General features: G+C 39.1%; 1 protein-coding gene across 1 annotated transcript; it reads right to left on the minus strand.

Moving 5' to 3' along the window:
• Positions 1 to 40,934: 40,934 nt before the first annotated feature.
• LOC149246792 (geranylgeranyl pyrophosphate synthase 7, chloroplastic-like) lies at positions 40,935 to 49,701 on the minus strand. Its single transcript, XM_089455754.1, has 2 exons — positions 49,342 to 49,701; positions 40,935 to 41,766 (listed from the first exon to the last, which is right to left on the minus strand). Exons 1-2 carry the CDS (start codon positions 49,695 to 49,697, stop codon positions 41,016 to 41,018), a joined length of 1,107 nt encoding a protein of 368 aa, XP_089311880.1. The 5' UTR covers positions 49,698 to 49,701; the 3' UTR covers positions 40,935 to 41,015.
• Between the last annotated feature and the right edge of the window lie 22,388 nt (positions 49,702 to 72,089).

Raw genomic sequence — 72,089 nt, forward strand, 5'->3', positions numbered from 1 at the left:
CCATTTTGTCTCACATGGGTACATGTGCAAATTGTATGTAACGTCTTGTCATGTGGAAGTTCAAGTGTCGATAGTTGAATGTAATAGTCGTAGAGTAGTTGAAGGGTCATGAGGGCAGATGAATAGTCACAAAGGGGAATGTCAATGGTCACCCCACCCTTCTCTATAATTAGTCCCTCATAACTCATTGTATAGGCTTTTGGTTAGCCAAGCTTCCGATAGGAGTATCTTAGAGAAATCTTGGAGAGTATTGTAAGGAGCCTTGGCTTCTCCACTGTGCAGAGCTAGTATATCTCTTTGGAGGAGTAGGCAGTAGTGACTATAACATTCCATTGTTGGAACTAGTGGTTTGTGATGGTTGCATTGTATGATTGGAACTTTCACTTCTTATTATAACAGAGCCAACACACTTCATGCATATGTTGTTATTGTATTTTAACTAACTTGTTTACTCTAATGATATATGTATGTGTTTTCTTATGCATGCACATATGGACTTATCTGTATATGCATGTATGAATCTTATTGAAATGTGTTGTTGGTTTAACCATTAATTTGGATTGCTAGCTTACTTGCCTTCCAGTTTGTGATGCATCTTTGCTCGTGTGTTCCCTTCTTAACTCTGTGCTTTCACAGGTTTCCAAGGGGTGTGCTCACCTCACCCTCCCTGTGTTAGAACCATTCATGCACCTTTTTTGACTTGCTGCATATGTCAAACCCTTGCTACCAATAGGGACATCTTACTTTCCTCTATGCGCAACCGCAATTAAGGCGATACCGTACAACCCACAGTTGGGACCACTACACCAAATGGTCTGACGTCTAGTTGGGACTTCTTACTGGGGAGATCGCCTGACATGTTGGCATGTCTAGCATGGTCAAAATTTTTGGTGCTAGAAGGAGGGCTAGATGACAAGCTATGTCCTCTAATCCTATTTTAAACCTTCGCACATCTATCATGGATTCTATTACACACATCCGTCGATGATGTCTTTTGCATGCCAAACCTCTCAACATCACGAGGGAGTTTTTTGATCTCTTATCTGAATTCACGTATCATGGTGAAGGTGAAGTTGCATGGCCTGAGTACTTAGAAGACTTCTATGCATTCCTGGATGATGCAAATGAGTTCTATGCAGAAGAGGTCAACCTGCTACTTTTATACACACTTTGTGAATCCCCACAACGGTGGTGCTGTAGTCTGCCTCCTGGGAGCAGGCACTCACTTGACCAGTTCTTTGATCTCATTGAGTCTACTTTCCATCGTTTTGATCGAGAGCCTCTTGACCAAAAATTGTTACAACAACGGAAGGCCATGCATGAATCACCTATGGAATTTTGGGGATGTTTCTATGTTTTGTAGTTTCAAGCTTCGAAAAGTTAGATGAAATTTCCATATATTTGGGACAGATTCACATATCGTCTTAACATATCAGTCAATCCCAAGAAGAATTTCGAGGTCAAGCCCCGCTCAGCATAGTTTGGTGACGGAGCTGCGTAATCATAGATGGACAAAGTCGCTGTCAGAAGTGACTATCATCCGTCTCCTCATGAAATAGCTCCACCATCACAGAGTGATGTGTGAGAGCATGCACACGCATTTGTTCAATGGTCACATCCTCCCAACATCACTCCTTATGATTTTCACACAATCTTGGTTGCGAATCCATTGGATTATCACATGAATTTTGTACCTCAACCTCCATCTTCGTACTCGGATGATCCTCCAGATGACACAGCCTTATGTTCTTCCATTTCGGACTCTACACTTGTTGTGAACAAGGACCAGGCCATCGACAGAGTTGGTGTTGCACAACTAACATGTGCTATCATTCATGAAGATTATGACTGGGAGCTTGAACATCCACCGATAGCAGAGGACCATCCTTGTCTATCTGTACCTCATCCATTTTTTCTTGGCATCCTTGATGATCCTGCCATCCCTAATTTTTTATTTGTATCTCTGTCCACAGATGCACCCATTGTTGATCATTCATAGGACACACCGTATGTCACCCCATCATCCGAAAATGGAGAGGACCAGTCATTCATTGAAATTCCACTTGATCTTTCATATGATCTTTCCGGAGAGGGTGAAAATTCTTACTTCTCATCTACCCCACCATGTGATTCATCAAATCATGAGGACGCCAACAAACATATTGAATTTTCTGATCTTGGTTTTTGTGATCTTTCTACTTCTTGATCCAATCACGATATTGATTCAATTGTTGTTAATCCATCTAAGACACTAGTCTACGGTGACCAATCTATCGATGAAGTCGAAACCCCACAGACTGTCGAGGCACTTCAACCTAAGATGATGGTTAAGTCAGGTCCTCGCTATCCTGAGGTTGGTTTCACTTCCAATCAGGAAATTGTTCCAACACATGAGGCTCCTCATCACTCATATGTATGCAATGAATATCAATATCACACAAAGATCATGCTTCCTCCACTCAAGCTACACAATCCCATCGCTCATCAATTGGAGGAATCTCACATAGAGAGCATGCGTGCAGGACACAATTTGTCTTTTCTTCTTTCGTTTTCTTGCATGTCACAGTCATGAGTGTGTGTATGCTTAACATCTACATGCAATGTCACACAACACCACGGTAGGTCCACAGACCACATGCCATGCACTTTAACTCCCTTATGTTTTGTGGGTGCATTTGAACCCAAAGTGTGTTTCTCTTCATTGCTATATCTTTCTTGTTTGCTAGCTCAGACAATTATGCTGTTCACGAACCATGCCTTCACCAACATGGGTTGACCAATGTGCCAATGGCTGCATTGGAAGTATCAATTCACGTGAGTAGACCCATGTACCGTTAGCTTAGGAGTAGGAGTAGTGTTTTCTTTTGGTTTGTTTTCTGCATGCATGTTTTCTTACTCGCTTCACATGTTTATTTGTTTGCTTGCTTGTTTGCTTACTCACTTTTCTTACGCATTTACTTCTGCTTTTTTCTTTGTTCTCTGGTTTGTTTCCTTGTTTACATCCATAGGCTACTTCCAAATGAGACTATGCATGAATCTTGATAAAAGCTGGGTAAAGTACAAGAGGACTTGTGTAGTCATAAATACTTGGTTATCTATCATCCTTCCTATGTATGAAAAAATTGTTGTCTTTAGTCCATGATATATCAATGGAAAATACGTATTGTTCGAAGTGAATCTTGGTGAAAGCAAAACGCTAGCATGCTAACTAGTATCACCTACTCTAGTCGGTTGTTTTTGGGTTAATCCTTGTCAGTTCAGTCAAGTAGAGTAAGGTGAGGGGGAAAACCTTAAAAAACATGTTAGAGGTATATATAAACTACGTCTTTGAAGGAAAAACCTCTTCTACACTCAATAAGATGCGATCCCTCTTCCGCCTCTGAAATTAATAAGTGTTATGCATAGTTATGAAAATGAAAAATGAAAGTGTGAAAATTTTCAAAAAATGAAAAATGAATCAGGGGAAAGAAGAGAAAGGTTTCCTGCATAGAGAGGTGATGCAAGTAACTCTGCTGGGGTACTGACCAGGTTCGCTAGCAAAGAAGTGATGCTTGTGTTCCTGCATGACTCCATTGGGGTACTATCCAGACTTGCTGGCAATGGAGCAACAATGGACATGAAACTAAAACTCTAACAATCATATGACTTGTGCACCAATATACCCCTCATCCCTAATTGAAACAACTATGTTGACTTGGATTTCAATGTGTGTCGATTGACTAAGGGCTTGGCAGATGCTACATCTTACAATCAAGCAAGTGTGGAAACTAAGACCAATAGAGAACTAAACAATACTTCCAGAGGTGTTAGAATTTCTTTTCACAAAAAAGGTCTATTCAGAGAGCTTGAGTTCTACTAGTGTGTCGCCAAGTGTTGTAGTGGCTACAAACACCCTCCAAAATTTTTCCTTAGCTTCATTTTGGAGCCTCCCTACCAACCATCCTCAATAGAATGTCATGCACCATCAAGCATATAGGCTTCAACTATTTCTTAGTGTCTTGTCAGCTTGTGCATGTCATTTTTCTTCACCCCCCTCACAAGCTATATTTCCATACTTAGACCATGTGGTGGCCAAGTAGCTCCCTCAGAAAATTGCGCAATTCTGGAGGAGCACCAACCTTTCCTCCAGAAATTGCACAAACTAGTTGGCCAGTCTACTGAGTTCAAGAATTGCACAAATCAGTCAGTCAGGCTTCCCTCATAAAATTGGGCAATTTTGGAGTGGACCCAACCTTCCCTCCAAAAATTACATAAAATCAGCTTGGCAGCCTGGTGGGCTCCATAATTGTGCAAAGCAGTGAGGCAGTATTCCTCTAGAAAACTACACAATCTGACCCAACACTGCTGCTTATCGAAGAAATTGTGCAATTCTGGGAGGTAGTCACCTGCTAACCCCAGAAATTGTGCAATCCCTCTGGGATAGCTAGCCTAGCTCAGCCCAAAAACTTCAAAAATTTTCATCCCAGTCTCGTAAACTGATGCATGTGCCTTCAAGTTGACTGGTTCCCTCTCGGACTAAGCAAAACTAGTTTTCATGCATGGACTGCTTTTCTCAAGGAAGCATGCAAAGGAATCCCTAGATCTAGGGATCTATTTTTAGCAGCCGGAGGTTACATGCAAAGACCATTTTAGAAACCTCCTGCCAAGTGTCACTTTTTCCTAGATTTTTGGTATGCGCATCATAATCTCGATCTTGTCAAAACTCAACAACCAGACACTACAAAGCTCATTCCTCCCATCAACCTTCCAACTCCGACATCCCACATCGCATCGAGGACTCTTCAACACTTTTAGCTTAGTTGTTTCACGGTAAGTGTTCTTTTCATGTCTTGCACTGCATTTCTATCACCTTTTGTGTTTCACTTTGTGTGAGTGATGTTCGCTTGATTTCAATGAGCACATGCTATCGTTTTGATGTATATTAGCTTGTAGAAGCACTATTTCAATTTTCATTCGCATCTAACTGTTGTCGCATGCATGACAATGTTTTTGCATTGACGACTACCATTGCGGTGACTCGTTTCAACAGATGCATGTTTTCCTATTTTCGGAATCCTACACTTTCTGTTTGCATGCATGATCATTCACTCTTGTTTACACTTAGTTTCACCATGCATCCAGACTTCTCATGTTTTTAGTCACCCGTCGGTGGGTCTGGGCTGACTTAGCCCAAACCTTGCCTTTCCCAGCTAGGATTGCGCATTTCTGGAAGTGAAGGCTCTGACTTCCCTCCAAATGCTATGCAACTCTGGCTAAGCATTGAACTCCAGGCTTGCATTGAGTAATTCTAGGAGGTAGTGCCTTGTTGGCCACAAAAACTACGCAATGCAATTTGTTGGTTTGCATGTCACTACTGAGTGAAATTGCTTATCAGGCCAGCCTAGACTATGCATTGCATAGTTCCAGTAGTCAGTCAGCCTCCTGACAACTCAGACTATGCCTTGGGCAGTTAGTCTCCTAGCCCCCCGGTGAAAATTGCACAATCTTCAAAAACAATCACACATGTATGTTTCATGTCAGTCCTCGAGTTTGTTTTTATTTTTGACTAATACATTAATTGCCATCAATGTTTCTATGTCTCCAGGTATCATAGGTTCTCGTCTACCTCTCAGTAGCATATGTACAATGGCTTCCAGGAGAGTAGAGTCAAAGATACCATTCAAAGCATAATTGGGGATGTAGTCGATCAAGTGTCTATGAACTTGCCTATCTATGAAGACATAAAGTTGTTCATGGAAAAGGATATCAAGAGGAAATTGTAGCAGTGTCATAGTGAGCAACACCATCAACAGTAGTAGAAGGTAGCACACCTACATGCGACAAATGCAAGAGGAAAGTTGTTGACAACAAAGAGGTGAAACAAAGTTGCAAGATCAAGCAGATCCACTTGTGATGAAAGAAACTTTGGAGTCTGAGGCTATGAGGCAACAACGCGACAGGAGGATCACGTGAAAGTAGAGAGATAAATAAAGAAGGAGTTGTAGGTGTTGAAGCATCAACTCAAGGAATAACAGGAGCTACACAGATGAGAGAAGGAGTTGCAGCAGGAACAAGTGCAGCAGGAGGCGTAACATCCATAGACTGATGAAACTACGCCCACACATGCTATAGATCCATTCAACAACCAACATGGAGTGGAAAGGGTGAGCAGTGTTGTCGATCCCATGTAAGGGTGTTCAGGAGCATGGATGTCACTTTGCACACACATGTGATCCCAACCATTTGGCACACTCACCGAGGGGAAGAAAAGAAGCAAGTCTGACTGAAGCTGAACATGTATTTTGACAAGTTGATGTGCATGGTCACCGGCACACACTCGGAGATCAGCACAGACACTATGCATCAGTATGTTTCTGGTCCAACTGCATTGAAGATGATGATGTGCATGTTGTGGGATGAGTTGGACAAAGAAGCCATATCAGTGTACCTAGATGGAATGAAGGCAAGAGTGCGCTGTCAGCAGGATGTCACTATTGAGCACACAAACACCATCATGGATGGCCAAGCTTGGCATTAGTTCAGTACCATCAACCATCACAAGGATGTTGAAGTGTTGGTATTACCACAATGGTATGAGTGTCAGTGATGTCTTGCATGGCTTGCTCAATCCATTTTGTCTCGCATGGGTACATGTGTAGATTGTATCTAACATGTTTTCAAGTGGAAGTTCAAGTGTCAATAGTTGAATGTAACAGTCATAACGTAGTTGAAGAGTAATGAGGGTAGATGAATGGTCACAAAGGGGAATTTCAAGGGTCACCCCACCCTTCTCTATAAATAGTCCCTCATAACTCATTGTATAGGCTTTGGGTCTGTTGAGCATGGAATCCCCCCAAGGCATGTTTTGGAGCTTATTTGACCAAATCCTTTGTAAAAGCTCTGTGAGTTATGGGCATGGAGTGTGAAGTCATAATAGAGTCACAGGGTTGTCCTCCCTCATTTTTGCAATGTAATGTTAGCTTGATAGACCTACCCATGATCCGCTGACCATGGGATTATATAAATAGAGCGAGGCTCTAAGTATAGAAGAGAGAAAATGGCTAATAAAAAAGAAGCATGACGAGGCTAGAAGATTGAGTCGAAGTGTGAAGTGTGTCTTTGGGTCGTAGGGTAGGAGAAGGCTCTACAGCTGAGCGCGCAGAGGCTTAGTAGTTTACAGCTGAGTGCACGGACCCTTGCAGTTGAGTGCGCAGGGCAGGTCGAGTCTGTAACCGATTGGAAAAATTAATAAAGAGAAGTTTACCATATTTCTGTGTATCTTTTCCTGTTTAATGAATGATTGGGTATAAATTGTAAATGTATTATTTATTTGTTGTGCGAACTCATATGAATTTTTTGTATAAATAAATATAACGAAAGACATCCATTTACATGAAGATAACTAACTGGTGTAGAAAGAGTGTTAAGATCTTAGGTGTGACTCAGGGAAATAGTACAGTGCGCTGCTCCAGTAGTGCGGAAGCCCCACACCCCCTCGTTAGGGATACGCGAAGGCAAGTATATTAGGGCACGAAGGCCAGGGAAGTACATGAAGTAGCCTGCCCGTAGGGATGAACAGTTGGATTGAATCAAACCCTCAAACATCTCAAGGGTGCAGAAACCTAGTTCCAGCACCCCCCCATACTACTTCGAGTGAGAACTGAGTCTGCACTCTGCGAACTATTCCCCAAAGGGCCAGTAGTACAGGGATTTTCTTAGCTAATTAACTACGAACCTGGGTCATGCCCCAACAAGCCAACAAATGGTTCCATTGCCAGGAGCTGGATTTGCATAGAGATGTTTGATGTAGTATCACTCGAATCCAACAAAGAAATGAATTGGAGATTGGTTGGATAAGAAGATTCACGAGTTCGTGGCATGGGAGAATAGGAACCTGAAACTATCAAAAGAAGAGTGGTTAGATTGCTACTTATACATAGAGATCCATGAAATTTTCTTTGCATCTTTCCCTACTGTGCTATACGAGTGGATCGCGAAGCTAGCAGACAGCCACGGAAGGTGTAAGCTTGACAAACCTATTGTGTGGACTCCAGAATTAGTGTGCAGATTGGAAGCATCAGAGGATAAGATCGTGCATGCTGTTGATCACTGGCTCGATCAAATTATAGGAGGATTCATCACCGAGTTCATGGAAGATACTTCAGTCAACTATAGTGAGGTAGAGCGATGCCTCCTCAAAGTGCCGCAAGGTAAGTACATTAAATCTTCAAACACTTGGATTAAAATGCCACTGTGTGAAAAATGGGTTATGCAAATAAATTAATGTTTGGGACTATGTGAAGTGGGAGAATCTACAGAAACGAGGGTAGTACAGAACTAGAAACTAGCCCCTTGATTTCACCTTCGCGAGGAGGCGAAGAAGAGCTCAAGAAGGTCTCACCAAGAAGTGTGATCAACTTGATAAGGCAGAGAATTCCACACATACCACCCCCAATCACACCGCTGCTAGTTTCATAGTCTTCACCCCCATTTTGACCCATACCACTTCCACCACCACTGCGAATCAATATGGCGAGTGCAATAAAGTTGCCAGTGTTCAAGGGAGTAGGGAATGAGGATCCAGACCAATTTTGGTTTGTGATAAAAGCTGTATGGGAACCGCAGGGAGTCATAGATGACAATATAAAGAACGCAACATTGGTTAGCACTCTGCAGGATCGCGCACTGACCTAGTACATTAAGCATTCCAATGACAATCTGAATGTGGGGATTCGGATATCCAAGTTGCGCTAAACAAAGAATTTAGCAGACTAAAGTTAGAAGCGTTTTCGATCATTAGGTTTAAGGAAATCACAATGCTACCAGGCAAGACCACTTGGGAGTTGGATCAGAGACTGAATTTCATAATTCACGAAGATAAAATGATGTTGATGGATGGACAACACTGCAAATGGTTTGTAGCATTGTTAATGCCAAATCTAAGGAATGCACTATCACAACAAAGGTTAACAACTCAAGCCGAGGCCTTGGAGGTCTTGATGAGATTGCACGAGACTCTAATACAGGATCCCAACCTAGGAGTTCAAAAGATTCACGCACAGTTGAAAAACTTGTGCCTTGAGATGCAGAGTTTGAAACAAGACAGGACAACTCACCCATAAGTGCACAATGAGGTATAGTGCGTAAAGTGCCAGGGTCAGGGACATGACAAGGACCACTACCCGGTGTTCGCGAATTACCTCGCAGGAGGAGGACCAATGTCATTGAGATTGGAGGCACACACAGGACTGAGTGTGATGCTTGCACTATGGTGTGCGATTTGTTAGATATGAGGAAAGCATGCTATAGACAACTGCCACTTATTACAGAAGTACATGTAGAGTTCACAGTAGTTATTTTGTAACTTATGTAGATCAGCGGAACATGATGAGTGCACCTGTAGAAGTTATGAATTGATGATGGATCAAACTCCTACCTACAGAGTTCAGGATGAAACAGGGGCCCTTGAATAGAATGTAGGGATGGCGCGAACTGGATTTTAGGGGCACAGACGAGGCCGAGGTAGGTCGCAGATAGCTGATATGTTACAATTGTGGAGGGCTAGGGCATTATGCCTGTGATTGTGCAAATCCAACGCGGCCAACATGCTTGTATTGTACATTATTTGATCATGAGATGGAGGATTGTCCCACCCTGATAGCGAGGTTGCACGATAAAGGAGTACTCCAACCTCCCCCAACCCAGAACGTGCAAATGATGAGGATTGAGCTACGCGAGGAAGAACCTAATGTGAATATTGTGCTCTGAAGTGGAATTACGACAAGGGATGACAAGGGAAAGTAGCCTAAAGAAAATACTTAGGTTCACAAGGCTTTAACGAAGGAACCAAAGTTTGATTTGAAGTGCACTAAGGGAACCTTCATGGAGGCCAAGAGGAGTTTCACTGATGCCTCCACTTCAGGAAGTAAAGATAGACTGGAGTCGGAAATGTACCCATCGATGCTCACAACGTTCCTGGAAAGATGCATGAAGCTTCTGCGTGAAAGCAAGGCTGTAAAGGGGCTATAGGAACTCATAAATAGATGCACTGGGACTGCACAAGGAGAGCCATGCATAGTCCAGAAGCTTGGAAAGCACACGACGCGAACAGGAAGGGAAATGAGATTGACTACGCAGATTGGAGAATATAAGATGGGCCACGTGATTCTAGATCTAGGATCAGACGCGGATGTCCTGCTGAAGAAAACATGGGAGCACATGGGAAGGCCTATGCTACAATGGTTTTCCATCCAACTACGAATGGTGAACTAGCAGAAGATACTACCTATGGGGAGATTGTAGGGAATCACAGTGGATATCAAAGGAGAAAGCGTGCTAGCAGATTTCAATGTGATAAAAATTGTTGATGACAACAATCCCTACCCCACGCTATTAGGAATAGATTAGGCCACCGACATGAATGGGGTGATAAATCTGAAGAACCGCAAGATGGATTTTGAGAAGAAGTCTCTATGCATAGTTTCACCTTTGGACCCTACAAAAGGACTGTGCTACACAGAGCCAGTGCATGACTACGATAATGACGAAGATTTGGGATTCATCTACAAGATAACCGTGTGAGAGAAAGACTAGGTGAATCCAACCATGGATGGTCGAATCTCATGGGAACGTGAAAGCTCCTGCACATCGGATTCATACGAGGAAATAGAATGATGGCAGAACCGGTTACATGAGGTAACCACACTGGACTGTAACATGTTGACGAGATCGTTGTGCTGTGTATCGACGGAGGTAAGTGATCTTCCTACATATGATGGGTTAAGTGAAGTGGATGACTTCCTGAACATATATGAAAGATAAGCGTCAGAACAACAAAGTTTTGAAGCTTTGAAATGGGCACTGCGTGCTATGCCAGCGAGGTGGTGTGGTACGCACCAAATAAGTTTTGAGGACTAGTACAAATGCAGGAGGATGATGCACATGCAATTTGGGAAGCCCCACATGTGATTAATAGACAAGATTGCCGAACGAAACGATCTGCACGCCCACCTGTCTAGATGGATACGAGCATATGGTACGAAACCAGTGTAGATGCACACAGTCTTCACGTTAGGAGACACGGTCAGTAAGTAGGTGCAGGTGAGGCCATGGCGGAAAAACCCCTCCAATTGGAACCACCGAGTATGGAAAGACCAAGTGTACAGAAGGTTATCCACGCAAAAGCCTTTAACGAAGTATGCGAAGTGCTGAACAAGGTCCACAATGCGAAGTAGACTGGCTGGGACCTATGCGTACCAGCAGTACTATGGGCTTATAAGACCACACGTAAGAAAGTGGCGACATAAGAACCTCTGAAGCTGGAGTATGAAGTGAACGTTGTAATCCCCGTAGAGCATGAAATGCCTAGTCTATGCATGGAAGCACCAACTGATATGATGATCTGCGGAGCCTTGAAAGAAGGGATTACATAGCCGAATGAAGCAGAACGCTTGGGACCTGAGGAAGAAATCCAACAGGGAAATTTTAGGCTCCAAGAACTTGGGAAAGGAAGGGTGTGCTTAAGGGAGAAAAGAACTCTGGTGGAAGCGGAAGTCAAGAAGCTTGAGGATGAAATAACAAAATATTTTCTTGATAAGGAGACCAGGGTGATAAAATAGGGTGCGCATGTTCACACTGACAAGCTTGGGGACTATCACTGCAAATTGATTAGTTTGATGCCTTGTCTTGGACTGCATATTACTAAATGAATCAACCACGATGGTGCACCACAGATGATAAAGTGAGCGATTCTGCCAGTAACAATAAAAGGTGGGTATTCTTCAGGAAAAATGATGGATGACCAGATGAAACCTTATACAACCGGCATGACCACTTGACTAGCCAAGGCAGGTATAGTCTTAGCACTCCAGAAAGTTGAAAGTGTTGAAAATGCAACAAGATGATGGAGCTTAGTGGAAAGGAGTCGCCTTCACTAAGTGGGCCTGCAGGCTATTTTTGGCGCAAAGTCTATTTTTAGACTATGTCTATTTTTAGACATATGGATCATGGTCTATGAGTTGCAGGATGTTGTTTATGGATGATTGGTCATGTTGGGAAAAATAGATGGACTTCTATTTTTGGTTCACAGCGGAGTGATCAGAGTCTATTTTTAGACTGCCAGGCTAAAAATAGAAACAATCAAATATTATTAGCGCTTAGTAATATTTGGAGTCTAAACATTATCTTATTCTCTTGGAGCACTTCAGTTCGAGCTACGGATGTGGCACATGTAGCTGGCACAAGGAATCACGTGGTTTCTTATGTGTTATTTGAGCTATTGCATGGAGGACTTCAGTTAGAACTCATGCATGTGAGTTCTGTGGAGTTGGATGTGGAGTTGATGGAGTTGTGTTCAGTTTGACTTGGTTGAACTAGTTGTATTTTAGTCTAACTAAAGAATACACTAGTGATGAGTTGTGTGAATTAAATATTAATTAATTCACTAATTATTAACTCATAAAGAAACTAAAGAATACATCAGTTAACTCAGTGCATGGACAGTTCAACAGAGACAGGTGTTAGAGGTAAGTGAAAGGGTGAGTTGTGACTATCAGTTGTGCATGAGATTTGCACATGCATGCATTGAGTTATGCCAAAAAGGACTGCGTAGTGTGGGCCAATACCAAGGCAATTGTAGCTTGTGCTCATGTGATTTTCACTTTGGATTGTGCAGTGGAGGTAGGAAAAGCAGTGGAAGAGATTTGAACCTGTGACTTGTTCGAATCTGAGCTAGTTTTGTGTGTAACAGGTGGAGATAGTACTGAGTACTTGTGAGTAGTATTGTACTATGTATTGTTACATGTTCTCAATCAATATAATATAAAGATAGTTGGGGGTTTTCAGCTGTATGCTTTCCCCATGATATACTGTGTTGATATGTGTGATTGATGCTTCAATGTGCGCATGCGATTGTTTCTTAATTCCGCAAAATTGATGATCAACGTAGAGGAGGTTATGTATTATGCATGCATTCCACAATAGTGTATAATCAGGATAATCTCTGTGAATAAGTGTCATATTATTCAAAATTTCTACATGGTATCAGAGCTGTTGATCATCAGATCTATTATTCAGAAAGTGTTTACATTTTATTTCTTCAGGCAGAGTCTGTAATCGGGCCAGGTAGCCTCTAGATTCATCCTTTCTTTTGGAAGGTGAGATATCTGGTAAAATCCCATACAGTCAATCTCTGTATGAGAAATACTTTGTTCTCACGAATTTTAGATCAGAAGGGGTTGAGTTTTGAGCTGGTGGAATTCGAATTTGCAGCAGTGTTTTCTTGGTGTCAGCGTTGCAATGTCTTTCAACGGATTGCGATTGGAGTATGCTCTTGAGGGCAGCTCAAATTATATTGCATGGAAAGATAGGATGGAGGTGGTGTTAGACGATAATGGGCTGAAGAAGTTCATAGAGGTTGAGGTCCCAAAGCCTACTGATGCTATTGAAGCTGTGGTTTGGCAAAAGAAGATAGAAAAGTGTCGAAGGATTCTGTTGGAGGGCGTGAAGGATCACATTGTGTCTAGCTTGCATGGAAAGGCTTCTCCATACTTGATGTGGAAAGCATTGATAGATCTATTCCAAAGCAAGAGTAACCAGAGGAAGTTAGCGCTCAAGGATAAACTCAGAAACATTAAGTGTGAGAATGGAGACGGTATGCCCAAGTATCTCACGAAGTTCACCCAATGCCGGGATGAGCTGGGAAGTGTGGGGGTGACTGTCGATGATGAGGACTTGGTGAGCTTGGCTCTCCTTGGTCTTCCGAAGAGTTGGAATTCCTATCAGGACTCTGTCAATGGTCAGGAGAAATTGCCAGGATGGGAGAGACTTTGGTCGAATCTTATGCAAGAGGAGATCAGGCGGAATACCAGGGACGGATCTTCATCAAAGGCATCTGATGAAGAAAATTGTGCTTTGGCTGCCAAAGCAAAGAAGGGGAAGGAGAAGGGTTCTCTTTCCGAATCTAGTTCTTCCAATGATGGGAAGAGGGTTGGCAAATCAAAAGTGAGATGCTTTCGTTGTCATGAGTTGGGCCATTATGCTACTAATTTCCCAAAGAAGAAATCCAAGAAGGGATCCGGGGAAGGATCTGAAGGTGAGGCACTTGCTTCATAGTTTGAGTTGGCTTTCACACTCTTCGCATGCATGGTTTCATCCATGGTGGGAAGTGGTTGGTTTCTTGACAGTGGAGCTTCTTTCCACATGACCGGTGACAAGAGTTTGTTCAGTACTTTGGAGGAGAAAGATCTCCAAATACTCATAGCGATGGGTAATGATGAGAAGTATAGAGTCTCAGGTGTAGGCACGGTTATTTTTCAGAGGGAGCATGGAGCTCGCCTTACCTTGACCGATGTCAAGTATGTAATAGGACTAAAGAGAAACTTGGTGTTGATGGCGATGCTGGAAGACAGAGGCTATGATGTAGTCTTCAGTAAGGGAAAGGTTTTCCTTGGACACATCATCACTAGACAGGTGAAGCAGATTGGTTCATGGGTCAAGAACCTGTATGCTCTTGAGGTTCAAGATGCATTCAAAGCCTTGATCAGTGAGGCAACTACTGGAGACTTGGTGGTTGAGAGGGAGCGTATATTACCTCTCAACATGCAGGGCCAGAAGAAGTCTTAGACGATTGTGGAGGAGCCACGATTGGTGCAGCAGCTTCAGGAGGTTGTGGAGTAGCCACAACAAGGGAAGCTGAGAGGAGATCAAGTAGAGACATCTACTCATGCAGAGACCTCCAGTAGGGGGAAACTTCGAGCCAGGTGGGCTGAGGGATCGCATGCAGCCATACCTCTAGGTAGGAGATTGGGTGATGTGGATTGATCGTCCCAAGGAGGAGGGGCAGGATCCTTGAGGTACCCAACCTTTTGGATGAGACCTTGCTATGGGAGCCCTAATGTGGAGTAGTAGGAACTGACTGATTGGGTAGAGATAGATGCAGATGGAGCAGCAGAGAGAGTGACAGTGTAGGGAATCCCAGGACAATGCATAGCTAGCAGGCTGCAGCAATGCGAGAGGCACAAGTGTTTTGCATAGTGCTAGGTGGCACAGAGAGGTGTGTAATGGTGCGAGATGCATGGAGATGTTTCAGTAGTGTAGATGTCAGAGAGGGAGCACTTGTCAGCAGCAGGTAGAGCTTCAACATCAGGTATGTTCCTAGCCCAACATAGTGGTCAGTTGGGAGTGTTTTTGTTCCAAGTGTTGTTAGAGCAAGTGGACCGAGCAAATGTGTTGCATGCAGAACATTCCAGAGTTGCAGGATAGGGGTTGCAGATAATCCATATCTTGTTGAGAGGGAGTGTTGAAAATGCAACAAGATGATGGAGCTTAGTGGAAATGAGTCACCTTCACTAAGTGGGCCCGCAGGCTATTTTTGGCGCAAAGTCTATTTTTAGACATATGGATCATGGTCTATGAGTTGCAGGATGCTGTTTGTGGATGATTGGTCATGTTGGGAAAAATAGATGGATTTCTATTTTTGGTTCCCAGCGGAGTGATCAGAGTCTATTTTTAGACTGCCATGCTAAAAATAGAAACAATCAAATATTATTAGCCCTTAGTAATATTTGGACTCTAAACATTATTTTATTCTCTTGGAGCACTTCAGTTCGACCTACGGATGTGGCACATGCAGCTGAAAAAAGGAATCACGTGGTTTCTTATGTGTTAGTTGAGCTATTGCATGGAGGACTTCAGTTAGAACTCATGCATGTGAGTTCTGTGGATTTGGATGTGGAGTTGATGGCGTTGTGTTCAGTTTGACTTGGTTGAACTAGTTGTATTTTAGTCTAACTAAAGAATACACTAGTGATGAGTTCTGTGAATTAATTATTAATTAATTCACTAATTATTAACTCATAAAGAAACTAAATAATACATCAGTTAACTCAGTGAATGGCCAGTTCAATAGAGACAGGTGTTAGAGGTAAGTGAAAGGGTGAGTTGTGACTATCAGTTGTGCATGAGATTTGCACATGCATGGATTGAGTTATGCCAATGAGGACTACGCAGTGTGGGCCAATACCAAGGCAATTGTAGCTTGTGTTCACGTGATTTTCACTTTGGATTGTGCAGTGGAGGCAGGAAAAGCAGCTGAGGAGATTTGAACCTGTGACTTGTTCGGATCTGAGCTAGTTTTGTGTGTAACAGGTGGAGATAGTACTGAGTACTTGTGAGGAGTATTGTACTATGTATTTTTACATGTTCTCAATCAATATAATATATAGATATTTGGGGGTTTTCAGCTGTATGATTTCCCCATGATATACTATTTTGATATGTGTGATTGATGCTTCAATGTGCGCATGCGATTGTTTCTTAATTCCACAAAATTGATGATCAACGTAGAGGAGGTTATGTATTATGCATGCATTCCGCAATAGTGTATAATCAGGATAATCTCTATGAATAAGTGTCATATTACTCAAAATTTCTACAGAAAGGAGGCGTGGGACTATAAACTATTATGCCTGGGAGCTCTGCGATGGTGGAGCTGCACGTAGAAGCAAAGAGTCAGAAGGTTCGCGACCGCACAAGGGGGGTTGTACTACCAGAAAGTGACCATTGAAGTCACTATTCATGATGTGATTCTCAACTTAAGACCAAATGGAGCGGGCAGTAGACATTTTAGATGCAAGTTATGGGCAAGATTTGGGAAAATCTATTGCCAAGACAACATTAATGAACTGAATTTGGGGGAATGGTCGAATTCAAATTGAAAAGGCACTATAAATTACAAGGGGTTTCCCAACAAACAACACCTAGTCATTTGCGAATTGAGTAGTTGTATACCCCACGTAGCATGAGCAGAGCCCTGTTGGACCTATGTAGAATGTTGATTAAGCCCCTAAGTACACGAGTGATAGATTTTTGGTCAGGTACGATGGTAGCATCTGAGGAAGTTATGGAAATTACAGAGATGACCGCCAAAGAGGCCACGCAAGCCCTCACTATGGGGGATTCCCCTGAAGGCATCAGGATTGTGGCAGAAATCCCTTAATCATAGCGCATGCCAAGACTAAAGAAAGACAAACAGGTGATGGTGCCTGTACATGTGTTACCACAAAACCCATTTCGCACCAGGCTAACAATGGTGGAGAAAGGGAAAGTCATTAACATAGAAACCGATGAGGAGGAGGAAGACCTAGAGGACCTTATCATCGAAGATGATAAGGATGAAGGCATGGAGGGAGAAACTGAGCTTACCCACAACAATGATGCCTGCCTATATCCACCCATGGAAGGGGAAGGCTAAAGTGCCCAAGGATCTTGACGAGAGAAATAGCCCTCTCTAGACCTCGCTCCTCCCAAAGGACATCATTTTTGAGGGCACGTAGCTAGGACGGGTGTCTAGCTGAAATTTGAAGATTGGGATCCCACTGACCACGAGAATTTCCTTCACCTTGAGACCACGCAGCTCATGAAGCCTAAGTAGAACACATGGTGGGGGTTACTGAATTAGAGCGACAAAAGTGGTTGTGCGGTGTGGAAAAGGCAGGGTTACTAAACCTACTTTGGGTGCCACATTTCCACCACCCCAATAACAACTTTCATCATCAGGCAACTACTCTGCCTGGTGCATGGTGGGTGTTTGTGGCTTGAGGAGCCCATCCCCATCATGGACCACTTGATTCACCACATTACTTGGCTTCCGTGTAAAGAAGAGGACCCCATAGCTATGTCGGAGGGGAAAAGCAGTGACCTGGCCATCGTAGAGGCCATGAGGAAGAAGTATAAACTAGAAAAGAAGAAAAGGGGATATGCCATATCCATCATCAATGACAAAGTAGTAAGAGTTGTAACCCAAATACTGGTAGGTAAGGTTATGCGCAAGTGCCACGCAGACAAGGTTCCCGCATCGGTGGTAGCAATTGCTGAGCAGTGCACAGAGGGACTCCAGTTTAACTGGTTTGAGTTCCTCTGCAAGGAATTCTTGGAGAATTGTCATGAGGCTCAAGCACAAGGCAAAACGTTCCACTATGCATAGCTTCTACTGTCGATAGTGCTCATGGCAGGGGAATTGCCAGAGGACAGTCAGTTTCCCACAATCGATAGGGATCTACTAGAGGCTCCAAAGTACGCTTCGCTCTAGGCCACAAAGGACACAAATCGGATCCGTGAGAGCAAGATATTCTAGGTGTTCATGGAAATGAACCTCAGGATGGGGACTAACTACAAGCCGTGGTTATAACCCATTGTCTACAACCGCTTGGAAAGTTTTGCAAAGTTTAAAGTGGACCTCCACAGCATATAGATCAGAGCACACAAGGACCTAACCAAGCTATGGAGAAAGCCACCCTTTGTAGCCATGGATAATGCAATCTTTGATTTACTGGAGACATGGTCGCCGAAGTGGCATGCTCCAGACAGCACGGAAATGGAGAAGTCTACGGCGCAGAGGAAGAAATAGGAGGCCAAACTGCACATGGCGTAGTTGGCAGAGAAGAGAAGGAAGGAGGCAGCAACAATAGAAGCACAAGAGGCGCGGGATGCTGTACACACAGCAGCAAACTAGAAAAAGGCAACAACAACAACAGTGCAGGAAGCAGCTGCGAAGGCATCTGAGGGCCAAAAGTCGCCTTCACATGGGCAAGAAGCAGAGGAAGGGGAGGGAGGCACAGACCCACAAACCATGTCAACACAGTTAAAGCGCTATCGCCTAAGCGAGAGGACGTGGCCGCGCAAGAAGGTCAAGGCATGAAATTTGTCTATTGACCTGATCACCCTTACTGAGGATGATTTGGATGACATTGGCAAGACAGTGCATGATTTCACCTCCAAGGCCCTCCAGAATTTTACGCAGGGGAACCTGATTGTGTTGGGGGCCCTCAGAACATAGCTACAGGAGTTATAGGTGCACACTCCTCAGGCTGGTACCCTTTCGATCGACCTCGCAGTAGGGACAACTACAACAAAGCAGATGCTGTGCACTTGACAGACAAATACAATAGTGTTTCCAGAAGGGGCACTGGTGACAACAAATGAGGCCAACATGCCTACACTTAGCGTAGTAAAGCGTATCGAGATCAAAATGGCTGCACTCATGCAGGAGACATTATACATTCTGCAAGATGGGATTACTGCAAAACTGCAGACTAGGGAGGGCTGCGTGCTACAGGTACTAAGCAAACAAAAGATCATATGGAATAGATGAGCTTGCAACGTGACGAGGTGGTGTTGTAGAATCAACAGCTACTACAAGTATTGGATGAAGCTTGTTAAAGCATCCTTGAGATGGCCATCCTAGCAAATACACTAGCAGAGGCGTGCATCCACAGGCTAGCAGCATGGGTGCACGAGGCGTGAAAAGAAATGACTAAGGTTCAGCTGGAGCTGAACCTTTAGATCACAGAGCTGCGATTGAAGGTGTTTCCGTGCACCCCTATGGAACTAAGAGAACAACGTGCCAACGCTATTATAGCGGGACTGGACGAGATCGGCAGTGCAGTGAGGGACTGGCCTAGAATGTTGGAGGAGTCATTTGAGGTTGTCACGAATCTACAGGGGGACCCCAAAATCTAGTGCTTAGTGAGAGAGGCATGTGAACTCTAGCATCAGTATGACAGCATCAAAGGAACTGCACAGACGGTGGCCCTCACCCAGAGGCTCACATGGATGCAACAGGCCAAAGCGCTGAAAGAACAGGTGGATGTGGCACGACACAAAGAAACAATCTTGAAGGAACGCGTTTAGCCTTAGATTGACAAGGCCTTCACCATCACAGTAGAAATTGAAGGCAAGCTTGCACAAATGTAGGGGACACAGGCACAGATGTAGGGAAGCAGTTCTGACACCACGGTCTCAGAACAATGCGTACATAAAATCCAACAGGTAGCCACTTAGTGCACTGCCGACCTTGCAGCACTTCGAGTAGAGTTGGAGGGACTCCGCGAGAAGATATCTGTGTTGATAAAGTGACTCGAAGGTGAGTCACGATATTTGTGTTGGGGGCATTTTGCACATGGAATCCCCCCAAGTCATGTTGTGGGGCTTAAAGTCCAAGTTTTGACCAAATCCTTTGTAAAAGCTCCGTGAATTATGGGCACAGAGTGCAAAGTGATAATAGAGTCATAGGGTTGTCCGCCCTCATTTTTGAAATGTAATGTTGGCTTGATAGACGTACCCATGGTCCATGGACCAAGGGATTGTATAAATAGAGCGAGGCTCTAAGTATAGAAGAGAGAAAATAGCTAATAAAAAAGAAGCATGATGAGGCTAGAAGATTGAGTCGAAGTGTGTCTTTGGGTCGTAGGGTAAGAGAAGGCTCTGTAGCTGAGTGTGTAGAGGCCTAGTAGTTTGTAGCAAAGTGCGCGAACCCCTGCAACTGAGTGTGCAGGCAAGGTCGAGTCTATAACTGATTGTAAGAATTAATAAAGAGAAGTTTACCAGAATTCTATGTATCTTTTCCTATTTAATGTATGATTGGGTATAAATTGTAAGTGTATTCTTTATTTGCTGCACAAACTCATATGAATGTGTTGTATAAATAAATATAACAAAAGACATCCATTTACGCGAAGATAACTAACTGGTGTAGATAGATAGGTAAGATCTCGGGTGTGACTTAGGGAAATAGTACAAAGCGCTGCTCTAGTAGCATGGAAGCCCCACAGGCCTTGGTTAGGGCTAGACGAAGGCAAGTATATCAGGGTGCGAAGGCCATGGAAGTGCGCGAAGTAGCCTATGCCCAGGGACGAATAGTTGGATCGAATCAAACCCTTAGACATCTCAAGGGTGCATAAACGTGGTTCTAGCAACCCCCCATACTACTTTGGGTGAGACCTCAGTCCGCGCTCTGCAGACTATTGCCGAAAGGGCCAATAGTATAGGGATTTTCTTAGCTAATTAACTCCGAACTTGGTTCAAGCTGTAATAAGCCAACAGGGTCATCCAAGCTTCCGATATGAGTATCATAGAGAAATCTTGGAGAGTATTGTAATGAACCTTGGCTTCTCGATTATGCAGAGCTAACATCTCTCTTTGGAGGAGTAGGCGGAAGTGACTGTAATGTTCCGCTGTTGAAACTAGTGGTTGGTCATCGTTACATTGTATGATTGGAAGTTTCACTTATTAATATAACAGAGCCAACATGCTTCCTTCATATGTTGATATTGTATTTTAGCTAACCTGTTTACTATAATGATATATTTATTTGTTTTCTTATGCGTGCACGTACGAACTTCTCTATATATGTATGTATGAATATTACTGAAATGTGTTTTTGGTTTAACCATAACTTTTGATTGCTATCTTACTTTCCTTCGACTTTGTGATGAATGTTTTCTCATGTGTTCCCTTCTTAAATTCGTGCTTTCAAAGGTTTCCAAGGGGCACACTCACCTCACCCTCCATGTGTTAGAACTGTTCATTCACATTCTTTGACTTGCTGCATATGCGACACCCTTGCTACCAACAGGGACATCTTACTTGCCTCTGTGCACAACCGCAGTCAAGGTGATACCGTGCGACCCACTCCTTGGACTCCTACACCAAGCAGTTTGAGGTGTAGTTTGGACTTCTTATCGGGGTGATCCTCTGACATGTTAGTAGGTCTAGCACCCTCAACAGTGAGCTACTCCAGTGTTATCAAGAACATAAGCTATGCCCTTCACAAACCACAATGTACTTACTTACATTTGAGATCAGTTTGAATGAACCTCTCCATGTTATATTTTAAGGGGCTTCCATAAACCCAACTTAATTCGACGGTAGTTTACATCAACAAATTCAAAAGTCCACTAGATTTCTTATTTTATATTTTTGACAATATTGCAGCTTGTAAAGTTATGAAGACGATCTTATACTTCCTCGACTAAAGTTAAAATAAATTTGGAAACCATGAGAAGCAATTTCTTTGTTTAGGTTGGAATTATTATGAAAACATAATCTATTTTATAAATGTCTCATGGTATACTCCATTGGCAAGTCCTCTATAGCATATCTCTTCGTTATGAACTAAGACAACTTTTACAAGAGAGTACCATAACCTGCAAATGTCATTCTCAATGCTTTGAATCAAGTGTTGTAGAACTCATACATGGCAATGACTTGTCTATGGTTTGCATTCATTGACTTGGTAAAATGTGGGTTAAATTTCTGAAAAATCGCTTATAATATATATATATATATATATATTTTAAATATGCATTTTAAGTGACTGTTTGTTGTAGTTGCCGATTTTTTCAAAATATTGGCTGATATGTGATTATTTAAAATATATGTTGCACTGTCTTTGGGGAAGGGGAGATCGTGGGGACAAGGATCGAATTTCTTGTACAATTAGAGCGCACCCCCAAATTTTCCAAGGAATGACAAGTACTAATAATAATAATAAATTCCATCCATCTTCACCTCTACCTTCTAGTTATATAAATGATGGACGTAATCCTGAGTAACAAATTCCAACATCTCACTAACATCATTCTCTCCATCTAAAAATCCATGCTATTGGGAAAGACGAATATCTTCATTAACGACATTTTCTCTGCCCAAAAGTTCATGGTGATGGTGAAGATGAAGATATTCATGATTTTTTTCAAAGGCTATTTCCACATTTGTCATGATAGTTGACTTTGTTGTGCTTTTGATAACAAAATTTGGCTCCTATACTTTTGAAAAGGTAGCAATATCCTGGTTTAGGACTATTAAAATCTGGTTGGAAGTAGATCATAAAGACCATCAAGGAAAACCAACCAGTTGACTGATGTACGAAAATCCCGAGGCAAAAAATTTCTATCCTATCTTTTCATTGACAAGAAGATAAGTATCTTCCTTTACAAACCAATATTCAATCTCTGCACAAACCAATCTTTTCCAGAGAGAGAGAGAGAGTTTAGAGAGACATTCATAGACCTTAAATTAAAGTAGTTAATGACAACAAATACACAAGCACACCACATTTCCTGATACACATAATTTATTTTTTATCAGATCTCATGGAAATGGAAATAAGATGAATCCCATCATATGCACAATTTGTTAGGTAGCCTTCCAGTATCTAAAGTTGTTATGTATCAAGGATTTGTTTGTTGACTAAGTTAGTTGAACGAGATGGATCTAATATGAATCATTTATGTCTTCTCGATGTGTAAATAATAGATGTAATGATTGGTTTATCCATATAGAATGTCATGATGCTAAGTCTGTTGTGTGCTGAAATGAGAATTTGCAACATAATTCACGAATGTTGCAACACTGCCTCAAATCCTATGTGAGAACCTGCATGTCCACTATAAGTCTAGATTCAAATCTTGGACATAGATAAGTAGGATGGGTTATTAACATAAATAATAGAAGTTAGCCATCCTCAAATTCTATGAGGAAGGTGGAAGGTCCATCTAGCACAAAGTCAAATTCATTTGCAGCTCACATTTGTTGTTGTTACATAACAACCTGAATTATTTCTCAATTGGAAATCTTCTAAGAGTGAGACTGTAAGTATTTCAATATTCTTGTTTGTGACTGTTAAAACCAGGTTTGTAGTAGGGCATGAAAACCATTGAGGATAGCCAACCCGGTGGCCAAAATAAGCAAAATGAAGGGAAATTGTTTCTATTATGTGTCCTACCTTAGTATAGTCAAGGAGATAAGCATCTTCTTTTACAAACCACCACATAGTCACTTACAATCAGTCTCTACATGAACCCTGCACTTCGAGAGAGAGGGTTTGAAGAGGAATTTATAAACCTTATAAAAGTAGTTAATAGTGACAAATGAACCATATTTCTTGATACATAGAGTCTCTCTTTCTTACTAGATTCCACAGAAATGGATATGAGATGAAATTGTCACACACAAAATTGATCAGGTAGTCTTTGAGGTATGTAAAACTAATCTATATCGAGGATCTATTTCTTGATCAGATATGATGGAGGAGGTATACCTGATATGAATTTTGTGTGCCTTTGTTTGCAGAGTTTTTACACTAGAGAAAAGGAACTATTGTCCCCATTAGGGGATTTTTGAGGTCTAAAATGGGCCTCCTAAGGAAATTATAAAAAATAGTAGAAATAATAAAATAAAATTAGATGACATCATCAAATTTTAGTGGGAAAAAAGAAAAAATATTTTTTCAACTGGTATTTTCAACTTATATCCCTATGGGTTTACTGAAATTTCAAGTTGAAACACTCGTTGGATGCATAATTTGATTCTGCATCCAGGTAGTACCCATGTTGCATACATTAGATGGACCCTACTCCATGAAATCTCAGAAATACATGAAAAATGTGATTGTAATCACGTTTTTTCATGTATTTCTTATTTTTTTGTGTAGTAGGGTCCATCGAAAGTATGCAACATGGGCACTCTTTGGATGAGGAATTAAATTTTGCATCCAATGATTACTACCGCTCAAAATTTGAGTAAAACCTTAGGGAGATAAGTTGAAAATATGAGTTGAAAAACTAGTTTTATTGTTTTTTAATCGTTTTACTTTTTTACTCCAAAAATGGTGAATCACCCCCTATGGTTGACATCATCATCTTGAACCCTATTAGTTCTTATAAATTTTATTCTGGTTGTACATTTTTCTTAGGATGCCCATTTTAGACCTCAAGAGTCCCCTAATGATAGATCCAGCCTCAGTATCTACCAGATTGCTAAGAGAATGCTAAACAAGTCTCCCCTAGATATATAGGCACATGACCTCTCACATAGAATATGAACAAAGGAAGGAATCGAACATGCACCTGGCTTCCCTTGCCTACTGGTGTAGACTATTGACTCGATTCAACTACCAAAAATATTTCTCTTCATCCGTAGATCTTACATCAACACTTGTAATCTATCACCCAGGTACATACTACAATCATAGACAAACAAGGAACATCCTTTCCCGTAATAGAAGGAAAACAAGTGTACATAAGAGAATCAATTCATAACAATCTATATAAAAGAATATCAAAGAAAGTACTATCAAAGTTGGGAGCAAAGTATTCCTCTCCAGTTTCTTCATCCTAACCCTTCCATGAATCACACAGATTGGGCTCATTTATGTAACTGGGAAAGGTCTCTTAGTGAAAATTCTTCACCATGACAAGACAATATGAAATCTCTCCTCCTCTTCCATGCTTCCACCCTTGAGAGGGTTTGGTTGTATACGCTCTTCCTAGATCTCGGGGGATGTATTTGGTCATAGATGGTTGGGAGGAGTTATAAAGTTTCTCTAATAATTGACCCTAAGCCAAATTCATGACACACTCACTTGAGCTGATCATCTTGGGAAAGACAAAATATAGAACCTTGAGGCATCAATGCTTTGTGAACAAAGGCATCATGTGTAGTCTGCAAATTCCATGATAGGATGTACACTAACATGGAGTGATGTTACACAGGCTAATAAGGGACAGGGAGCAAGGCATTACCTACATGAGAAAAAACAAGGGTGAAATGGGATGCACTTTAGCCTGTGACTGTAGTGAGATGAGCTATGGTCTCTCTCAACACAATGAAGTGAAAAATAGGGTCACAAATCTTCCAAATATCTAATAAATGGATACAATGACAATTTTATCCCAATATGAGAATCACAAAAGATGACTCTTTTAGGTGTTGATAGGACAACTCTTAACATAGTCATGGATGAGAGAAGTGGGGTTAGGTGCTAGGTGTACCACATTAATCTGACATCCAATCTTAATGTCATTACCAACATTGGCAATAAAACACATGACATTCTTTATAGTTTTTGATTGGCATTTTCATGGAATACTATTAACTTCTCAGGTTTACATCACAGTGAAGATGCCTTCCTCTTATGTTTCTTTTGTTTACAGGAATGTGATAATAAGTTGTTTTTATTTCTCTCAGTTTTTACTTATGGACTAAAGAGATGCATGGCTACATTCATTAGTATATATACACATACAATATCCAAAATAAATGCAACAACTTTTTATGTTGGACTGGATAAGGTATGACCACGATATGGTGAAATATGTACTAGTGCTATTTGGCTTAAGGAAAGGAGAGGATGGAATTACTTGGTCTAAAACGAATACTATGGAATGTATATTTCTCAGCTAGAATAAAAGGTTAGTTTTGAGGAGGATGAAGAGGGTGAAAAGAAGTGGTGATGGAATTTATTATGGAAACCTAAAGGCCCTTTGAAAACTATGTTACTCACTACTAGCATGATCAAATGAATAAATAACTTGGGGAAATTGTTAGAAGAGGTTTTGATAAGGGCCTAGTAGATCTATACTTTGTAAATATAGTGACAAAACAGTTGATCATCTACTAGTGCAATTCCCTTGTAGTAAAGAACTTTGGTTGAATCTCCGAAATCGATAGATAGGGAAGAAGAGTGGGTAGGGAATCCTTTGGTTATTTGTTTGGATAGATGGTTAAAGGACCAAGCTGTGAATGAGCACAAGGTGTTGCCTTGTATTGTACCATGAGATCTTTGCTTGCGTAGAAATAAAAAGATCTTTCAAATTAAGGAGACTATATATATAGACACACACACACAAATATATATATATATATATATATATATATATATATATATATATATATATATATATATATATATATATATATATATATATATATATATATATATATATATATATATATATATAGATATATGCTAGGTTTGTGAACAAATTAGTCTTGGTTATGGAGGGGTGTGGAAATCTAGCAAAATGAAGAGTCCTAGAACTTTGAAAAATCCAGAAATAGATCAAGTAGATGCATGTGAATATTTTTTCAGTGCATGTATAGGGAATCCTCGAATTTGTGGAGTTGGCTAAATGATAATCAAAGTTTTACATTCAAGTCCATTTTTTTTTTTTTTTGGGGGGGGGAACAAATAATAGGGTTGAATTGTTTTCTCTCTCACTGTTAAGAATTTAATTTCTTGGATTTCAGGTCTTGGGGGATTCTAGGCTCATCATGGATTGGGATAATGCAAAAATAAACCTGGAAAATTGAATTCTTCTCTTGATCATGGAAAGAGTCAAACAAGTGAAAAGTTCTTTTTAAAATTCTCTTTTCAGCACATATAGAGAGAGTTGAATGTTATGGTTGATGATTCAATGAGTTACCCAAACAGGATCTTAAGGCACAACAATGCTCCTCTTCAGAAAATTAATATTGGCTCCTTACAACGGAATAAAATCAATCCTCTACAACAAAATAATATAAATGCTCTGCAATAACATCACCACCAAGCTCTAAAGTAGAAATAAATGATGCAAGCACATGAAAAACAATTTAAGATTCATCAACAACAACATTTTCAACATCAGAAGAAATATCTCAAACAACAACAACAACAACTTCAACAACAACGGTTCCAACAGTTAATATAGCAAAAGAAACAACAAGATCCTCAGTTGTAGGCACAACTTTAGGCACAACAAATGTTGCAACTTCAACAAATTAATGAGTTGAATAATGAATCAATGAAAAATTAGTTTGTGGTTAAACAAACATTTATACAAAAACATCATATATTAAATCAATGCTCAATTTATCAGCAACAACAACTTAAGACAGGGTCAACACTTTCTATTTCTTCACCTCAACTTCTCGAGGCTACTTCTCCACAAGTCTCTCAACAATCCTCGCCATAGGTAGATCAAAAAATTTTAGTAGCATTTTCACTTCAAGTTCCTAAAGAAACTATCATGCAACCTACAACCTCACCATTTATAGCACATTGACCCTCCTCTTCTCGCTCCATTGCCTCACATATAAGACACTTAGAAGCAGTGTTTTTCCATTTCTTCAATTTCAAATGCTGGAAGTGCTCAAAGATTTCAGCAGACATCTCCTAGACTAAATCATGATCAGTCTCTAGCTATTGGTACACCTGGAATTTCTACTTCAACACTATTAGCTGATTTTTCTCCTAACCCAGCTCAGAATACAATCAACTAAGGTGGACACCAAACTATTCCATATGTATTCCTTGTGGGAGGCAAGTCAAGCACAACAAAACCCCCATTAGAGCGCTTGGTAAAAGCGGTATGCAGGTGTCAACTCATTTTCTGATATTATATCTAGAAGGATAGTTATTTTCTTTGTCCACATTATTTTAGAAATTGATCATAAAACATCTATTTATTGTTACTTGTTGTTGGCACATTAATAGTGCAAGCTACCTAACCTATGAATTTTTAGGCTCCATGGATATGTTTCAGTCTTCCTTGACATTTTGGTATAGTTTGCATTTACATCCTTTCATTTTTTGAAAACAAAACCCGCATCATGCCTTTTTAAAATTTAATATATAGAAACAAGAATTCTCTTTAGGTTTCATTGCTAGTGTAATAAACACCCAGCCAATATTATAAATTCCATTTTAAGACTTTTAATCAACATTTCTATTATAGTAATTCATCATGGTTTCCCCTAGATGATGTAATGACAGCCCCGCGGTTATGTCTGGGGGGAAGCAATATCCTTGATCAATTTATACTAGATTATTGTTCCACAATGGCAATTATTATTCGGTGGAAGCAAATTACATTGAAAACAGTGTAAAAATGCTCTAGTAACATAAGGGAACAATAAACTAGATGTAACATGCTATTGTTGGGGCTATTGGGTGATACATTCAAATGGTCACATTATCATTTAAAATCAATTAGTTTATATAGTAATAGCATAAAACCTAGGAGCTTGCTAGAAAACCTTAAGGAGCTTTGACCATTTTATTTATCAGTCCTAGGACTGATTATTACTATTGTTTTCTTTTGAAAATATATCATGGAGTCCATTACACTGGATCTCTATTATATACTTGAGGATGAGTTGTGGGTGATTGCACTATGTACATGCACCCTAGAATATAGTGATGAAGGAATGGCATTAGGAGTCTGTATTGTAACAATAATCCTGGTTGAAAGTCCCTCCAAATATATTATGTTCTGTTTAGAGTATTGGTTGTCTACCTTTTAGTTCATTACCTTCCAGTTTATGTGTTGGTGGATTTGGTTTCAAGGAAGAAGGTACCAATGTGGGAGAAACCCCCTTCATAAAGATATGTCACTACAATAATAGCTTGAACTGGGATTCAAGCAATCTAAATATTAGAGACTTCAACAGCTCCTAGTCACCAGCAACATTGACAAATGAAGTGTCAGTCTCCCTTATTATTTTACCAGATTTGAAGAATTTCAGTATGTGAATTTGACTATTCTGAGAATCATATAATGCTTTTGCTTACTTTAATATGTTTAACTGACTACTCGCTTTCCAACATCACTTTCCTTGAAGTTAAGTAGCGTAAGGAAATAGATGAACTAAAAATAGGGCTGCATTATTCTCTCATGCTTGGAATTTGGAACACTTGTATTTTAGGTTTCCATTAAACATCGTAAACAATTGCAATACCATTTTGAATATCATGAGAATTGTTGGTTAACTTAATTTTTGAGTTCATGTTGAGATTTATCTATCATGGAATGTTGTTTGATGTTTTTCTTCTCCCTGAAATTTACGGAACAAATCAATCTCCCTAAAGGACTTGAGGGTTTTTGTGAATGAAATAGGTTTAGTGGTAAGCTTGATAGATAGGATGCCAGGTTCTAGACCACGTAATCATTCTAGAGTTGTTATCTGAGAGGATTTGGTTACTAGAAAAAAATTCGTTTGGAAGCAAGAAATCTAATCTCATGGGATGGTAGTGCTGTGAAAATGAGAATGAGACACAGTATGAGTTTGATGCCCCTAAGTAGTGCATCCTCAAGTGGAGGTGTGATTTATAGGCTCCAACAACATAATAATCTAGAGTCTCCAGAAATGGAGTCTATGAAAACCTCTAAAATCAAGAGGCCAAGATTGGAGGTATGTTATGTAGATTAACTTATATCTTATATATGAGTTATAAACTTGCATACTTTACATGTTGATTTGTTTTTATTGGAGAGAGGTAAACATGTAGACTAGCCATTCTCGTATTAGTCAAGATTTTCCTATTCCTATGCTTCTGCACTCATCAATCATGCAAGTTTAGAGAGATTATTAATCTGGAAATCTGCCTCATATATTTCAATATTAACATTGCTATATTTTGATCTTGTGTGCCTTGATTCATTTTTATGTGTCTTTTTTGTCGATAATATTCTTTTATTTCCCCATAATGGTGTTGAATGTTAGATGAACTGTGTTCATATATTTTGTGATCCTTGATTTTTTGGTTTGCAATTTCCTTTGAAATTCACGAGTCTTTAAATATATGAAATCTTGTTGTTGGCACATTGCTAAAAGACATCTATGGTTGTGTTCTTCTGGGTACCTTTCTACCACCCAATTTATCATCGATCACATTTCTTGATTGAAATTTATTAACCATTTGTCCTGATTTTTGTACATTATAATGCATGTTCGTGCTGAAGATAATGTGTGCTTTTATGTTCACTTTTCATCTCTGTCACCACCTCGAAGCCCCCACCACAAAGATTCTGTCTGTTTCAAATGTGTTTTTCAGTCTTTGACAGATAGCTGAGCATGAGTGGTGGGACTTGCGAGTCATGTTTGCTAACTAAATTTAACTTGTATGTGACTTGTGAGCCCATGTCATACCTGCAAAAATGACTTGGGACCGAGTTAGTCTCAACTCTGTTTCCTCACAGAGCAGAGTCATACTTGGAAGTTTGTTTCTTCTCATAGGAACCTGTTACATTGGTTCAAATACTTTCCTTGCTATAATTCTAACTTCTAGGCTAATACTACTTCAAGTCTCAATGTGCTTACTCCATCCACTTTAATGACTTAGCTATGCAAGAGTCAATAAAGTAGCTTCCTTTGCTTAACTTTTTATAGCTGGTGGGAGATGCCAAATTGATCATGATTTCATCTTTTCCCAATCAATGCCAGATAATCGTTGATCTTTCCAATGATTGTTGTTATTATTTAATAGCTACTACATCATAATATATGTCTAATCCTATAGAATTGTTGATCTTCCCATGTTGTCAGTACTGAATAGTTATTGCATTACATGCTATGTCTAATCTTGAATTCTTATAACTTATTGTTATGATGTCTATAGAAAACACATAAATCTATTAAGAAAAGATGTCTCACATTATTATAAGATCATCAAACACTTATATTTGGAAATATTGTGAATAAGAATGTATCATTATTGCTTTGTGGAGGAGCAACCTACACTTGGCCATCATCCTTACTTTTGTAATGTCCATACCATGCCTCTGATCACACCATTGGATACCCATTTTCATGGTGTTTTCTTCAGCCATAAGCACATCTTTTGGAAGGTCTAAACTGTAAAGAGAAGATGTCATACTTTCTTTGTTTAGCTCATCCCTCTCTTGTTTTATCCCAAAACTAGAAGTTAGTTGAGGGTCGATTTCACACACATAAACATAGCTTCTTGGTGTATTGATTTCATGGTTGAAGGCATCAGACACCATGGAAAGCTCATCAAAGAAGTGCAAAGCAATCCAGTCACCTCCGAAAGAAAAGAAGGTAGGCTCTATGGCTCTTAAACTGCCCTTTATCTCTTGCATTTTGAATGTTTTGTTGCATGAGTTTGAAGTGTTTGTTGTGTGCCTTGTTTCCCTCACTCAACCTGTATATTTCTAGCTCTTTTTCCACAAATTTGACCTCTTATCATTTTATTAAACTCTATTTTCAAACTCATGAGCCATGCCATGCAAAGGTCTTCACCTGACCATCTTACATGGGGATTATATGATGGGTATAACGTCTGTTTTCTTTCATGCAAATTTGGAAATTGATTGTTCCCTAGCCTTTTCTATTTGCCTTTGTTTTGACTTGGGAAACCCTCATTCCACTTACCATTCCCATGGACATATCCATGACCTTGAGATTTTTGGCAGCCTTGAACCATTTTATTTCACCTACGTTTTGGATGGTAATGGGGAAATAACCTTTATTTACATACCCACGATATTGAACGCTTGGGCAGTGATGTGAACCATTTTTATGCTAGTGTTTTGAGGGTGTTGGAGTGATTATTGTATTGGTTGTAGCTTCTCTGTTTTTATATGTATATATCTAGTTGGTTGGACATAATTCTGAAGAACCATCATGGCGTAACTCGGCCTTGGCCTTGAGTTGGGGGCCATGACGGGATTTATACCATCTTGTGTTGTTTTTTGAATTATGGTGGAAATGAGTTATTGATTAAGTTTATATGCTTGACATGAAATTCCTTCAGATCTTTGTCATTGCCAATATCAATTCGAATGGCCACATGTAGGATGAAATCTGTTGAGTAGAGGAATTCTTGAGCATATGGTTAGGCCATTGGAAATTTCCATTAGTCTACCTATTTTCCTTATTTGGATTGGGGTGGCAATGCAAACCCAATCCATTCTTTCCTTGGGCTGCATGCTATATTTGAATATATTATGTGGTGGAGTTGTATTTCTTGTAGCATGCATTGGAAGTAACTTATATATTTTTCTATTTGGTGCCATACAACTCTTATGTAATTCATTGGATATGTTTGCATGGATATTAGAAGGTTTATTATGGAAGCCATATTTTCTTTTTATGATGCGAGATAATCATATGTTTGACAACCAACAACCTAGTTATAGCTTGCTGTAATTTGATGTAAAATAAGCAATGATGCCTTTATTAATATCATGTTGCTTGTCATGCTCAAACAAAATATATAAGCAGGCTCATATTTAGATTTTGTATATAGAGCTATAGGGGCAACAAGCAGTTTTGATGTCATTTTTGTAGATGCCAAGAAGCATTGTGTTACTACGAGCCTCCATTAACCTGTAGATGTTCTGCACTCCTCTATTCTTACATGTTGATTGTAGCATTACTGCAAGCATTGTTTTAGTGATCTCAGAGTTTGAAAGTGGGACGTTGTGGTTCTAGTTTCATTTGCAGAGTGGTTACTTGTGTAGATTTGGTTTGATTGGCTAGCCAACAACCTTTCTCCCATGAGAGCCCATACTTGTGAACTTCAACCTTGTGTCCTTATACTTATCTTATTCACCCAATGTCATTGTAATCCATGTAGGCATGCATTCTTGTTGTAAGAAAGAATGGTATGTCAGTGGAGTATAAGACAATCTGAGCTACTGAGCACCAGATTCACAAATGGCCAAGTTCTATCACTAGGAGAGTCACATGGGCTAACTTGTGCAGGGATGAAACACATGTAGATAGTACTTCTCACAATTTGCATGTGTGGATATTACTACACACGGGCCACATGTATGATGGCTAGGAGGGAGGGAGGTTGTGTGGGTGCAATTTCTTTTTTTCAGGGAGCCAAATTTCCAAGTTCCATTTGCTGTAAAAATTTTGTATTTCTATGCATGCGATCTTCTTATTTATTCTGAGAAATAAGAGTGAAGGATAAATGAGAGGGCTTATAGTTTTGGGCATGTGATTGATTTGATATTTGTGATTTTGCTGTCAATTTTATTGTTAAAATACAAAGTATTTTTATTCAGCAATTTCATAAAAGATTTACTGGGTAAATTAAATTTCTGGGTTATAAAAAATTGCTTGGGACATAAATCAGATTTGGTATTCAGAAGTTAAAATTGAATTCATGTTACAGGAGGTCTTGTCTATGGGAACTATGCTTAAGGGGTAGTACCTTGTAAAGGAACAAGACAACTTTGGTTTTGTTACTGTAGAGAAGTCCCGTAGAAGGCATGCATGATGTGAATCACTAAACAAACATTGGAATCAACCATGATTTTTGTAATTTATGGAACATAAAAAAACAAAATGATCCTGAGATTCATGGTGCAAAATAAACAAATATGCACAAATATTATGCCCCCTTTGAAGATGATGATTAGTCTCAGTATACAATTGGTGATAACAAGCCTGAATTTATTTTTTTTTAATTAGGAGAATTGGTAGACCCGAGATTGATTCAGTGGGACTTCCAATGGCCCATAAGCATTTCTATACAGATAAACCAAGTTTCAAACCTGGTCGGGGCCCTTATATTGGTTGGAAAACACTTTTTGGTGCATGATGCCGACCTTCAGGACTCTTACGCTATAGTGTAGTTGTATATGAACTACCCTAGGGTGTATATAAGGCCAACCTGAAGTTTTGGAATACAATCCGTTATGGTGAAATTCATTTGAATTTCCAATAAGGTTTGTAGATTTTCTCCTGAATACCTTTATTAGCATATCCTAATGACACTAGGGGCATTAATAGAGAACCAAAGAGGTGGGGAGAGAGGATTCTCAATGTCCAAGTTAAGATGTTGGAGGAGAAGTGTAACCTTGACCTACCAACTAGTTCCAGTGCCTTGACCATAGCTAATGGCGTTGATGAATGAAGTGCTAGATATCAATGTATTTTGTGATTCAAGTAAGAGTTGGCAATGCACTGTATCGTGTGCAGTATGATCATTGTCGAAAATCATTGATGTGAAGAGGTGGGAACTGAACTTGGATAAGATGATGGTGTAGAACTATATTCTCTACGAGAATATGCTTCGATAAGAAAGTACTACTTAAATCTGTTTGCCACACACAGACTCCACACCTCAATCATAAAGATATGTCCCCAAAGTGTGGAAGAGGGGCCTTTAATTTGTGCAAGTGGTAATATCTGATTAGAATAAATTTTTCTACTTCAAAAATAGGTGAAAGGAATTTCACTATCATAGTTTATATTCTTTTTCATAGAGGGGCTTTTAATACATGATATTTTAAATAATGCATACTGGAGAGCTAGAATGAAAACTTTATGTCACTCCAACCATATTTTGGGTTTTAGATGGCATCCCTTATATTTGCGACTCTTCATTGTTGGATTTATATTCTTTCCTTATTACTAGCTCCCTTTGCCTTCATCCACCACATATCATGTTAGCTAAAAATAATTTCGCATTTCTATAATTCGAAAGGTAAATTTGTGGAATTCAAAATTCCTACTTATAGTTCTCAGCATCATAGATTTAGAGATTAATGAATCTTATTAATTCAATATTAGTATAAAGTCCGTTCACTATATATTTTTTAATGTCAGTGGCCTTGTTGTTTCTATTTATAGAACGAGCAATATATGTGTAATTAATATTGCTTAGTCTTAAATATTTGTCCATCGTTGTCATCTTTGTGTTTTTTCTATGTTGAATGCACATTATACAACTATTGACTTTGTTGATAGATTGTTTTCATTTTTTTCTCATTAGAATACCTATTAGTTCTACATATAGCATTCAGTTGATCTCTTTCTCGTGTGTAACATTGGCATATTTTCTTGCAAATTATTTTGTGACATGCAAGCATTAAATGTATTTAATGGATCTTCCTTGTCATGTATGTTATCTCTTTCTTGTGCATAACACTGGCAGTTTTTCTAGGAAATTATTTTGTGGCATGCAACCATTAAATGTATTTAATGGATACTCTTTCTCTTTGATCTAGGTAGAGTAACTCCTAAAAGAGTAATATATAGGTATGGGACAATTCTATTGGACCTTCTTAGTGGGAAACACATCCCGCCTAGTCATGTATATGTTGTGTGTGTGTGTGTGTGACAACCAAAAACATACTTGTTTTTTTATCTACTTTCATGTTTTATTGTGGGTCAACACTACAATTTTTCAAATCTCTTTCACACAAACATCCTCTCAACTGGAAAACATTTTAGGAAATTATTTTGTGACATGTAAGCATTAAATGTATTTAATGGATATTCCTTCTCATTGATAGAGGTAGAGTAACTCCTGAAAGTGTAATATATAGCTATGGGACTGTCCTATTGGATCTTCTTCGCAGGAAACACATCCTGCCTAGTCATTTATATGCTCTCTCTCTCTATATGTCTCTATGAAAACCACAAACACACTTGTTATTTATCTACTTTCATGTTTTATTGTGGGGAAATGCTACATTTTTTCAAATCTCTTTCACACAAACATCCTATCAACTTGTAGTTTTTCTGGGAAATTATTTTGTGACATGCAAGAATTCAATGTATTTAATGAATATTCCTTCTCATTGATGCAGGAAAAATAATTCCTGAAAGTGTAATATATAGCTATGGGACAATTTTATTAGACCTTCTTAGTGGGAAAAACATCCCGCCTAGTCACGTATATGCTCTCTCTCTCTCTCTCTCTCTCTCTCTCTCTTGCTCGCTCTATCTATCTCTATGAATACCACAAAAACTCTTGTTATTTATCTACTTTCATGTTTTATTGTGGGTCAATGCTACAATTTTCTAAATATCTTTCACACAAACATCCTCTCAAATTTTCCCTTCATGTAGGAAAAAGTAAATTAGAAGTTACAATCAAGTAGCATAAACAGGTCTGGCTCTCTTTTTCACATTTCCACTGAAGGAAAAGGTACCGAATTCATTAAAAAATAGAGGCCTTGAGCCATTGCTCTTTTAAATTTGAACATATTTCCTTGTTACTTGTTTAACTTGATCAATTGTTGTCTTATGTGCGCTGTATTCTCATCATATAGCATATTGTAGGATTAAAAATATTTAATGAATTTGGATTTCATCCTACTTCGACCACTCACCTTTGTCCTTTTATGAAGCTAAAATGAAAAATGGAAATTAGGGGAGATGTAAGATTTTATAATGTGTTATTAACATTTAAAGTTAATATGGTGGCCAGAATTGTATATGAAATTTGAATCCATAAATTTGTGTTATTTTTATTTAGCTGTAGTTTCCATCTTGTAACCCTACTATTCCCAATCAACTAGTACATTAGAACATATGTTATACATTTACTGTCCCTGACATCATCACAAGAGAATCATATATTACAATTATAAATCATTTCTCTGATAATTTTCTAAACTCTCCTTACTGTTACTAGTTTTGTGGCATAGTCATTTATAATCATAATGGATATGAAATATTTTATATAGACTATAATTCTTATAACATTTCATCTTACAATCTGTGATTTCTTTGCTTTATTATGTTTCATTTTTCAGGGGTTTTTCAACATCTATTTGATCTTAATATATTTTCTTTTACTGGATTTAAAGGACATAATGCATTCCGGGAACTGTTTTTGGCCGGTACTGAAAGTATTTTTGTTTTTGAAATACATCAGATGTGAGAAATCATTTCCAAAAGGCTGGAAATGCCTCAATGGTTTTTGGAAATTTCTTGGGAGCTTTCAATGTTTTTTCATTAATTTTTTAGAAGTTGTAGTTGAAAAATTAGAAAGAAAGAAATAAGGGGTTTTCTAATCCTTTCCTAGCTCACTAAATCAAAATAAATATCTCTAAAACATGAAAGATCAAGTAAAACAAATAAGATATTTTATGGGAGGTGAAGGGAAATGAAAAGACCTTCTCTTCACCTTTTTGAAAATTGTTTCTTGGCATTACCTTTGTTTCCTGCAGTTTCATAAAAAAGATATCTTGAGTGTTCTTGTTTACGAAAACCCATTTCCTTCCCTTTGTTGGTTTCTATCTCCAATACTTGGGGACAGATAGAAAAATACGTATTTTTTACCTTCATTTTCATATATGTCCAGTATAGGTTTAAGTTTCTCTAGTGATACTTATCGATGCCAATCTCCATGGTTATTTGAAATTCTGTCAGAAATTATGATCAAGGAACTGTTGTTGTAGGCCTTAGATTTGATACGAGGGAAGAATGTGCTGGTGTTGACGGACTCGTCCTTAGATGGACAGTATGCAAATGAAGATGCAACTAAACAAGCTGGACTCGCATCAAACTTCTTGCAGTCTAAACCTCGACTAAATCCTAGTACTGAATTGATTCTGGAAACTCCTCACAAGACTAAATAATATAACATGAGCTTGGTGATTCCAAATACCTAGTAGCAAGTGTAAGTATTATTCTCTTCCACCTTGAGTTAGGTTTTAGATGTTGATGATGATTTTCTTCACTATTAATTTAAAAGGACGTACCAAAAATAAAGGATCATCATGCCTATATTATTCGCAAAGTTATTGGCATATTTGTGTTGCAAGAGTTTTTATTGTTTTATTATTTTGTGTCCAACTTTAAAGTAAATCTAGCTATTGTATTTTCAACCATTCCATTCAAAAGTATTATTTTCAATTTATTGATATTTCTAACTGCTTTGTAAAGTTCTTTTACTAAATTTATTTTGAGAGTGATTTTGATATAATTTTAGTTATTGTGATTTTAATTTGGATGTATTTTTACTTTAACTATTTAATAACTCTCACATAATTCTTTAAAGGATTCTAGCTTAATGGAAGAACACCTCCTTTATAAGCACGAGGTTGGTGGTTTGACTCCACTATGTCCTAATATGAATTAATCAATGATATTGTAGTTAATCTTTAATTAAATACGTTTAATATTGGTTTATTTCAATGGTGAGATATTTTCTAGATTCATTATTTTATACTGTCTCTAAGGAGACAAAAGTGATGTATTATCTTTGAATGTAATTTTTTATTGCCTCTAGAGAGACAAAAATGCTTTTGTTACATAGTGTATTTATAGAGACAATATTTTAAGACAATTTGATTTGAGACATTGGCTTAAAGATAATATTTAAGACAATACACAAGTTTTCTTTTGTCTCAAGTTACGACAATTTAACCAAACGTTGTCTTAAATATTGTCTTAAAACCCTCCTTTGTGTTGTAGTGCCTACGCCATCATCACCGCCCCTATCGATGATCTACATACATCTTTGACTCATTTGGAGACCCATGAGGTTATTATTATGCCCCTGCACCCATTGGGAGCATCACAAGTTTATTGTTTGGAGAACAAGGGGCCAACCCCTTTTCCATCACTTTTGAGGGTCCTACTCTTCATTATGGCACCCATGGACCTCATCACCCCTTTTAGAGGGCTCTGCAACATGTATTATTCATTATTTGACCTCCTACGAAGCATATTCTTTCATTTGTTAGCTAGTTTGGTGGGCCTATCACCAAAAGTTAGAATATTAGCACATTATTTTATTTTTGTGGCTTATGTAGGCTAAGGTGGCTAATTCAAACTCCTTATTAGTGTTTAAATACATGTGATATGAGTTCGTTTTCTCATCATCACTTTGGATTGGATCTCTTCTCTCTCTTGAGAACTTCACCCTTTTTCTTGGAGGATGAATTGGCGCTTTATGGATGAATTTTGATGTGTGGATTTGGTTTATCTTATCTTGGAGCTTCTCTATTGCCAAATTGTGGAGGGTTAAATATTTTATAGTACATGTAAGTACATTATTTTAATGTTATTCGTGTTTTACTTTGTCATATATATTAAAATGGGATTTTCGCTATTTTTAGGGATACTTGTTGCATGCATTTACTGTTCAAATTGTGGAATTTTGTCTGTATAGAGTGTCTCTCAATGTATGAGCCATGTAATTTGAATGAAATCTCCTAGGGTTATTTCTATCAACAAATTAATATTCATAAGCCATCAGCTTTCGCACATCGAAGTATAAAAGTTGCAAGACTGCTTCTCTTTGACCTAGAAGGCTAACGAAGTAGTATAGAGGCCTCCTTAACTAAGAAGCAAAGGGTCTCATTCATACTTATCATAGATTCCATTCTCCCAAGACTAAGGCACTGATCTAGCAAGAGGTGGTCACATAAAGTAAACTCTTTTTCACCTTTTCCTAGGTTTATCTAAGTCGGGTCACCTAGGGAATCATTTTCTCAACAAAATAACCCTTTCAAATGTTTGATCTCCTAGCCTCTCCTACAATAGTGTCTCCTCAAGGCCTCCTCCAATTTTGAAGCCATTCTGACGATGGAGTTGTGAGAAAATCCAATCTTGAGTTCCGAGTTCAAACTTTGCCCTAGTATCCCTAAGGCTAGTGCCTCATAGGATCAATTCAACACCTTCAGCTAAAAATTATTTCTTTGATCCTTTCCCCATCATTTTCTAGGTTAATAATATCATTGGTTGCTAAATGCTTCCCCCCTCACCTAGGCTTCACCCTTGACCTTGGCATAGGCATAAAAATCTACTTAAGCAAAGCAATTGGAAACGACATAAAACCATAATAAGCATCAAAACACTCATCTTAATATACATCTCACATTGCCTAGATTAAAAAAATCATAAAAATTAAATAAATATAAAAATTTATTTTAAATTATTTATTAGTATTATTAATTATAAAATAAATTAATATATGACCTAAACATATTTACATTTTAAAAAACATGTAACAATAATCTTAGCCATGAAGATTCACTCCACTTTTTCTCATAGATTTACTCTATATCTATGGTAGAAATTCTTGACTTATAAATAGCTTTTCTTACAATAACTTGAGCCAATACCATAGATTATCAATACTATATGTCCAATATGACCTGTTGATATGACCTTTTCTAATTAATTAATTTAAAATAAATTAATTAAAAAAACATAATTAATTTAGAGATAAATTTCTACTAATATAAATATTCTAGCATATGATTAAATCTAAATATGAAATATCAACTTAATAATTAAGGATAATTAAATTAAAATTATTAAAAACAAGTTTCACAGAAACATAAATATTGTTTTTTCTCATATTTTAAAAATAAAATATTAAACTCTATGCACAAAAGAGAGTGGCAGAATTATTTCTTCTAACCAGTTGCTCTCAGCCAATTACGGTATATAAAAAAGAAAGTTGTAGAATTGTCTGTGTAAACAGTTGCCCTCAGCCCATCATTGTATAAAAGATAGTTTTTAACTATTAATTGCATTTCATCTTTTCCTCGTTAATTTTGGTCTGCCATTGATTTCTTGAATCTTAAGTTTCAATATGCAGAAATTAATTGCTTTAGATTTTCATTTGAAATTCACGATCTAGCCCCAAAAAAAAGGAAAATTGTGTTACCAAATTTCTACGAAAAAAACCCAAAAAATTATAATAATTAAGCATCCATCCCTATCGAAACGGCTTTATTAATCATTGGAACGATTCAAGGAGATACAGAGTTATAAATACGCCATCATTTGCTAAGTTATAGCGAATGTAATAAAACATAAATGCATCTCTTCATATTCAACGATGACTGCAGGAGATACAAAGAAAGCACAACAAACATAAAAACAGAGCACAACAGCACACATAGGAATGCTTCTACCATGGCTTTTCAGTTCTCTCTGAATGCAATGTAATCTGCGAAACCCAGCAAAGGTGCAACCTTCCTTGGATCGAAACAACATAACTCCTCCTTACCTCTCTTCAACAATTCAACAGTAAACTCCTTTGCTTTCTCCAAACCCATCAGCTTCGGATAACTAGCCTTGTCACTAACCAGATCTTTTCCTGTCATCTTGGCAATTTCTTCCGACGATTTGGTGACATCGAGTATGTCATCTACAACCTGAAACAGAAGCCCCGTGCAACGGGCAAACCTTCGGATCCTCTCAATTTCATCCTCGGAAGCACCAGCAATGATCGCCCCACACACAGCCGAGCACTCCAACAGCGCTCCAGTCTTGTGAGTATGAATCCAAATCAGAGTGTCAAGCTCAACTGACTCATCCCGTTCCCTCGCAAGATCCACAATCTCGCCGCCCACAATCCCTTGGGAGCCTGTTGCTCTACCCAATTCAGATACCACCCTCAAAATCCGATCTCTCCCCACTCTTTTGCTTGTGGACACTGCAATGTTCTCAAACGCAAGTGAATGAAGTGCATACCCTGCAAGAAGAGCAGTGCTTTCCCCGAAGACCTTATGGTTTGTGGGTTTTCCTCTGCGCAAATCATCATTGTCCATGCAAGGCAAGTCATCACGAATCAAAGACATTGTGTGGATCATCTCCATTGCACACGCAGTTGGCATGGCCAGCTCCTCGCTCCCTCCCACAAGCTCACACGTTGCAATGCACAGAACAGGTGTTGGCATTATGATTCAGGTGTTGTACTTGATGGCAAACTCTTTCAGATGGTAAATCAAGAAGGACGCAGGAAATTTTGTTCAGCAAGTGCGTCCCCGCAGGTATTCCATACATAACCCGCGTCCAGGGACGCTGGCCAGCCGTTCAGAAGGTGCGTCCGCCCAGTGCACACATTTCAAGGTAGAGAAAAGCTCGTGGGGGCTTCTTGTGTGGTATCTAGCCGACGGTTGCGTGTTTCTATGGTGTCGGCTCGTGGTATTGTTCCACGCTTTGGGGAGAAGCTTGCCTATATAAAGCAAAGGAGTTCATTTGGATTATGCATCATCTTGGTTGATCATCTCTTGGTGTGATCTAGTCCATATCTTTAAGGGTAAATCTTCTAATGGACTACGATCTATATGGCGCATGATCAGATCTGTGGATCTGAGTGTTTGGGTTGGTTCTGAAGTCCTCTTATCTTCTATATCTAAAAGGACGCAGATTCAGTGAAGGGAAAGTGCGCCGGGACGCAGTACAGTAAAGGATCAGGTGCGTCTCTGAAGCGAAGGACGCGGCGCGACTGTGGTATTGGGTGCGTCTCTGAAGCAAAAGACGCGGCGCGATAGTGTTGATGTGTGCGTCGGTCGCAGACAAGCAAAAGTAACAGTGCGTCTGCACGCAGAACAGCATAAGGTATACTGCGTCCAGTCGCAGGCCACAGAAAGAAAATATGCGTCCCTGTTTCAAGATGATCTGTTAACTGTATATTTCTGTTCATAAGGTGCTCTGGGTTGTTTCTGTAATTACTGATCTGATATCTGTAGTAGACTGTATCTGTTGTATACTTGTTGATCATTTTGAAAAAGAAGTAGGGGGTTGTAGCTCCCTTCCAGGAGAAGTCTGGAAAACAAGAAAGAGTTGTAGCTCTTTGCAGGTTGCAGCCTGCGTGCTGGTAAAGGACTGCACCAGTACAAAATCATTGTAAAAAGAATTTCTTGAAAGAAGATAGAGACATTATTGCAGCAGGTGGTTTTTCTCCCGCATTGGGTTTCCACCTTACATCTTGTGTTCTTTGGTGTGACTGTCTATTTTCTTTATTCATGCTCATTGTTTTATGGTACTGATATGCAAGAATATTTCAAAAGATCAAATAAGGAAGATTTGGTAAATTGCTAGATAATACTGATTCCCCCCCCCCTCAGTATTATTTCCAACAATTGGTATCAGAGCAGGTCCTTCAGAACAGCTTGATCGCTTGAAGGTAGATCGTTCATCATGAGCAACTACGAGAGAGAAGCATCAATCAGGCCACCCGTCTTCGATGGAACAAACTTCAATTATTGGAAGGTAAGAGTTACTGCATATCTTCAATCTCTTGGTACAGAAGTTTGGAACATTGTAGAATCAGGCTATGCCTTTCCTTCAGTTACTCCTACAGATCCAGCTGAGAAAAAGCAGTATGAAACAAATGCAAAAGCAGTCAGTACTCTATTAGGAAGTATATCTCAAACAGAGTTCATGAAGGTCATGCACTTCAAATCAGCAAAAGAGATATGGGACAAAATGATCACTAGCTATGAAGGAGATGAACAGGTAAAAGAAGCTAAACTTCAAACTCTCAGGATTCAATATGAGACTCTCAAGATGTATAATGATGAAAGTGTGGCTAATTATTTTCTTCGAGTAGATGAGATTGTTAATTGTATGAAAAATTTGGGTGAAGAAATAAAAGAGACTATAGTAGTTCAAAAGATTCTAAGATCTTTATCTCCCAAGTTTGAATCTAAAGTATCTGCAGTAGAAGAAAAGGAAAATCTCCGTGTTCTCACTATGTCTCAGCTGCATGGAATTCTAACTGCTTATGAAATGAGAAAGGGAGGTCCATCAGACAGAAGGGAAGCTGCTTTTAAAGCATCAGGCAAAGAAGATCACTATGAAGCATGTCATGTTCCAGAAGAAGAGGAAGAAGAATCAAACTTTGTCAGAAATCTTCAAAGGGGTTCTGGAAGGTTCAGAGGTAAGCTACCTTTCAAATGTTTTGCTTGTGGAAGAGTAGGTCATTATGCTGCAAAATGCTCTTATAAGGATAAAGGAAAGGAACCAGTTAGATGGAACAAGAAACAGGGTACAAATAAGAAAATCTACTACACCCATGAAGATAGCGATGGCTTATCAAACAGTGATGAAGATGAACAAGGTAACAAATATAGATTGTTAATGGCATTTGAAGATGATAATTATGAGGATGCTATAGATGTGGATAACCTTTATGATGAAATTACTAGACTCAAGAGATGTATAGAAGAAAAGAACATGATTATTGATACTCTACAATTTCAGATTGATGAAAAGGAAAAACATCTTGAAAAATTAGAAGGTGAAATTGTTGGTCTTAGAAAAGAAATTGAGAAAACAAAAACTATTAATCTCAAGTTTGTCAAAGGATCTGAAACGTTGAATGAGATTATCAGTGTGCAGCGATCTCCTCTAAATAAGACAGGTCTGGGCTACAATGGAGAAACTTCTCAAGCTTCCACTTCAAAAAGTTATCTTGATGCAGCAAGAAGAAATGAGCAAGGACACAAGGAAGATCATCAGGTAAAGCAGGGACAAACTTCAAACTATCAGGGGCAATCCAGCTTAAGGGTGAACAAAAGCCACAACCAGCCACAGGTAAAACCTTCTCAATTTGGTTCAAGAATAGATGAAAATAGAAATTACAATCAGTCGGCTGGTAGATTCAATAATCGCAGAAACCTCTTCAATGGACAATGCTTTTCTTGCCATAACTTTGGTCACAAAGCAGCCCAATGTGTTGCGTATAAAACAATCATGACTAGGGAAGCTCAAAAACAAAGAAGCATGACAGGGAATACAAAAAGGACCTATAACAATTTTTCAGCTCTTGAAAATGAAGTTGAATGCTCTATTTGCAATAATTTTGGACATGAAGATGTTGAATGTAGAAGCAGGTTTCCGGAAAGAAAGGTACAAGAACAAAAAAGGGAACAAACCTCAGGCACCAAAACATGGAAAATAAAGGAACCTCAAACAGAAAGATGTGGGATAGCATTCTATGCAGAAGGACAAGAAAATCTATGGTACATTGAAAGTGGATGTTCAAAGCACATGACAGGTGATAAAGAAAAACTTGAATCTTATTCTAATTTAGAAAAGGGAAAGAAAGTCTCTTTTGGAAATGATACTCCTGCAACTATAAAAGGAAAAGGTATTGCTCCTTTAAAAGAAGATGTTAAGGCTGGAAATGTTTTGTTTGTTGATGGACTAAAGCATAATCTTCTAAGTGTAAGCCAGATGTGTGATCAAAGAACCGAGGTTATATTCAGATCAAATGGATGTCTTGTTCGTGATCTTGATACAGGTAAAACAGTTCTCAAAGGAAAAAGAACTTCAAATAATCTATACATTTTTGATGAAGAACAACAACAATGCTATTTAAGCAAGGATGAAGAGCACTGGTTATGGCATCGAAGATTGGGACATCTAAGCTTCTCACAAATAAGGAAAGCTTGCAAATATCAGGCAGTTCGCGATCTTCCAGATATCAAAATTCCTGACAACACCATGTGCAGATCATGTCAGTTTGGAAAACAGACTAGAACTAACTTTCCAGAGAAAGAAGGATCAGCCAGTATGCCTCTTGAGCTAGTACATACAGATGTATGTGGACCATTCAGAAAAAGAACACCTAGAGGAGAGGAATACTTGATATTATTTATTGACGATTTCTCCAGGTTTGTTTGGTTAGGACTTATGAAGCACAAAGATGAAGCTTTCGAAAAATTCAAATCCTTCAAAGCCTTGGCTGAAAATGAATCAGGTCACAAGATTAAGTGCCTCAGATCCGACAGAGGTGGAGAATTTACTTCAAATGAATTTTTCGATTTCTGTGATGAACATGGAATAAGGAGAGAATTTTCTACAGCTAGAACTCCTCAGCAAAATGGAGTAGTGGAAAGAATGAACAGAACAGTCCAGCAAATGGCTCGTGCTATGCTTGATGAATCAGGAACTCCTGCAACCTTCTGGGGTGAAGCTGCACATGCGGCAGTTATTATTCTCAACAAGACAAATGTCCGAGTGAACAGCACTCAAACTCCTCATGAGCTCTGGAGTGGTAAAACTCCTTCAGTAAAGCACTTCAAAATCTTTGGGAGCAAATGCTATATCAAAAATACTGAGGAGCAGCTTGGCAAACTTGATCCTAGAGCAGATGAAGGAATTCTTCTTGGCTACTCTCCACATAGCAAAGCATACAAATGCTACAATAAAAGACTTGGCAGAATTGTTGAAAGCATTGATGTAGTGGTTGATGAGAAAGGATACATTCCTAGGCAAATACATCGTGAAGACATTGAAGAAGATGAAAGCTACCCTCAAAGACAGAATGATGAAGAAGAAGAACCGCAAGAACAATTTCAAGACGGACCTCACGAAGAAGCAGAAGAAAGAACAAGAATAGAAGAAAAGACTCCATCCAGATATGTTCAAAAGAACCATCCAGAATCTCAGATCATGGGACAAAAGGAAGCAGGTATACAAACTAGAAGAACAGTTGCAGAAGCTTCAAGTTATTTGGCATTACTCTCCTCTACTGAACCACAAAATGTGAAAGAAGCATGCAAAGATGAATGTTGGGTGAAAGCAATGGATGAAGAACTTGAGCAAATCGAAAAGAACAATACTTGGGAGCTGGTTCCTAGACCAAAGGATAAGAATGTTATCGGAACAAAATGGGTTTTCAAAAATAAATTGAATGAAAATGGAGAAGTAATTAGAAACAAAGCCAGACTTGTTTGTAAAGGGTATGCACAGCAAGAAGGAATAGACTTTGAAGAAACTTTTGCTCCTGTTGCAAGACTTGAGGCCATCCGAATGTTTCTTGCTCTCTCAAGTTGTCAGAACTTCAAAGTATTTCAAATGGATGTGAAATCAGCTTTTCTGAATGGAGACTTGGATGAAGAAGTGTACATTGAACAGCCAGATGGTTTCATTCTTGGAAACGATCCAAATCTTGTATGCCGATTAAAAAAGGCTCTCTATGGTCTCAAACAAGCTCCAAGGGCTTGGTACTACCGGTTGGACAAATATCTTCATCAACAAGGTTTTTCAAAAGGTTCAGCAGATAGCAATCTTTATATAAAAGTTGAAAATGACAAATTACTAATACTTGTTGTGTATGTAGATGACATTATTTTTGGCAGTAATGAAGAAGCTATGAGTCAAAGCTTTGCCTCAGTCATGCAGAAAGAATTTGAGATGTCCTTGCTAGGAGAACTGACATACTTTCTTGGTTTGCAAATCCAACAAAAGAAAGGAGGAATCCTTTTATCTCAAACCAAGTATCTCAAGCAGATTTTGAAGAAATATGGCATGGAAGATGCAAAACCAGTATGTACACCCATGGTTACAGGATGTAGTCTCAGTGCAAATGACGAATCTGCAGCAGTTCATCAACCAACCTACAGATCTATGATTGGAAGTCTACTATATTTGACAGGTACCCGACCAGACATCATGCATGCAGTTGGAATAGTTGGAAGGTTTCAGGCAAATCCAAAGGAGACTCATCTTCAAGCAGTAAAGAGAATCTTCAAATATCTTCAAGGGACTCAAAATTATGGCCTATGGTATCCTAGAGATACAGATCTCACTCTTCATGCTTATACAGATGCAGATTGGGCCGGAAGCGTGGATGACAGGAAAAGCACAAGTGGTGGTGCATTCTTTATGGGTTCTAGACTGGTATCTTGGTTCAGCAAGAAACAGAGTTCAATTGCCTTGTCTACAGCTGAAGCGGAATATGTTGCGGCTGCATCTTGTTGCACCCAACTTCTTTGGATGATGCAGACTTTGCAGGATTATCAAATCACTTGTACACCTCCTATTCCTATCTTATGTGACAACACAAGTGCAATCAGCATCTCAAAGAATCCGGTTATGCATTCAAAAACCAAGCACATACCAATCAAGTACCATTTTCTCCGGGAACAAGTACTTGAACAGAAGGTCAAATTGGAGTATGTTCCTTCTAAGGAACAAGTTGCTGATATTTTCACCAAACCGTTGCCCAGGGACACTTTTGAATACCTCAGGCAAAAGCTGGGGGTTGTTGATGCATCATCTCACTGTTGACCATCTTCCTATTGATGGTATAGGCTCAGGGGGAGCACATAATGCATTGTTGGCATTATGGAGAAGGAGATCTTGGAAATAGCTGCAATATGTCTCTGTCTCCTTCATGATGGATTTCTGGTTACAAATCTGGAGAAGCATGAGCATAGGGGGAGCATACCCTTTGCTCTTGATGTCAAAGGGGGAGAATGATGAAGCTGAAGATTATGTGGTTGCCATCAAGTCCAAAGGGGGAGTTTGTTGGCATTATGATTCAGGTGTTGTACTTGATGGCAAACTCTTTCAGATGGTAAATCAAGAAGGACGCAGGAAATTTTGTTCAGCAAGTGCGTCCCCGCAGGTATTCCATACATAACCCGCGTCCAGGGACGCTGGCCAGCCGTTCAGAAGGTGCGTCCGCCCAGTGCACACATTTCAAGGTAGAGAAAAGCTCGTGGGGGCTTCTTGTGTGGTATCTAGCCGACGGTTGCGTGTTTCTATGGTGTCGGCTCGTGGTATTGTTCCACGCTTTGGGGAGAAGCTTGCCTATATAAAGCAAAGGAGTTCATTTGGATTATGCATCATCTTGGTTGATCATCTCTTGGTGTGATCTAGTCCATATCTTTAAGGGTAAATCTTCTAATGGACTACGATCTATATGGCGCATGATCAGATCTGTGGATCTGAGTGTTTGGGTTGGTTCTGAAGTCCTCTTATCTTCTATATCTAAAAGGACGCAGATTCAGTGAAGGGAAAGTGCGCCGGGACGCAGTACAGTAAAGGATCAGGTGCGTCTCTGAAGCGAAGGACGCGGCGCGACTGTGGTATTGGGTGCGTCTCTGAAGCAAAAGACGCGGCGCGATAGTGTTGATGTGTGCGTCGGTCGCAGACAAGCAAAAGTAACAGTGCGTCTGCACGCAGAACAGCATAAGGTATACTGCGTCCAGTCGCAGGCCACAGAAAGAAAATATGCGTCCCTGTCTCAAGATGATCTGTTAACTGTATATTTCTGTTCATAAGGTGCTCTGGGTTGTTTCTGTAATTACTGATCTGATATCTGTAGTAGACTGTATCTGTTGTATACTTGTTGATCATTTTGAAAAAGAAGTAGGGGGTTGTAGCTCCCTTCCAGGAGAAGTCTGGAAAACAAGAAAGAGTTGTAGCTCTTTGCAGGTTGCAGCCTGCGTGCTGGTAAAGGACTGCACCAGTACAAAATCATTGTAAAAAGAATTTCTTGAAAGAAGATAGAGACATTATTGCAGCAGGTGGTTTTTCTCCCGCATTGGGTTTCCACCTTACATCTTGTGTTCTTTGGTGTGACTGTCTATTTTCTTTATTCATGCTCATTGTTTTATGGTACTGATATGCAAGAATATTTCAAAAGATCAAATAAGGAAGATTTGGTAAATTGCTAGATAATACTGATTCCCCCCCCCCTCAGTATTATTTCCAACAACAGGACGAACCCGTTTGCCCCCTGCCAGAAGAGAGTACCTCATGGATTCATGTATTTTCTTGGAAAAAGTCAGTGGGATGGCCTTATTCAATGCCTCATTCACTGCCAGTGCCTTGGAAAGCATATACTCCTTGAAATCAAATTCAACGACCTTCTCCGCTCGATCAGGCAGATTACCCATCTGGACAACTGTGTTTGAGGATCTAGCGGATGACGAATGGCAACGGAGGGCTGCCAGATGGTGGCCAATAGAAGTCCTTGATGAGGTTGAAACTCCATGAAAACTTTTACGTTGTTGAGAAGCAATATTCATCAAATAGAGGCCATGGCAAGTAGCTGCCATACCGCTATTATTAATCATTGTTATATACTGCAACGAAAAACAGAGATTCAGAACAGGTAAGTGTTAGGATATTCCGACACATAGGATATAGTTAAGATCAACTTGGTCTAGTTTAGAGTTAGGTATAGAGTTAGGTAAAGTGTCTTTCTTTACCGTTGTACATATTGTAACTTACAATCCGACGGTCACGATATGTAGTGATCCGACGGTTCACTCTCACCTCGGTATTATCGACACTTGATCCGTGGCTTGACACCCGATTGGTCCATGAGTTCTATTTAAAGCGCATGGAGGGTCATTGTTTGGGTAATCCGTGCATGAGAGAAGCTTATGTAAATTTTCATTCTTTGATTAATAAATTGTCTGTACCCACGTTGGGACAGGCCGTGGACTGTTTCCCTCCTTGCACTCTGAGGGTTTTAACCACGTCAAAAATACTGGTGTATTGATTTGAGATCTGGTTGTGAGTGGTGTCCTTTTGGTATTCTTTCTGAGGAACTTACCCTGTAAATTCCTACATGGTATCAGAGCTATTTGAGGGCCGCGTCCGTTGGTGATCCAAATCTGAAGCCGGTAGAACTGCATGCGGCTGTCGTTTCCTAGATCTGCTGTTTCTGACTACTTTCGGGCCGAGAGGACTGCTCTGTTGCGTTCGGAGCATCTGTTTCAGTGAGGAACCCCTTTCGTTTCACGCGAAAAGGTTTCCGGTAGCCCTAGCTGCGTCATTTTTCAGATCGGGAGGTATACAGTTTTTTTTTGCAGTTTACTGTCATTTTCTCTCTGCTTATTTCGGTTTCGGTTTATTTAGCCTTTTTTTTTCCGGATCTATACCTTTCATTTCTGCGTATGCTCTTTGCCCTGCGACTCTGTGCGATCTGGGCAAATCAGAAACAGAAAGAAAGGATTTTTCTCATGCGTATGCTCTTTTCCCTGCACCTCAGTGTGATCTTGGAAAATCAGAAACATTGAGAAAAATATTTAGTTTTTCGGTTAAAAGCTAACTTTGAGATTTTTTTTAAAATTCTAGTTTTTTGGCTAAAGCTAACTTTGAGCCGTAAGGTTCGTTTTTCTTTGCATATTCGTGTTGGGTTTTGTGTTTTGTGTTTTGTAGGGGAAAAGGCCTTCCCAAGGCAAGCACGCAAATCGAGGCCCCCCCCCCTCTCTCTCTCTCTCTCTCTCTCAAATATTTTGTATAGATCAATTGGTTCAAAGACTTTTTAAGAGAGTAGAGGTCTTGGGTTCAAGTCTCCATTTTGTGGGGGCGGATTTTTTTTCATTCCCGCACATTCGCGCACTTTGCCGGCAACGTCAACAATTTTTTTTCAAAAAGCCATAACTTCTTCATCCGGAAGCCTTTTTCAGAGCCGTTTTTTTTAAAACCGCCTATTTTTTCGAGATCTATCCATTGGACCACTTACTTTCAGCATCTTCAGCTTCAGTTTTTTTTCAAAAAATGGAAAGTCCATGCCAAGTCATTCTTGACAGCACTAACTACTTCCAATGGGTAGCCTACATGGGAGATTTACTTAGAAGTAAAGGTCTCTTCAGAATAGCCACAGACCAAGAGAAGAAACCCAAAGATGAAGACAAGGCCGAAAAATGGGAAAATAGACAAGATCAAGCACGTGGTTTGATAGGAATGTCTGTTTCTCCTGATCTTAGATTCCACATTGCAGAAATTGAAACTCCTCATGAAGCATTAGAAAAACTTGCTAAAGTTTTTGGGATTAAAAATGAAATTAGAGCCCATCAACTTGAGAATGAGTTGCTTACTTTGGATCCTAATAATTTTTCTTGCATTGAAGATTTCTTGTCCAAATTCAAGACCCTTAGATATCTCTTGGAAGGTGTTAAAGTTAAGAAAGAAGATGGTAACCTTATTTATTCCATCCTTACTAAGTTGGGACCAGCCTACTCTGTATTTGTTTCCACTTTCCATTCTACAAGGGAAGCTTTCATTTGTCAAGGCAAAGACTACAAACCCCCTTCCTTTGACTCCTTTTGTGATTCCTTAATAAGAGAACAAGAAAAACTCTCACACCTTGGTCTTCTTATTCTTGGAAACTCTTCCTCGAAAGCGTTAGCCGCCCAGCAGCAACCAAATTCAAAGAATCCTAAGAAGTCTTATCCTCAAAGGAATGGTCCTAAACCAACTCAGCCTCAAGATGAAAGATCATTTCAGCAAAATGAGAAGACCAATAAAAACAAATGGAAGAGGACTGACAGACATTGTAACTTTTGTAATCGAGATGGCCACTTAGAATCTAAATGCTTTAAGAAGATGGAAGCCTTGGAAGCCGCAATGAAGAAACATAACATCCATGTGGAGCCTACTTCAACTTCAACTTCCGGAATGGCACTTTCTGCATGTCGTTGTCAATCATCTCAGTCTGGTTATGCTTTAAATGTATCTTCTTCTTCTTCTCATTCTCATGAGTGGCTCATTGATTCTGGAGCCTCTTATCACATGGCCAAAAACCAAGCCATGTTTTCTTCTTTAAATGATTGTAACACCAAAAATATATATGTTGGTGATGATAGATCTCTTAGTGTTGTAGGGACTGGAACTGTTCATCTAGACAATGGTCAGTTTAATGATGTATTATGTGTTCCAACCTTATCCTCCAACCTTCTATCTGTCTATCAGATAACTCATTCAGGTGAAGGTAAAATTGTTGAATTTTCACCTCATGATGTTGTAATCAAGGATCTAAAAGATCCTAAACAGATTCTAGCTACTGGTCTTGCTGATGATTCCACAAGGTTGTATAAGTTTCACAACTTTGGGTCATCAAATCTTCCCTCAGCATTTGTTGCTCATAATGATGAAGTGAGCAAACTTTGGCATGAGCGATTTGGTCACTTAAACTATCGCTCCCTTCAGCATCTATGTAAAGAAAATATGGTGACAGGTCTTCCTATGGTATCTTGCAGAGATGGTGTTTGTTCCGGATGTGTACTCGGAAAACATCATCGGGACAGTTTTGACAAACGTGCCTCTTGGCACGCCTCAGCCCCTTTACAGCTTGTGCACAGTGATTTATGTGGTCCTCTTCCTGTTGCTTCATTCTCTGGTTGCAAGTACTTCTTAACCTTCATTGATGATTTCTCCAGACGCACTTGGGTATACTTCTTAAAACTCAAGAGCGAAGTATTTAACACTTTTTTGGCCTTCAAAGCCTTTGTTGAAAAACAATCTGGACATCAAATTCTTAAGCTACGAACTGATAATGGTGGAGAATATGTTAAAAACACATTCATCAACTTTTGCACTGAAAATGGAATTCAAATGCAACATACTGTTCCATACACTCCACAACAAAATGGTGTAGCTGAAAGGAAAAATCGCACCTTAAAGGAAATGGCTAATTGTATGCTGCAATCTAAAGGACTCAGTCTTAGTTTTTGGGCCGAAGCAATTAATTGTGCAAATTATATAATCAATCGCACTCCTACTAAGGTTCTAGAGAATATCACTCCAGAAGAAGCTTGGAGTTCCATTAAACCAGATGTAAGTCACTTTCGTGTGTTTGGAAGTGAAGCATGGGCCCATATTCCAGATGAAAAGCATAAAGCTTTAGAACCTAAGAGTGAGAAATGCACTTTTGTTGGATATTCTGAAGATGTAAAAGGTTACAGACTTATTCCATTTAAGTCCAAAAATGTTATCATTAGAAGAGATGTAAAATTTGATGAAAATAAATCAGCCTGCGAGCCTAGTCCGGCGGATGTGCCACCTCTTCCTATCTCTTCTACTTTTGAAAACATTTCTTCTTCAGATGATGAAAGTGAGGATGACAATCCTCCCCCACCTTCTCAGGATCCTCAACTTCCAAGATGGGTCCGTGCTACTCGAGATGCAGCAGGTGATCTTGCCGGTGATCCTACAGATCAGCGACGTACACGTTCTCAGTTTGAGAGAGCCTCTTCTTTACTGGCTCAAGCTCCAGTAAATCATGATCCTGACACTTTTGCAGAAGCTTCAGGCCATCCACATTGGGAAGCAGCTATGAATGAAGAATATCAGTCATTGATGACAAATGATACATGGGATCTTGTTCCTCTACCAACGGGATGAAAACTTGTAAGATGTAAATGGGTTTACAAAACCAAGTATGGACCAGATGGCAAAATTGATAAACATAAAGCTCGTCTTGTTGCTAAGGGCTTTTCACAGGTTGAAGGAATTGACTACACTGAAACCTTCGCCCCTGTTGCCAAAATGAACTCTATCCGCCTTGTTCTTTCCCTTGCTGCCTCTTTAAAATGGGAAGTCCATCAAATGGATGTTAAATCTGCCTTCTTGCATGGGGACTTGCAGGAAGAAATCTATATGGAACAACCCATTGGCTTCATACAAACAGACTCAAGCCTTGTGTGTCGACTTAAGAAATCCCTTTATGGTCTCAAGCAGGCTCCTCGGGCTTGGTATGCCAAAATGGATAGCTTTCTTTTAGAATCTGGCTTTTCTAGGTGTCATTCTGACAATACTGTCTACACCAAGAAAGTGGGTGACTCTCTTATCATCCTTGTTCTTTATGTTGATGATCTTATCCTTACTGGTAGTGATCCCAACCTTATAAACCATGTGAAGTCTATCCTTAAAAAGAAATTTGAAATGACAGACTTAGGACACTTACACTATTTTCTCGGTCTTCAAGTCTTGCAATCCAAGGAGGGTATTTCCCTTTCCCAGTCCAAGTATGCTTGTGATATTCTTCGTCATTTTCACATGGAAGACTGTAAGCCAGCCCCTTCTCCCTTTCAGTCTGGAGTCAAACTTTCAGTCTCTTGTTCTTCTCCTGAAGTTGATGCTACCTTATACCGTCAACTTGTAGGAAAACTCTTGTACTTAACCCATACTCGTCCTGATCTTTCCTTTGCTGTTGGCCTTGTTGCTCGTTTTATGCAAAACCCCCGTGAAAGTCACTGGAAAGCAGCCAAAAGAATACTTCGTTATGTTCGAGGTACAGTACAGTTTGGGATTCATTACAGTGCCAAAGCAGCTCCTCTGTTAGTTGGTTTCACTGATTCTGATTGGGCTGGTGACCCTGATGATCGGAAGTCTACTGCCGGTTATGTCTTCACTCTTGGTTCAGGACCTATTGCATGGGCTTGTAAGAAACAGGCTGCCATTTCTCTTTCGTCAGCAGAAGCAGAGTATCGTGGTGCCGTGGAAGCTAGTAAGGAAGCCTTGTGGCTTCGTCAGATCCTATCAGAGTTTGGCTTTGAGCAGCAGCATCCAACCTCCCTTTGGTGTGATAATCAAAGTGCCATTCAGCTATGCAAAGATCCAGTCCAGCATCAGCGCAGCAAACACATAGAACTACACATGCACTTCATCAGAAAACTCATTCATGACCATGCTCTTGAAGTACAATATTGTCCAACAGATGATCAGATTGCAGACATCTTCACAAAGGCTCTCACAGAGGCGAAGTTCACTAAACTTCGATATATGCTTAGAGTTCAGGAAGTTGTCACTAAGGGGGGATAGGCTCTAGTGCCTCCTTCCTTCTCCTATTGTGTCATATTTGTAAATCCTTCAATCCTATCCCAAGTTGTTCTTAAGGGGGGATGTTAGGATATTCCGACACATAGGATATAGTTAAGATCAACTTGGTCTAGTTTAGAGTTAGGTATAGAGTTAGGTAAAGTGTCTTTCTTTACCGTTGTACATATTGTAACTTACAATCCGACGGTCACGATATGTAGTGATCCGACGGTTCACTCTCACCTCGGTATTATCGACACTTGATCCGTGGCTTGACACCCGATTGGTCCATGAGTTCTATTTAAAGCGCATGGAGGGTCATTGTTCGGGTAATCCGTGCATGAGAGAAGCTTATGTAAATTTTCATTCTTTGATTAATAAATTGTCTGTACCCACGTTGGGACAGGCCGTGGACTGTTTCCCTCCTTGCACTCTGAGGGTTTTAACCACGTCAAAAATACTGGTGTATTGATTTGAGATCTGGTTGTGAGTGGTGTCCTTTTGGTATTCTTTCTGAGGAACTTACCCTGTAAATTCCTACAGTAAGTAGACGCAATAGAAGAATACATGTATATGAATTCAAAGAAGTTCGTATCATGGAAAATTGAACTTTATGTATAACCTAACAACTGACAAGCTCTTTCTCACTGTGGATATGTTTGTACGAGGGACAAGAATAATCAGAATGCCACAGGAAAAATACTCAACCTTTACCCTAAAAGATGTGATGTCAGTTACCTATGCAGAAAACGATGACCCAGTTGGTTGCAGAAATCAATGAAGAACTTGATTGCGCCCTTTTCGGGGTGTCATGATTCTCTTTTAAAGAGTGTTTGGAATATAATGCCCATCACAAACGACAAATGTTATAGATTCCAATCAGGAAGGGCTATGCACAAAATTCTCTTGGTGAGAAATTGTTGCCAAATAGCTTTTGGGTTCGTTATATGACTATAAACGGTTAAAAGCAGGACAGTGAGCAGATAGATATGGTTAAAGGGTTAGCTAAAAGATAGATATGGTGAAAAGGTTAGCTAAAAGTCATTGGGGGTAGATAACTTGGTTTGGGTTATCGTTAGTTTTAACCATCTTGAGAGGGAGTAAGATATGACAATCAATATTTTTTTTTAAATAATATTTAGGATTTATTTAATTTTCAATATTTCGCATAATAATATTTAGTTGTTCGGTAGATTATTTTTCTATATGAAATGTAGAGTATTTAATTTAAAACCAATAAAAATATTCATATTTATTATTTTATTTTATTGTTTTCATAAATTTAGTATTTCATTCAAAGCTACTAAACATTTACTTTCAATTTTTTGAAAATTTAATGATATTATAAATAACTAAAATTGTATATTTAAATTATAGCAGGTCATACAATTTTTTTTTTTTGTAGGCTAAGGTATGATTCATTAATATTTAAATTGCGAAACTATGTACAGAGAAATTCAGTCACACCTGCCCCGAAGGGAAACCAGGCAAACTTCAAAAATCAGCCATGTCCAGGTAAGTATGTAAACAGATTGTCTAAGCAGGAAATAAAATACTATGGTTCAGCCATATCAAACTAAGCCTAAACTGCAAGACGATGCATACAAAACTACAATAAAACAGCCCGCAAGGAGAACAAAACTAACAACAAGAGTGGTTTATAAGAACCGTCAGACGCTACTGCTTCATATCTTCTGGCTGGAGATCCGGATCCACCTTTGCAATGCCAGCGGCGCGAATGAGCTGAGTTAACTTATCAAGCTTCCTGTCCTGCATCATAAGAGTAATCTGGAGGTTCTTCAGTTCTTTTTGCAAATTGGCTTGGGCAATGTCCACCATCTCTGCTGCTACCTGTTCCATGGACTTTGCAAGCAGACGCTTGAGACCCCAATAAACATGAAGGGATTGCTTATACAGTGACATCCGCCCCCTGGTGTGGCCAGGGTCAGGGAGATAATGCTCCCAATCCACCATCTCCGGATCCGATTGCTCCTGCAGGGCCTCCTCCTCGAGATGGTCTACAATCCGCCGAATTTTGGGATGAGTATCCTGCAGATAGGCACGCTCAGCTTCAGCCAATTTCCGACGCATATCCCTCTTTCCTCGCCCCCGTCCCGGAAACCCTGCACTGTCGCCTTCCTCGCGAGCAGGACCTCGACCACGGCCCCGTCCTCGGCCCCTCCGGCCTCTTCCGCGACCGCGACCACTACGAACCACTTCGTCGTCAACATCCTCAGGCCTGCTATCCTCATCGTCTACATCGTCATCACCACCGACCTCAGACCGCCGTATCCACTTGCCAACCTTGCCGCCCGAGGGCATGCGTCGGGATGCAGCTCCAGAATTCTCTCCTGCGTGGTCAGCCAAATCAGCCGAATCATCAGAGAAGTCTACAGGGATGTAGCGCAAACCTTCATCCTCGGCCTGGTTCCCCTGCTCCCCCAGAGGCATCCCCTGACTGCGCGTTCGTCGGCCCTCAGAGCGAAGTGCAGCCATACTTGCAGAGAAAGCAATACAGAAAGTCATACAATTAAGAATCTTATTAACTTGAATTTTTTTGTTAAAGGGAATGTGTTTACCTTTTTGGTTGAATCATCTAGGAGGAGGTAAATATTTTTTTGACATTTTTGTTAGATAAAAGTATTTTCTATGATAGTGATATGATTAATATTTGACAATGACTCAATTTGTTTTAGTCTGAGAGGCAATGCAATTGGTGATCAAAATAATGTGAAATTCATGAAAGCTTAGAGTATAAAATTTTGAATTTTTTTAATTAGATTAAATGTGTTTATTCTCTTTGCTTATTGTTTTTGGAGAAGGAAAATGAATCTTTTTAAAATTGTGTTCAAGTAGGTTGTTCTTTCTAATTAGATATGATTAATTCTATATTTTACTAATGATTAAGTTTTAAATTTGAAGTTTACTTCACCAAATATCCCCTCTACCAAAAAAAGAATAGTTACTCCACATTTTTGTTAAAGTAAATGTAATTATCCTCTTTCCCTAAAGATTATAGTGAAAAAATGAAATAATTATATATTTCCAATTATGGATGATTAAAATAGAGTTTAATGTAATTCTATTTTAATTTCATTTTTTCAAATAAATAATTTATTAGTATTACTAAAAATTTAAATAAAAATTATACTTTTAAAGTTTTGATGAGTGGTTGTCATTGATGTTAACCCAAGCAACATTAGGGGCTACTCTGATCTTGCATGGGAATTTTGACTTGACAACTCTTTTTATTCCAATTCAAGGATCTTCTAGATGGATTTTACTCATCAATATGTTTTTGTTAAGAAAGCCCAAGAGTACCTTAGCAGCTGCAAGTGATCCAAGAAGCAATGTCGAGTCAAGTGTCACACCTTGTCAAAAAGCGAGTGTTGTAAAAGAGTCATCATTGTAAATTTGTAAAACAATCATCATTGAAAGAGTCATTATTGTAAAAGAGTCAATATGCTTATAGTCCAAGAGGAATTACTGGCAGGTATAGGACTCACTGTTGGGATGATGTCGTGTTTGGGTTGCAGGTCATACTGTGATTGGGTGTTAAGTCAAATACAAGAAAGTCATTGTAAATCATATTGTATCGTGGATCATTGTCCTTGGTACGGGAATCCACATTCTTCCCTCACTTATGATCATTATAGGGTGGCACAGAGGTTCTATCCTGGTGCATGAAGTCAACTACAGGTTGGAGCTTGTGAACACTTTAGGGTGGTAGGTTGGTCTAGGATGTTGGGGCATCCATTCAGATGACTAGTTAAGAAACAATGGCGTTGGGGCGTGATGCAGGTGCATTCAACCCAAGGGAAATCTTTGTAAATAGTAGACATAGGGGGTCATGCATTTTTGGAATTAGTTTCCTAAGTTCCAAGTCAGTTTAATATTTAGGCTTTTAAGTGTGATTTAATTAGATGTTCTCAAAATAAATAAATGAGGACATAGGAACTAAGGAGAGTTTTTAGGCATAAAAGGAATGGATGTGGACCATTAAGTGATAAGGAGGCTTTTCTATTTTAAAACAGGGAAAAGATGGAATAAAGCCTCAAGAGACTTTTTTTCATATGTATGCATTGCATGTAGAGCTTTAGAGCTTTTTGAGTGATTTAGGGAAAGGATGGGATTAGTAATCCAATCCCAGTTCTATATAACCATATGTAAGCCTACGGGCAGAAGAAGGAGGCCACAAGTATTGATGATCAAGCTTGTGAGAGAGGGAGGCCTTGCATAATCGAATATTAGGCCTGTGTGCCTGTGCATGTGTGTGAGCGAGACCGAGGAGTCTCACATGTAATCCTGCTTTTATATTAATATATATTTTGAGTTAATTCCTGTCTGTGTCAACTATGTTGAAGAGTATTTCATGGACGTATGAATTATTATGAATTTGTAGGCTCTGCAGGTGGCAGACAGAATTCTGCAGGACACAGAGGAGCGGAGTGATTAAGAGGAATCAAAATGGACCTTTGAGTCCAAGTGAAAGGCAGAACAACCTTGGAGGAGGAGTTGCAGCGATTCAAAAGAATCGAAGTGGAGCATTGGATCCATTAAAACTCTGTGAGAAGGACAGAGATTAAAGGGGAGCGAAGAGCTTAAGCCCAGAAGGGGAGCGCGCGACGAAGGAGCAGAAGACCAGACTTATCTTTCCCACATGATGCTTGGTTGAAGTCTTTATGGTCGTTTCCTTTTTATTGCGGCGTATGCAGGCTCCTAAGTCATTTTACAAAGTCCTGTGAATAACTCTGTTTACACAGAGGATTCGCAATAATCCCTTAAGTAGAACACTATTCTGGATTTGAAACCTTATTAAGATTGGTTCATACCCATATCGGGTCCGAACCAAATATCGCATCGGAGAAGTGTAAGTGGAGTGGGAGCCTTTGGAACTACCGAAGTGTGAGCTCTGACATTCCGGAGCCGAAATCGTTATAAGGAGCAGTATAAAGGGGCATCGGGTCCGCAGAACCCATCGCGTCACAGAACGGAGAGGCCGCAATAACCCCGATATTACGGATCCGAATCATTATAGGAAGGAACACAAAGGAGCGTCGGGTCCGCGAGGGTGATCGGAATTGCTGCTAGCGATATGCGACTATCGCATCGGAGAAAAGGAAGGGGAGTTAAGGGATTGTTGCGATGGCCGAATACGCGGACCCGCCAATATTTATAAAGGCGGGCGTATAACATTTGAAATCCGTATATGTGAATTGGAGTGGTATTTACATGGTTTCCCATGTATTAATATATGTGTGGCCGCGGAGCTTTAAAGCTCAACCCGATAGTTAACACAGCGGATGGGTGGTGGCTTCCGATGGAAATAAAGGCGCTGATAAAGGGATGGCTTGATTTTAATGTAAGTCCATGATTTATAAAAGGCACAAAGCCTAGAACGCTTCTGATAAGGCTTTGTGGGCCATAACCCACAAGCCCAGGTTCGAAATTTGTACAAGAAAGGGGATTTTGGCAAATACCCAAGATCTCTTTTCATCAAGTGGTATCAGAGCAGGGAAAGTTTCCTGCGGGGAGAAGGATTCCAGAGAACAGAAGTTGGTATCAGAGAAGAATTGAGGTCAAGGCAGCATTACTAAAGCGGGGAAGATTTCTTTGAAAAGAAACTTACACACAGGAAAAGGTAATGAGCTAAATGATAAAAGACTACAGTGGGAGATTGTAGAAGTTCCAGCAGAGGCTTGGAGCAAACAGGAATAGATAATCCCTTAAATGAAAGAGAAAGCAAGATTGCTTAATGCAAGTTCTGAAGGAAAAAGGACTTGAGAAACCAACCTGAGGACAAGCCATTCAAAGTGTAGAACAATGGGTGGAACAAGATCATGCTGAGATCTTGAAGGAATTTTCTGTTTTAAATTAAGAATGTGTGTTTTTATGCTAATGCACAGGTGATAGCAAGAGAAGCTGTGAGAGAAGAACCAAGTGAGTTCTTAAAGACAGAGTAAGGAGAATACTCTTATAGAGAAGTGGCAGTGAACCTGAAGAATCCAATAAGAAATTGGATAGAGAGGACAACTGAAGTGTTCTCAAGAGAGAGTGAGAGATTGCAGAAGCCTAGAAGGAGCAAAGGTGTTGCTCAGGAAGAGGTTCCAGACAGAGGACCCGTGCTTACCAAAATACTGAGTGAGGAGAGCTTAGTGAGGTAAGATTGCAGCCAGGAGGACTAGCTGTTGCAGAGGCTTGTTGCAAAGGAGCTCATGAAGAAAGAAGAGAAGAAGATGACTACTGATAGTCATAGCAGAGGTTCAGAGAAAAGCCACAGTAGAGGATATAAGAAAGAGGATGCCAAGGCAAATGGCAAGAAGATGAGTCAAGAGGAAATTGACAAAGAGGTTGCTGAATTAAAAGAACAACTCAATGCATTAAGGAGAATGCTTGAGGAAAGCCAGAGACTAGGTTGGGTCTTAAGTAAGAAGCCAGTAAAGTGGCATAAGTTGCAGAGAAGGCTGCAACAAAAGGAAGTGAAGTGGTTGAAGGGAAAACTCAAGGAAGTTGAGTTAGAAATGGAAGAATCAATTTGTGAACTAGAACAAGGAGAATTTCTGGGAGAAAGTGAAGATGAAGATTTGAAGACTGAAACTTCATGTAAGGCCGAAGGGTCACATGGTTTTAAATTTGACAATTTGTGTATGTTTGCAGGTGAAAGACAATTGGCTGATATTGTCATGAAGAAGGAAAAAGACTAGCAGAATCTAAATTCTATCATGGAAGAAGATGAGGTAGATAGATCTCATATACAGCTGGTGGAAGATGTCAAGCAACTAAGTGAAGGACTTGAGGAGATTGAAGAGGAGACCATCGAAGAATTTCTGAATCATATGAATGATTTAGAACAACAAGGAGATATGATGGCTGAACCATCAAGTGAGACCATAGGATCTCATATTTTTAAAACTGATAGTTTGTGTATGATGGCAGATACTACAGGAGAAAGACAGCCATTTGAAGATATCTTCAGAGGAGATAAATAGCAAGGAACCGAAGGCAAACTTGAGGAAGAGACTATGTTAGCTGAAAACATAGTAAAGGATCATCAATTCACTATGATGATAGGCACAGTGGAGATAGCCATGGAAACTGTTGAGACAAACAGTAGGAAAGAAGAACATCTACTGAAAGATGTTAAGGAAGAGGAAGTCTATGGGAAAGACTTAGCAAAGAGAAAAGGAACACTAACAAAAGAGTGTTTTGAAGAGGGTGGACAATCTTTTGAAGATGTCGAAAGTCTGGAGGAATACTCTAGAAGAAAAGAGTATGATGGAGAAGACCTCTTGAATGAGGGAAGTAGTGATTTGCTATAGCAGAAAGACCTTGAGACTACAAGGATCAAAGGAAGAAAGTGTTTTAATACTGTAACACAGCATGGAAAGGATGAAGCTGGAAGAATAGAGCATTGTGATGAAGTGCTTGCTAAGTGTGAAGAGGAGATTAAACTGCTAGAGAAACTGATGAGAGAACCTGTCGGTAGAACAGAAGTTGCGGTCACAGCTTTTGAAGAAGAAGATGTGTCTCAAGTAGGCATGGAAGCAGGAAGATGCAGTAATTTGTTTGCAGATTCATTAAACAACATGAATGAGTATGAGTATGTGATTAAAGAGATTGAGCAGAGATTGTTTGAAGATGGTAAAGAGGCAATAGGAAGAAAACAATTTAAAAGCAAAGATAATCAGCAACAGGTTAAGGGAGAAGAAGTTCGCTACAGTGGACAAGAGCAGGAAGGCATCATTAGAATAGATGGTGTGGAAGAGAGACTAATGGACAGTCTCATGAATTCTGCTGAGAATTCGAATCAGCATACTGATATGCTGACAGAGGAGAAGGAGAAAACAGAGTAGCAAACTGAATTGTTGCCAAAAGAAGATAAGGCACAACAGCCTTATGTTTTTAATTTTAACAAGTGTTTTGTGAATGCAGGTGATGTAGAAGACAGTCCATCACTTGGAATTGTCTTGAGGGAAGAAGAACTGTTGCAGAAAGAAGATGAGACAGTCATGTCTCATATGCAGAAACTTGTTTCCATGGGTGACAATAAAGAGTTGGCTTGCCTAAATAGCCAAGAGAGAACTGTGGGGCAGAATTTTGGAACTACTACAGTGATAGAGGATGAGGCTACAGTGTTTGAAGAACTTGATTTGATTGCCAGAATCAATCAAGATGACGATGGACAATTACTAAAGATTTTCGAAGGGGAAGACGAAGGTTATGCTGGAACAAATTTATAGCATGTTGATGAAATGCTTGAGAAGAAATGGCTGAAATGTTTGCTGGAGACATTTGAACCTGAGGAAGAATTTGCAGATACTAGAATAAATTTGCCTGAAGTTGAAAAAGGAGCAGATACTAGTTTGTTAAAATTGACTTTGCTTACTAGTATATAAACAGAGAGAAATGGATATGTTACTGCAGGAAGAGAATTAAATGATAATTTATTTTCTGAAGATAAATTTGCAGGTGATGAGCAAAAGAATGTTGCAGAGGGACAGGAAGTTTGGGAGGCAGCAACATCAATGTTAGCAACATCTATGGTGGCAGCTGAATTAACAGAAATTGGGGACAGCAGCAGTAAGCTGGACATAGATATTGAAAGCATCAGAAGACTGATGATGAAGGTGTCTCAAAGGCAGCAGACAACAGCAAGAAAGCAGAAGAATTTCAGCAAAGGAAAGACAAAAGCAGAGTATGAAAGCATAGCTGGAGGCAGGATGCAGAACAAGATTTGGAAACCTGGAGAAAGGCAGCAAGCAATAGCACATGATGACTTGCAGAACAAAGTGTGGGATCCAGGAAGACCAAGACCAGAAGACACATGATCAGGAGATCATGAATATTTTCTACTTTGGGAGTCTGATGCAGGTGAATTCAACCCAAGGGAAATCATTGTAAATAGTAGACATGGGGGGTCATGCATTTTTGGAATTAGTTTCCTAAGTTCCAAGTCAGTTTAATATTTAGGCTTTTAAGTGTGATTTAATTAAATGTTCTCAAAATAAATAAATGAGAACATAGGAACTAAGGAGAGTTTTTAGGCATAAAAGGAATGGATGTGGACCATTAAGTGATAAGGAGGCTTTTCTATTTTAAAATAGGGAAAAGATGGAATAAAGCCTCAAGAGACTTTTTGTCATATGTATGCATTGCATGTAGAGCTTTAGAGATTTTTGAGTGATTTAGGGAAAGGATGGGATTAGTAATCCAATCCCAGTTCTATATAACCATATGTAAGCCTACAGGCATAAGAAGGAGGCCACAAGTATTGATGATTAGGCCTGTGAGAGAGGGAGGCCTTGCATAATCGAATATTAGGCCTGTGTGCCTGTGCATGTGTGTGAGCGAGACCGAGGAGTCTCACATGTAACCCTGCTTTTATATTAATATATATATTTTGAGTTAATTCCTGTCTGTGTCAATTATGTTGAAGATTATTTCATGGACGTATGAATTATTATGAATTTGTAGGCTCTGCAGGTGGCGGACAGAATTCTGCAGGGCACAGAGGAGCGGAGTGATTAAGAGGAATCACAATGGACCTTTGAGTCCAAGTGAAAGGCAGAACAACCTTGGAGGAGGAGTTGCAGCGATTCAGAAGAATCGAAGTGGAGCATTGGTGTTATGAAACCAGCTCAAGAAAAGATAGATCAACGCCTTAGAATTCAGCCTCTTCGAGGGGGCAACCTCCTTTACATTCATAAATGAACAATTCTTGGATGATACAAATGACAAAATCTGCTTTCTATATATATGAGTCTAAGGAGTCACAATATAATCTAGCCGACCTAACAATAATAATATAAAGCCACAAAAATAACAATAGAGGGATTCTATGGGGAACAGAAATAACAACATGGGGGTAATAGGGGCACAACAATATAAATAAGGGGTATAACTACAATAGTAATGGGGTAATCACTAGTATTATAGGGACCCAACATGCCCCTCTCCTTCAAAAAAAGTGTTGTCCTCAACGGTTGAGTAGTTCTGGATACTTCTGCATAAAATTCTCATCCTCCCATGTGGAATGTTCAGCGGATAAGTTCTTCCACTTGATGAGATACTCTGAAATTGATCGATTTCGTAGCTGTCGGGTTCTTGTTTCTGTGACTGCTCCAGGTTCCAATATGATTTTTCCTTCCTCTTTAATTTCTGGCAATATTGTTTGAATTGGGATCTTTTGCAACTTTCGAATAAGTGGCCATACTTCTTCGTCCTTCTTCCATTCATCCCTTGCTTCGTTTATCCAATCTAGTTGGATAATATAAATAGCACAAAACAATGCTTCCACATCCTCATCCTTTAAGAGTCTTCCCATTCGGTAAGGTCGCCATTTTTTAAGTGCCTGTTGTTTCGTTTGATTTTGCACCGAAGTGGTGTTATCCTTTAAAAGTTGGAGAACTTGTTGTTGATGCTCGATGTGATCTTTCACTGCTTGAACCTTTTTCTTGATATGTCCTTCTATCTCTAGAGTTTGAGGAGTGGTAATTTCTTCCAATCCTTTACAAGATATGGTCGGATTTATTTCTTGATGCTCGATGTGATCTTTCACTTCTTGAACATTTTTTTTCTTTATATGTGCTTCTATCTTGATAGTTTGAGGAGTGGTAATTTCGAACAATGAATTACAAGATATAGTTGGATTCATTTCTTCTTTCTCGATGTGATCTTTCACTTCTTGCATCTTTTTCTTCTTGATATGTCCTTCTATCTTGAGAGTTTGAGGAGTGGTAATTCTTGCCAATGCTTTACAAGATATGGTCTGATTCATTTCTTCTTTTTCTGGGGTGGGGTCCTGGTGTATATCTTCTTCTTTTGATGTTTCTTGATCCTTTTCTTCCTCCTCTTCATATTCTATGTAAAATAATTTCTTCTCAGCACACTTATGACCTTTAGTGCATTTGCTATCACAATTGTGACAAAGCCCTTTTTCTCTTCTTTTTTTCCAATTGTTGTGGCGTAACCCTTGTAGGTTGTGGAAGGCTAGGAGAAACAACACTTCCATCTTTATAGTTGTGAGGGGTAGACTTCCTTGTTGCCATAATTTTACTTTCCAATATGTCACAAAGCCCTTTTACTCTTTCCAATTGTTGTGGTGTTGCTCTAAAGAAGGTGTTGCTCTTTGTATCCTCATAATGTGCTATCATTTCCTCCGTGAGAATTGACCACGTAACAAGTTTTTTATGAGAACAAAGCCCTTTATACCATAAAAATTGATCTGGTTCTAAATATGAAGATGCAATACATACCTTTTGTAACAGTGATACACCATGTAGATCAAAATATTGCTCCATCTGAAGTATCCAATTTACCGGATCCTTGCCATCAAACTTCCTCATCTTGCTTTTTCTTGATTTTAGGACGTCGATCTTGAAACGACTGTAACTCTGTAATTGTAGATATTTAAGTTATGAAATTTCTACCTGTAGTATCCCTCTGTGTCCTATTTTCAATGCCACCAGTCTGATCCAAATTGGATTTTCCAAGAAAGAGTTATGCACAATCTCCCAAGATGACCTGATTATAGACCTTTCCAGAAAAGCGAACTTGTATGAAGTGCCACGTGGAAAATTTTCAATCTTTGGTTCTAAAAAAGATATTAAAGAAACTAAAGTCCGTCCTCTTTCTGTACCTTCTTACGAAATTTCAATCTGATCCCCAGAGAGAAAGTTATGACGATTTTCCCCAGGTCACCTGTTTTGAATGTAATTCAGGATTCTGCAAAAAGACCAACTTCATCAGATCATATCTCCACAAATATCACGCGAAAAACTTTGAAATTCGGACCCAAGGTTCAGCAAAATTTCTTCTCAAATGGGTTTTTTTTGCGACTTCTGAAACATCATAGAAAAAAAAGTTATAGCGAAAATGCCACGATGACCTGTTCGGAGCAGCGAAACCCTAGAATCCAAAGCTCTGATACCAAATGTTATGAAACCAACTCAAGAAAAGATAGAAAAGATAGATCAACGCCTTAGAATTCAGCCTCTTTGAGGGGGCAACCTCCTTTACATTCATAAATGAACAATTCTTGGATGATACAAATGACAAAACCTCCTTTCTATATATATGAGTCTAAGGAGTCACAATATAATCCAGCTGACCTAACAATAATAGTATAAAGCCACAAAAATAACAATAGAGGGATTCTATGGGGCACAGAAATAAAAACATGGGGGTAATAGGGGCACAACAATATAAATAAGGGGTATAACTACAATAGTAATGGGGTAATCACTAGTATTATAGGGACCCAACAATTGGATCCATTAAAACTCTGTGAGAAGGACAGAGATTAAAGGGGAGCGAAGAGCTTAAGCCCAGAAGGGGAGCACGCGGCGAAGGAGCAGAAGACCAGACTTATCTTTCCCACATGATGCTTGGTTGAAGTCTTTATGGTCGTTTCCTTTTTATTGCGGCGTATGCAGGCTCCTAAGTCATTTTACAAAGTCCTGTGAATAACTTTGTTTACACAGAGAATTCGCAATAATCCCTTAAGCGGAACACTATTCCGGATTTGAAACCTTATTAAGATTGGTTCATACCAATATCGGGTCTGAACCAAATATCGCATCGGAGAAGTGTAAGTGGAGTGGGAGCCTTTGGAACTGCCGAAGTGCGAGCTCCGACATTCCGGAGCCGAAATCGTTATAAGGAGCAGTATAAAGGGGCATCGGGTCCGCAGAACCCTTCGCGTCACAGAACGGAGAGGCCGCGATAACCTCGATATTCCGGATCCGAATCATTATAGGAAGGAACACAAAGGAGCGTCGGGTCCGCGAGGGTGATCAGAATCGCCGATAGCGATATGCGACTATCGCATCGGAGAAAAGGAAGGGGAGTTAAGGGATTGTTGCGATGGCCGAATAGGCGGACCCACCGATATTTATAAAGATGGGCGTATAACATTTGAAATCTGTATATGTGAATTGGAGCGAGATTTACATGGTTTCCCGTGTATTAATATATGTGTGGGCGCGGAGCTTTAAATCTGAACCCGATAGTTAACACAACGGATGGGTGGTGGCTTCTGATGGAAATAAAGGCGCCAATAAAGGGATGGCTTGATTTTAATGTAAGTCCATGATTTATAAAAGGCACAAAGCCTAGAACGCTTCCGATAAGGCTTTGTGGGCCATAACCCACAAGCCCAGGTTCGAAATTTGTACAAGAAAGGGGATTTTGGCAAATACCCAAGATCTCTTTTCATCAGGGCGTCATTCCAATGGGAGCTGGAGAAGAATGCTTTTCTACAATTCTAGGAACTTGTAACTTTTATCTCAGTTCAAATTCTAGATTTTTTAAATTTTAAAGTAGCATTCTTGACTAAGTTGTGCCACCACATCACAACATTGTACTCTAGAAAATTTCTCTAAACCAACTCCTATGGAAAATAGTGCATGGAAAATGGATAAACATATCCCTATTAGAACATCATGCATACCTCAAGAAGGAGATCAAAAAAACTCAAGCATGTTTTAATAATAGTAATAAATAAAGCACAATGGGATTATTTTGTACGAATTATCTTAATAATGGAATTTAAAATGCATGCACATTTTAAGGGCAATAGTTGTTGCAAAAATCAAAATAATACAATAAATAGTAGAGAATTGTGTCAAATCATTTCTCGCAAGATACTTGCCAATGTAATGCTTGGTTGAGCTTTAAATTTGCCACACAAAATTCATGATGCATTCCCAAATCAAAATAAGGGAACAAATTTTCCTTATATCTTGGTCTTTGGGTTCAATTATCTTTCATCCTTACTACAATTTAATAGGGGGCTCCCTTCTTCTTTGTCTTATAGGGTGACATAACATGCACTAGAAACATGCTTTGTTTATTTCTCTTCTTTCTTCCTCACACTTCTCTATACAAGTACACACAATAGATAAGCTCATATTTCCTTCTCCCTTCTATAGAATTCAACCTATCACCTCCACTAGATTATTTTTCTCTCTTCTATAGGGTTCAACCTATCACCTCTACTCGTTAATAGTTTTTAGTTTTTTTTTTTCTTTTGGAATTTATCCCATTTGATGAACCAAACCACCCTCTTCTCCCTTTTAATCCTTTACACCCCTTTGTTTTTCTGATCTTCTATGTGAGTATCTTCTTGTTGGCCTTTGTGGAATACGATCCCCATTTTTTTGCTTTCATTCCACTTTCATCCTCTCCTTTTTTTTCAACCCCCCCAGTCCTTCATTAATCCATCATGCCCTTTCTTTCCTTTCATAAATTACCCAATCACCACAACTTAACAAGCCTCTTCACATCACCTCATACCTAAAATTGTTGTGGGTGGTATGAGTTGTTATATCGCGGAGAAGAAATAGGTAGTCAAGATTCCTATGGATGAAAAAGTAGTTCAATTCACATTGTATTCCATCAAAGTTTTTTATGCAACCAATTCACAAAATAGACTAAAAGATAGATCAACGACTTGAGAATTAGCCTCTTCGAGGGGGAAACCTCCTTTACATCACATAAATTAAAAAATCATGGATGACTGAAATGACAAGATGTCCTTTCTATATATATGAGTCTAAGGGGTCACAATATAATCAAAGGCTACATAACGATAATAATATAAGGGCACAAAAATAAAAATAGTGTGCTTCTATGGGGCACAACAATAACAATATGGGGGCTACATTACCAATAATAATAAGGGGGATACACTAGTATTATAGGGACCTAACGTGCCTCTATCCTTCCAAAAAGTGTTGTCCTCAATGCTTGAGTATTTATAGATGCTTCTGTATAAAATTATCATCATCCCATGTGGAATATTCAATAAAGTAAGTTCTTCCACTTAATGAGATTCTCTTAAATTGATCGCTTCCATAACTATCATATTCTTATTTCCATCACTACTTCAAGATCCAATACGATTTTTCCTTCTTTTTCAAGTTCTGGAAATATTGTTTGAACTGGGATCTTGTCTCTAATAACCTTCTTTAGGCATGAAACATGGAAAACCAGGTGTAATAAAGAAGATGCAGGCCAGTCCAAATTGTATTCCACAGTTCCAATCTTTTGTAGTAGCTTATAAGGACCATAGTACTTGGGTGATAATTTATTATCCTTCCTAGCTTTCTTGAGGGACATTTGTTTGTATCATTGTAGCTGTAAAAATACCCAGTTGCCTTCATCAAAACTTCTTTCACTACGATGTTGATCTTCTTGTTATTTCATTCAATTCCTTGCTATAGTGAGGTTATCCTTTAAGAGTTGTAGAACTTGTTTTTGATGTTCAATGTGATCTTCTAGTACTTGAACCTTATAATTTTCTCTTAAAGATGATGTGATGGATGGTGGATGATATCGATAAAGTTCCATAAATGGGGTCATTTTTGTTGCAGTATGGATGGAAGTGTTATACCGTAATTCAACTAGAGGTAACCACTTGACACATTGTATTTATTTGCCAGATACAAATCAACGCAAATATACTTCCAAATATTTTTTCACTATCTTAGTTTTTCCGTTAGATTGAGGATGATAAGATACAATGTGAGCTAATTGAGTACCAAGGCAAGAAAATAATTCCTTCTAAAAAATTCTAGTAAAAATGGGATCTGTGTCACCTACAATAATCTTTGGGTTTTCATGTAGCTTTTGAATTGTTTCCATAAATGTGGCAACAATTGTACTAGATTTAAAAGGATGAGATAATGCACAAAGTGTGCATACTTGGTAAGTATATCAAATACCACCATGATGAAACTCTTTCCTTTAGACTTGGGTAAACTTGTGATAAAATGCATTTAGACCTCCTCCAAATGCTAACCTGGAATGGCTAAAGGTTGTAGCATACTCATAGTCTTAATTGTCTCAACTTTATTTTGTTGGAAAACAAAACATTCTGCCACAAACTTCTGAATGTTAGATTTAAGGCCATTTCAAAAAATTCCTTCTTTACCCTCTGGTAAGTTTTTAAAAATCCTGACTGCCCTCCTAAGAGGGAGATGTGCAATTCCAAAAGAATCTTTTGTTTGAGTTGAGAATTCTTACTTAGATATAAATGATCTATGTACCATAATGAATAATTTTTCCTAATAAATGTATTATATGTACTGAGATCCTACTGCAAATTTTGGATGAGTGTGCACACATGCTCATCATTCTTCTTTTCATTCCTTTCTTCATTTATCCAATCAGGTTGGATAATGGAAATGGAACAAAGAAATGCTTCCACATCGTCATATTTTCTTGAGAGTGCATTTGTAACAACATTTTGCTTCCCTTTTTTGTAGATGATTTCAAAGTCATAACCTAACATATTTGTGACACATTTTTAATGCTCTTCTAAATATAATATTTCTCCAAAAAGAATTTAAGATTATCATGATTTTTTTTTACCTTGAAGTGTCTTCCCATTAGGTAAGGTCCCCATTGCTTTAGTGCATGTAGTATTGCCAACATTTCCTTCTCATAAATAGGTTTGTGTGAATAATTTCTTTTGATTGAAAAAAAATAAAAGAAATGGGTCTTCCTTCTTGCATCAAAACAACGCCAATTCCATTTCTTGAGGCATCACATTCCACAATAAAGGTTTTTGTGATGTTTGGTGTAGTTAAGACTAATGCTTGGCACATTGCCTATTGGAGATTTTAAAAGGTCTTAGGTGCTTCTGGAGTCGAAGAAAATGCATCTTTCTTCAACAATGTTGTTAGAGACATTGTTATTCTCCCATAATTCTTAACGAACTTGCGGTAATACCCTGTCAACCCAAGAAATACTCGAAGATGTTTGATGGTTTTGGGGATTTTCCATTCCTTAATGGATTTAATTTTGTTAGGATCTACCTTAACATCATTATGAGATGAAATATGACCTAAATATTCCACCCTGTGTACTCCAAATAAATAATTGGAGGTTTTTTCATATAATTGTTTCTCCTC

The sequence above is a fragment of the Pinus tabuliformis genome, chromosome 7 (genome assembly GCF_031772625.1).
Source record: "Pinus tabuliformis cultivar Carrire ecotype Pingquan chromosome 7, CPIR1, whole genome shotgun sequence".
Classification (NCBI taxonomy): Eukaryota; Viridiplantae; Streptophyta; class Pinopsida; order Pinales; family Pinaceae; genus Pinus; species Pinus tabuliformis.

Coding starts and splice junctions, on each gene's coding strand:
- LOC149246792 (XM_089455754.1), bottom strand. CDS start 49,697: ATGATTAATAATAGCGGTATGGCAGCTACTTGCCATGGCCTCTATTTG. Junction 41,767..49,341: donor GCAGGGGGCAAACGGGTTCG/TCCTGTTGTTGG, acceptor CATAATGCCAAC/ACCTGTTCTGTGCATTGCAA.